The 59530-nt window shown below is 43.7% G+C and overlaps 1 protein-coding gene across 1 annotated transcript; it reads left to right on the top strand.

Annotated features, from left to right (window-relative positions):
* The first annotated feature begins 5814 nt into the window (after nt 1-5814).
* ADPRS (ADP-ribosylserine hydrolase) lies at nt 5815-50786 on the top strand. Its single transcript, XM_082246897.1, has 6 exons — nt 5815-5992; nt 29146-29239; nt 31906-32113; nt 42668-42852; nt 43416-43516; nt 50424-50786. Exons 1-6 carry the CDS (start codon nt 5839-5841, stop codon nt 50720-50722), a joined length of 1041 nt encoding a protein of 346 aa, XP_082103023.1. The 5' UTR covers nt 5815-5838; the 3' UTR covers nt 50723-50786.
* The last annotated feature ends 8744 nt before the right edge of the window (nt 50787-59530 follow it).

Here is a 59530-nt window from a genome sequence, read left to right as displayed (position 1 = left end):
ACAGGAGATGGTTAGGGGCTGCGGACATGGTACGGGAGATCGTTAGGGGCTGAAAACTTGGGACAGGGGATGGTTAGGGGCTGCAGACATGATACAGGAGATGGTTAGGGGCTGCGGACTTGGTACAGGAGATGGTTAGGGGCTGCGGACATGGTACAGGAGATGGTTAGCAATTGCAGACATGGTACAGGAGATGGTAAGAGGCTGCGAACATGGTACAAGTAAATAAAGATTGTTAGGCTGTGAACATGGTACAAGAGAATGGAGATGGTTAGATTGCAGACACACATTATATGGTTAAATTCTCACCAAAACTGTGACTGTGGTGTGCCTACTTTCCTCTGCACTGCAGCATGTAGTTCCCTTAGACAGTCCCCTGCCCTGGCCGAGACTCCCGGCAAGCAGCTCTCCCACTCCTCTTGGCTGCGTGCTAAAGATTCATAAAAAAGCCTAAGACCTTTTTTTTTTTTTTATGGACGGATACTTACGGACAGTCCGTAAATGGTAAAAATTTATGGACTGTCAGTAAATTTATGGCCGGTTGGCTGGCTTAGAGAAGCAGAGACCTAGTGATGACACCACTGGGTCCTAATTATAGTATGCAATTAAAACAGTATTATATCCATATATGCAATCAGCTCTAAAATACAAAAATGTTACAAAGTCCACAATCTTTCTTTGAAATCGTGTTTCATTTACCACACAAAAAAATGTTCTTTGAATAGAAATTATCCACAGCGCTGAAAAGGTCAGATGCACATTTTCTTCATTATCACCAGACCTCTCAAAAACATCTAAATAGGAACACGCAATTATTTATTTCACAAGTTTTTAATTGATTTTTACACAAGTATATTGAATAAAACCATACATGAAGAAAATACATTAAAGAAAAGGCACACAAAACTTACAGTCTACATTGTTTGACAGCTGGGGTGCAATAAATGGAGATGAAAGAAGAGAAAATATATACACCCATTCAACTAATGAAAGAAACAAGTGTCAGCAAGGGAAAGCATATGGGTGTGGATGTTCGTTAAATAGGTGGGGGCTGGGCAGGTGTATTTGTAGGTCTGATTGGATGTAGGTGGCGAGTCAGGAAATTAGGTGCTCCTTGGATTTCGGGCATCCCTATGTGGCTAAGCTGTGAAAAAGTCTCATGTGTGTTATCACCATACTTGGGAGGAGTAGCAGAATGTGTTTTTAGGTGAAATTGTAAGTGTACCTGTGCTGTGTATTAGAAATATCCTATTATAGACAACTTGGTAGAAAATACATAAATACATTTTCATTTTCTTTCTACATTTTCCAAAGACTCCCTATGCCTCCTACAAATACCTTGGGGTGTTTGCTTTCCAAAATTGGGGTAATTTTGTTGGTAATTTTGTTCCTGGTGCTCCAGGGCTTACAAAATTGTGATAGGTAGTCAGGAAATTTGACACATCATTTTTGCCCCTTGGATTACGGGTACCTCTATGCAGCTAGGCTCCTAACAAAAGTCTCACGTATGTGGGGAGTAGCAGAATGTGTTTTGTGGTGATTCTAAGCATGCCCATGCTGTGTGGTAGAACTATACTATTAATTTATAACTTTGTGTAAACAAGTATGTTTTCTTTTTCTGCATTTCAAAAAAACTTGTGGCAGAAAAATTAAATATTTAAAAGACTCACCATGCCTTCTAAAAAAAACACCTCCGTGTATTTACTCTTCAGAATGTGGCAATTTTCTGGGTTTTCCTATTATCCTGGCACTCCAGGGCCTCCAAACATGTGATAGGTAGTCAGAAAATTAGATATCAAATTTTTGCCCCATTATGTGGTTAGGCTGCAAAAGTGCCTTGCATATGTGGTATCCTGATACTCAGGAGGAATTGCAGAATGTGTTTTGCTGTATAATTCTAAAAAAATGCCATCTTTAAAAGACTCATCATGCCTCCAATGAAATACTTTGGAGGGTCTAATTTGCATAACGGTGGGTTAGACTCTCCTGTCCTGGTCTCCACAAATGTGATATGAAGTCAGGAAATTAGATGCATAATTTATGCTCCTTGAAAGCCTGAAGTAGCTTCTTGGGTTTTGGGCCCCTTTACGCATCTAGGCAACAAAAAAATCTCAAACATGTGGTATCCCCAGACTAGGGAAGAGTAGAATAATGTGTTTTAGGGTGTAATTATAAGTATGCCTATGCTGTTTGTGATAAATAACTTGTTAAATGACAACTTTGTGAAAAAAACAAAACATTTTGGCAAAAAATTACAACTTCAAATACTAAACATGCCTCTTACTAAATAACTTGGACTGTCAACTTTCCAAAACGGGGTAATTTTGGGGGTATATTGAGGCCCTGGATTACACCATTTGTGATGAAACAGGTAGGGCAGTGTCTTATGATCTCTGATGAACACAGAGGCTGTGAATTAGAGGCATGCAGCAGCTGGATGGTGGTCTGTGTTTTTGGACTACATACAGTGGGTACGGAAAGTATTCAGACCCCCTTCAATTTTTCACTCTTTGTTATATTGCAGCCATTTGCTAAAATCATTTAAGTTCATTCTTCTTCCTCATGAATGTACACATAGCACCCCATACTGACAGAAAAACACAGAATTGTTGACATTGTTGCAAATTTATTAAAAAAGAAAAACTGAAATATCACATGGTCCTAAGTATTCAGACCCTTTGCTCAGTATTTAGTAGAAGCCCCCTTTTGATCCTATACAGCCAGGAGTCTTTTTGGGAAAGATGCAGCAAGTCTTTCACACCTGGATTTGGGGATCCTCTGCCATTCCTCCTTGCAGATCCTCTCCAGTTCTGTCAGGTTGGATGGTAAACGTTGGTGGACAGCCATTTTTAGGTCTCTCCAGAGATGCTCAATTGGGTTTAAGTCAGGGCTCTGGCTGGGCCATTCAAGAACAGTCACGGAGTTGTTGTGAAGCCACTCCTTCGTTATTTTAGCTGTGTGCTTAGGGTCATTGTCTTGTTGGAAGGTAAACCTTCAGGCCAGTCTGAGGTCCAGAGCACTCTGGAGAAGGTTTTTGTCCAGGATATCCCTGTACTTGGCCGCATTCATCTTTCCCTCGATTGCAACCAGTCGTCCTGTCCCTGCAGCTGAAAAACACCCCCACAGCATGATGCTGCCACCACCATGCTTCACGGTTGGGACTGTATTGGACAGGTGATGAGCAGTGCCTGGTTTTCTCCACACATACCGCTTAGAATTAAGGCCAAAAAGTTCTATTTTGGTCTCATCAGACCAGAGAATCTTATTTCTCACCATCTTGGAGTCCTTCAGGTGGTTTTTAGCAAACTCCATGCGGGCTTTCATGTGTCTTACACTGAGGAGAGGCTTCCGTCGGGCCACTCTGCCATAAAGCCCCGACTGGTGGAGGGCTGCAGTGATGGTTGACTTTCTACAACTTTCTCCCATCTCCTGACTGCATCTCTGGAGCTCAGCCACAGTGATCTTTGGGTTCTTCTTTACCTCTCTCACCAAGGCTCTTCTCCCCCGATAGCTCAGTTTGGCCGGACGGCCAGCTCTAGGAAGGGTTCTGGTCGTCCCAAACGTCTTCCATTTGAGGATTATGGAGGCCACTGTGCTCTTAGGAACCTTAAGTGCAGCAGAAATCTTTTTGTAACCTTGGCCAGATCTGTGCCTTGCCACAATTCTGTCTCTGAGCTCTTCAGGCAGTTCCTTTGACCTCATGATTCTCATTTGCTCTGACATGCATTGTGATCTGGAAGGTCTTATATAGACAGGTGTGTGGCTTTCCTAATCAAGTCCAATCAGTATAATCAAACACAGCTGGACTCATATGAAGGTGTAGAACCATCTCAAGGATGATCAGAAGAAATGGAAAGCACCTGAGTTAAATATATGAGTGTCACAGCAAAGGGTCTGAATACTTAGGACCATGTGATATTTCAGTTTTTCTTTTTTAATAAATCTGCAACAATGTCAACAATTCTGTGTTTTTCTGTCAGTATGGGGTGCTATGTGTACATTAATGAGGAAGAAGAATAAACTTAAATGATTTTAGCAAATGGCTGCAATATAACAAAGAGTGAAAAATTTAAGGGGGTCTGAATACTTTCCGTACCCACTGTATGGTTTTACTCAGTGGCAAAATACTCTGTACATATAGTCAGAGAAATATGAGTTCAATATTTGTGGTTATTTTATTTTTAATAAATGCAGCAGCTAACACTATATTCTGTGCTTGGTCTTCCTTGAGCCTGACTTTTGTGAATGATTGAGAATTTCTTATCAGTTTTCACTGCGAATTTCCAAAGCAGCTGTTCAGCGGTTCAGCTGCGATTTAGATGCAGGTCAGTTGTGAATTTTTGGAGCCGCTGGCATTTTTAACATTAACTGGTTGTTAAGGAGTGGGACAGGAAGCTGGTCACTGCGTCCCCTAACAACGGATGATTTATCAGCTGTCAGCATAGTTCACCACTGAATGCTGAATGTAAAAAAAAAACATTGCCAGCAATAAAAACAATTGTGAAAAAAAAAGACGTCTGACATTTCCTAAATAGCTAAGGGGCGGGCCACCAAACAATGTCACCTGGTGGCACTGCCCCCTTGTATTGTCACCGACCCACCATGCATCGGTCGATGCTGTTTAAGAACTGTTGGACTGCAGAGCAGACAGACGGCGGGAGCCTTTGCTTTGAGAATTTTTTTATTTTGTTTGGGTCAGCAGTGGCGGATGCTGTGATTGACGATGGATCTATACCAGGGACACTGTTTTTTAGAAACAGTTTTTTTTGGTAAATAAGTAGGAGTACAATGTACCCCATACTCATTTACATTGGGGGGGGGCGGGATCTGGGGGGCCCCCTTGTTAAAAGGGTCTTCCAGATTCCGATAAGCCCCTGCCCGCAGACCCCCACAACCACGGGCCAGGGTTGTGGGGAAGAGGCCCTTGTCCCCATCAACATGGGGACAAGGTGGTTTGGGGGGGCAGAGCCTGGTATGTTTCAGGAGGAGGCATTCGCTTGTCCCCCCCCCCCTTTTCCAGTCCTATTTGTTTCAGCTAGCCTGGACAACTTTATCCTTAACACAACTGTTTTAAGTGACAGCGCTGAAATCTGAAAAATAGGGCAGGAAGGGGATTAAACAATCCAGTCTTGAAATGGTTAAAAAAATCTTGAACCAGCGGGCGCACGTGTAAACCTGGCCTAAAGCGTAACTATACTCACCTTGGCTTGGGCGATGTGGTGCCCCAGTGCTCCCTGCCCACCGCTGACAACTTTGGGCGGCCAACTTCCGGGTCATCAACGGCCACTATCATTGTCACTCCTGCACATTCGCTGGACTCCAGGACAGGTAAGTGTCCTAATATTAAAAGTCAGCAGCTACAGTATGTGTATCTGCTGACTTTTCATTTTTGGAGGGGAGGGCAGAACTCCACTTTAAGTGGTTAAACAAACAAAAAATAGACTTTAGTATGAACAAAGCATGGCTCTTCTGCACTAAAATCCTGTCTGTTCACTCGTTTGTTTTTTTTCTATTTTAAGCCAAAGTTCCAATTTAAGGTATTTAGAAAGCTAGCAATCACATCAGCAAACCCAGGTCTCTGACGCGCTCGCCGCTCTTCTAGAATTTTATAGTCTTTCGTAGGCCCGCCCTTCTATTCTGGGTTTCTTCTGAAACTCTCCAGCTCATTGGTAAACCCATCTTGAGTGGATTAGTCTGCTCCAATCGGCGTCTGCTGTTATACACACCCGGAAGTATTGGAGGGCTCGGATTGGCTATGTGTGGATGGATGGTTGGGGTCAGCTTTCTCTTTATTTGTTCTGTCAGTGAGTGACGCTGTGTTATCGGTGTGGAATAATCATGTTGTCCGTTCCTTTGTGCCGCTTCCGGGGGGCGCTGCTAGGGGCGCTAATGGGGGACTGTATAGGTTCCTTGTTTGAGGGGGTGTACCCCGTGAGTACTACGTCTGTAAAGGCGGTATTGGAGGGACTGGACAAAGGTGGAAAGCCGAAAGGTAGGTGTTCTTTTCCGCTACTTCCTGCCATGTGATAAAGGGGGCTGCTGTGAGCCATTATTACCTATGGGGAAGGGATGCAATACAAGTGGAGGGTGTCACTGTGCTCTGTTATTTCCTGTACTGTGCAAGGAAAGGGGAGTCTTAGCTGAGTCTATGTCTACTGCTTTCCCTTTCATTATACAGCTTAGTGTTATGATGCATCATTGCTTGAGGTACTACTACTACTATCACACCCATCAGCTGTAACATTATCATGGCTGACAGCTAAAATGGATAACATTCATTATCTCATTACAATGCCATCTGAAAGTGGGTGGGATATATTAGGCAGCTAGGAAACATGTTGTCTCTGAAGTTGATGTGCTAAAAGCAGAAAAAAATTGGCAAGTGTAAAGCCTGGTACACACAACTGTCAGCTCAGATCGGAGCCGCTGTACTAACGATCCAACGTTAGTACAGCGATCTCCCCTGCTGAGCTGTTGTGTTGTGACAGGGGGATGACCTCCCGACAGGACGCTTCTCTCAGTGCTCCCTGCCATTGGCAAAAGCCTCGTACACACGATCAGATTATCGGACGATCTTGTGTCTGATTTTTGTTGCTTGTTAGTCTCATATGGAAAGTGAAGAGGTTACTCAACATACAAAAATTCCTGTACAACAGAATTCAGCTTTAGAAGTGATGTCATGTGTTGGATTGTTTTGTATGTGTTCTTTCGTTTCCGAGCATGCCTAGTCTTGCTCTTATCATTTTTTTTTTTTCGGACGAAAACTGTACTAATTAAATGAAAATCGGATGTTGTGTTGACGTACGATAAAAATTTTCTAGCTTTACATCCAGTTTTTGTTGTCCGAAAATTTTTAATTGGCTGTCGAAAGCACTATACTAACAATGGGAAAATCGGCAGATCGTTCGTCGGACGAAATTTTACTTCCGATTTTTCTTATCGTGTGTACGGGCCTTTAGAGCGCTGGTTAGCTGCTGGTTTTCCAGCATAAAGGGCCGGCTTCTGTCGGTCCGGCTGCCGTACACACGACCAGTTTTAACTGAACCAGCCAATATTCTCCTGGCATTTAGCCCGCATGTATGGGGCTTAACCACTTCTGGACCGGGTCTTTTTCTGACCCTTGTTGTTTTACAAATTAAAATCATTTTTTTTTTTTTTTCTAGAAAATTACTTAGAACCCCTAAACATTATATATACAGTGTGTGTATGTATGTGTGTATGTATATATATATATATATATAATTTAGCAGAGACCCTAATAAATTGGAGATTGTTGCAATATTTTTTATCACACCCTATTTGCGCAGCGCTCTTACAAACGCAATTTTTTTTTAAAAAATACACTTTTTTAATTAAAAAAAAAAAAAGAAAACAGTAAAGTTAGCAAATTTTTTTTCTATAATGTGAAAGATAATGTTACACCGAGTAAATAGATACCCAACATGTCATGCTTAAAAATTGGGCACGCTAAAGGAATGGCGACAAACATTGGTCCTTAAAAATCCCTATAGGCGACATTTTAAAAATTTCTATGGGTTAACAGTTTAGAGTTACAGAGGAGGTCTAGGGTTCAAATTATTGCTCTCGCTCTAACGATCACGGTGATACCCCACATGTGTGGTTTAACACTGAGTACATATGTGGGCGCGAATTGCGTATGTGTTCGCTTCTGCGCACGAGCTGACGGGGCGCTTTAATTTTTATTTTATTTTTTCCTATTTATTTTATATTTTTTATTTTTATACTGTTGTGTGTGTGTGTGTTTTTTTTTTTTTTTGATCACCTTTTATTCCTATTACAAGGAATGTATACATCCCTTGTAAAAGAAATAAGCATGACAGGACCTCTTTAATGTGAGATCTGGGGTCAAAAAGACTTACATCTACACCAAAATAAAAACAAAAAAAAATATTTTTATTTTTTTGATGGAAAAAAAAATGGGCTCTTTAAATCCGTTGCTAGGGAGCGACGTATGACGTCGCTCTGGTCCTCCAAGACCATAGAATCGAGTGAGGGTCATCTTGCCCTCACTCAACTTCCTGCCTGAGAGGACAGCTTCCCGTCATTTTCCCCGCTATCGACAGGTCCGGTAAGCGGGGAAAGGAAAATGACCAGGAAGTAGTGGGAGGGGGGCACCTTTCCAACCACCCTTAGGCTCCATGTACACGGGACGTTAGAAAAAACGTGCTGCAAAGCTAGTTCTGACGCCGGTGAAAAAGCAGCTGTCAAAAGTGCTTTCAGTAGCTTTTTCCATTGGCGTTATTGCACGTTTGGCCACGTTGCTTTTAGCAGCGTTTTTTCTACCTCCATTCAAAAGCAATGGTTCCCTATCAGGATGATGAACGGCGTGGGGGTCCCCCCCCAGGTTCCAAACCAGGCCCTTCGGGTCCGGTATGGAATTTGAGGGTAGCCCCACGCCGAAAAAAAACGGCGTGGGGTCCCCCCAAAATCCATACCAGACCCTTATCCAAGCATGCAGCCCGGTAGGGCAGGAAGGGGGAGGGGACGAGCAAGCGGCCCCACCCCCCCTGGACCATACCAGGCCACATGCCCTCAACATGGGGGGGGGTGTTGGTGCTTTGGGGCAGGGGGAGCTCTGCACCCCCCACCTCAAAGCACCTTGCCCCCATGTTGATGAGGACAAGGGCCTCATCCCCACAACCCTGGCCGGTGGTTGTGGGGGTCTGCGGGCAGGGGGCTCATGGGAATCTGGAAGCCCCCTTTAACAAGGGGGCCCCCCAGATCCCGGACCCCCAGATCCCGGACCCCCTCCCTATGTCCTACGTCCTCTGGGGTGAAATTTAGATAAAAATACCCCCGTGACATTCAGGGCTAGTACATTCCACAATGGATAGCCTCTGAACTGTCCCAGGTCGCACTTACCTTTTTAGAAGAAATACTTACCTTGAAAATGTCTTGTCAAGCGCGTGCCATCTCAGGTGTGGGCAGCTGAAGCCGGCGTGTCTTCTTTTGCGTCCTCTTCGGTGACGTCGGAGTCCCAGAGCGCCGTGCACCGGCCCCGCTCTTCACATCCGGTGCAGGCGCGTAATCCCTGCACAGCTTCTGGGCATGCCCAGAAGCTGTTTAGCAGGGAATGACGCGCCTGTACCGGAAGTAACGAGCGGGGCCGGTTCAGGCGCATTGACTCCTGGGAGTGATGACGTTCAGCTCCCAGGAGTCATCGCAAGCCGGAAGAGATGGCCCGGGCTTCGGCCACAGAGCGAGGAAGTGGAAGGAAGGTGAGTATATTTTCTTCTATAACAAGGTAAGTAAACAAAAAAAAAAAAAAAATCGGGAGTATCCATTTGTTTTTCAGGTACACTCAGCAAGTGACTGGCCCAAAATCGATTTTGAGGCCGGTACTCCGCTTTTAGGATAAGGAAAACTGGTAACAGGTAGAAGTGCACAGAGTAGACATTTTGGTGCCTAAACTGAAAATGCATTTGGCCGTAAACGACAGTTTAAATTTTTATTTTTTTTTTATATAAAATTGTATTGTATAAGAGTTGCACGATTCTGGCTGGATAAAATGAGAATCACAATTTTTTTTCTTAGAATAAAGATCACAATTCTTGGCTTAACATCATCTTTCACATTATACAAAAAAATTAGGTTAACTTTACTGTTTTCGTTTTTTTTTTTTTTTTTTTTTTCATTAATTGAAGTGTATTTTTTCCCAAAAAAATTGTTTTTGAAAGACTGCTGCACAAATACAGTGTGACATAAAATCTTGCAATGACCGCCATTTTATTCTCTAGGGTCTTTGCTAAAAAAAATATATAATGTTTGGGGGTTCTAAGTCGTTTTCTAGCAAAAGCTACTGATTTTAACTTGCAAGCAACAAGTGTCAGAAAAAGTAGACTTTAAATGGTTAAACTTCCCTCACTTACAGATGAAATTCATCCCTTTGATCTAAAAGAACCAAATGATACAATGTTATTTTTATCTCAGCGCTGAGCAATCTTGTGATAAACTTTGCTGGCTACTTTTTTTTTTTTTTTTTTTTTTTTTTCTTTTGACAGCTCTGAGCAGAGAATGGCTCCTTTTACATGAATCGTGGAAATGAAGCTCATGAGAGGGATTAAATCGCAATTTTTATTTTTTTGAACAATTAATCATGCAGCTCTATATTATATTTGGCTTTTTAATAAATATCAGTTTAAATGAATATGAATTTATTGTCGGCCATCATTGGCACCTTTAGCGCAAGAAAAGCTCAAGAAAAATGTATCCCTTTAAATTCTATGTCTGTCTTCACACTGGTCCGTTGCACTTCTGTTACGGTGTTGAATCCTGCTTGCTGCATTTTTGGTCAGTTAAAAAAAAAAAAGCACACCAAAAACGCACCTTCCCGTTGAAATGCATTGAACACCTCATTAACACACCTGTGTTACATTTTTGAATCCCATGACCTAAAAAAAAAAAAAAAAAAATCATAAGCAGAATCGCGGTAAAATTGGCTCAAAATTAAGGCAAAATTGCTGCTGAGATGTTTCGGTGGCCAGAAATTCAGTGCATATCTAGTGACAGGGTCATGGATGGCCAAGCCTCATTGATGTATGTAGGGAGTGAAAATTGGCCTGTGTAGACTGATGTAGCTGAAAATGCTGAAAAAGTTTATTCTGGTTTCGATAGAAAGGTATCAGAACACATATCGCAGTTTGTTGTATATGGGGCTGTGTAGCTACAGACCAGTCAGGGTTCCCATGTTGAAGATTGTCCATAACTAAAGATGCCTATGATGCACATGTGAGCAGTTCTGGGACAAGGTCATCCAGAGCAAAGATGCCAAACTCCCCAGCCTTGTAACAGAATGAAGGCACACCTATCCGTACAGTAAACCATTGTGCCCAGGGAAGAGGCCCATCTCTTGTACATGAGCATCAGAACTGGACCAGGGAGCAAGGAAATAGGGCCCTGACCGGTCTGCAGGTAAGCAGCCCCCATACACCACAAACTGCGATTCAGTGTGTTCTGACACTTCTATCAGTACTAGAATTAACTTTTTCAGCTACAGTATCTCTTCTCGGGCTTCACGGACCAGTTTTCACTCCCCATGTGCATCAGTGACCTTGGCTGCTCATTCATCCCACAGGAGCTGCCGTTTTGGAGATGGTCTGGCCCAGTCTTCTAGCCATTACAGTTTAGTCCTTGTCAAAGTCACTCAAATCCTTTCGCTTGCCCGTTTTTTTTTTTTTTTTCTGTTTTCAACACCTCAACTTTAGGGACAACATGTTCACTTGCTGTCTAATATATCCCACCCACTTTCAGATGGTATTGTAATGAGATAATCAGTATGATTTAATTTATCTGTCAGCAGTCATAATGTAATGGCTGATGTTTTTTTTTTTTTTTTTTCGGGTCAGTATCACAAGTGTGTGTATATGTATATGTGTGTGTGTAATAAATAAATATATATATTTATAATAATATACAGTGCCTTGCGAAAGTATTCGGCCCCCTTGAACTTTCGACCTTTTGCAACATTTCAGGCTTCAAACATAAAGATATAAAACTTTTATTTTTTGTGAAGAATCAACAACAAGTGAGACACAATCATGAAGTGAAATAAATGTATTGGATATTTCAAACTTTGTTAACAACATCAGGTTTTCTTCCAGAATGGTCCTGTATTTGGCTCCATCTTCCCATCAATTTTAACCATCTTCCCTGTCCCTGCTGAAGAAAAGCAGGCCCAAACCATGATGCTGCCAGCACCATGTTTGACAGTGGGGATGGTGTGTTCAGGGTGATGAGCTGTGTTGCTTTTACACCAAACATAACGTTTTGCATTGTTGCCAAGTAAACGACTGATTGTTGTCCTATGGACATAGTCTCCCACCTCAGCTGTAGATCTCTGCAGTTCATCCAGAGTGATCATGGGCCTCTTGGCTGCATCTCTGATCAGTCTTCTCCTTGTATGAGCTGAAAGTTTAGAGGGACGGCCAGGTCTTCGTAGATTTGCAGTGGTCTGATACTTCTTCCATTTCAATATTATCGCTTGCACAGTGCTCCTTGGGATGTTTAAAGCTTGGGAAATCTTTTTGTATCCAAATCCGGCTTTAAACTTCTCCACAACAGTATCTCGGACCTGCCTGGTGTGTTCCTTGTTCTTCATGATGCTCTCTGCGCTTTAAACGGACCTCTGAGACTATCACAGTGCAGGTGCATTTATACGGAGACTTGATTACACACATAAATAGACTTGGATTCTATTTATCATCATTAGTCATTTAGATCAACATTGGATCATTCAGAGATCCTCTATGAACTTTTGGAGAGAGTTTGCTGTACTGAAAGTAAAGGGGCTGAATAATTTTGCACGCCCAATTTTTCAGTTTTTTATTTGTTAACAAAGTTTGAAATATCCAATAAATTTCGTTCCACTTCATGATTGTGTCCCACTTGTTGATTCTTCACAAAAAATAAAAGTTTTATATCTTTATGTTTGAAGCCTGAAATGTGGCAAAAGGTCGCAAAGTTCAAGGGGGCCGAATACTTTCGCAAGGCACTGTGTATGTGTGTGTGTGTGTATGTATGTATACACACACACACACACACACACACACACACACACACACACACACACACACACACACACACACACACACACAGTCTATCTGTATAAAAGGAAGGGTCTAAAAGATTGTAAACTTAAAAAAAGCGGTCAGCACCTAGTTTAACCGGTTGCCGACCGGCGCACGACTATATACTGCGGCGGTCAGCCCCGGCCAGGCAGAGTGACGTAGCGGTACGTCACTAGCCTTCGCCGCTCTGGTGCGCGCGCGCGCACCCGCGGTCCCGCCGATGACTCGATTGGGGTCAGAACCGATCAGTCATCAGGTCCAGGCCAATCATTTTTGGTCTGGACCTGTTGATCGGTCCTGCCCAATCAGATCTCCCTCTAAGCCTGTGAAATGTAAACACAGGCTTAGAGGAGATGTGCCCTCCCCTCCCAACGGTCTTTTTGGATCCAGCGTGAGAGGAGAGCACATCTAATTGTAAGTACAGCACCAAGCACGTACATACACACTTAGATAGGCACATTTCACCCCCGATCGCCCCCCCAATTAACCCCTACAGCACCTGACACAACACACACTATATACAGCATATAGCATATACCTATATACCTGTATAAGTGTGATTTGTGAACAGGTGTAGCACTTGCGACCCCCCCTTTTCCACTCAAATTACCCCCCACCCCCCCCTAATAAAGATTTAACCCACTGATCTCCCCTGACCCCCCCCCCCTGATCACCGCCGTTAACCCCTACACCCTCTGTCACATCAGCACTAATACAAACGCAATATACGGTGTTATTGTATTTTTGTATTAGTGTCATTGTGGTCAGAATTAGCGCAGGCGACTAAGTTTCTGTCCCAAGAAGGTTTAGGGTCCCCGCCACCCGCCCAATAAAGATTTAAGCCCCTGACCCCCCCCCCCTGATCACCCCTACACCCCCTGCCATAACACACACCGTATACAGTATATAGCATTTTGCTATATACCCGTATAAGTGTGATTTGTGGTCAGGTCTAGCGCTTGCGACCCCCTTTTTTCCACTTGAATTACCCGCCACCCCCCCCTAATAAAGATTTGAGCCCCTGATCTCCCCTGACCCCCCCCCTGATCACCGCTAGTTAACCCCTACACCCTCTGTCACATCAGCACTAATACAAACGTAATATACTGTGTTTTTGTATTTTTGTATTAGTGTGATTGTGATCAGAATTAGCGCAGGCGACTAAGTTTGTGTCCCAAGGAGGTTTAGGGTCCCCGCCACCCGCCCAATAAAGATTTAATCCCCTGATCCCCCCCTGATCACCCCTACACCCCCTGCCACAACGCACACTGTATACAGTATATAGCATTTTCTATATACCCGTATAAGTGTGACTTGTGACCAGGTTTAGCGCTTGCCACCGTTTCTTTTATCCGTAGGATACCCGCCAGTCCCTTCCAATAAAGATTTAAACCCCTGATCCCCCCCTGATCACATCCCGTTAACCCCTACACCCTCTGTCACATTAGCACTAATACACACATAATATACTGTTTTTACTGTATTTTGTATTGGTGTCATTGTGACTTGAGGTTGCTCTAGCTAGCTAGTTTCTTTCCCAAAGGAGGTTTAGGGTCCCCGCCACCCCCCCCCAGATCCCCGGCGCATAGTTTAGAAGTAACCCCTTGATTACCACACACGCACGCACGCACATACACTTCCATTTCTAGTATAGTGTTTGAACAGATCAATATCTGATCTGATCAGAGCTATACTAGCGCCCCCATAGTTTAGGGTTCCCAAAACGCGGTGTTTGCACGATCAGCACTGATTCCAGCCAGCACCTGCGTTTAACCCTTTCACCCAGGTAAGTGTAGTAATCAATAGATTACTGTCACTTACAAAAAACACAAGACACAAAACCGCTGTGTTAGCAGAGTCAGGCCTGATCCCTGCTAGCATTAGCAGTTTTTTTGGTAGCGCTTGAAATAGTCTTCGACAACCAGGTGCTTTTATTACCTGTGAGTCGCATCACTGTACGGGTAAATTTAGTTACCAAAATGTCTAAACGTTCGTACAGTGATGAAGCTATTTACAGTATAATGACCATGTCAGGTGAGAGCGATGGGGAATCCTCACCGGCAGAATCAGGGTCAGTATACGAACCAAATGACAGCAGCGGCTCCCTGACAGACAGCTCCGACGACAGATGGGTCCCTGTTAGACCCAGGCGTACCCGACCCCATTCTGGAGTTGTTGAAATGCAGGAATCGCAGGGTGCTCGTATGGAGCAGAGTGTGGTTACTAGTGCCGCTCATTTTTCTGGCGACCTGGCAAGCGCCAGCGGCCTAGTACAACCTGGACCTAGTACAACCAGCACTGCAGTAAGACCTGGTGACGTGGCGAGTCCCCTAAGTGCAGTTGAAGCTGGTGCGGTGGCTAGCACAAGTAGTGGCCCGCAGCCACCGCGTATTCGAAGACAGGCCCGTAGAGCCCATAGTGCCCTCCCTGATGCGCTGGCATATCCCAATTGGCAACCCACTGATTCTACAGCGCCAGTACTTCCCCCATTCACCGCCCAACCTGGAATCCACGTGGAGACAGCTGGTTTTACGCCCCTGAACTTTTTTGAGCTGTTCTTCACGGAAGATCTTTTCAGATCTATTGTGGATCAATCAAATTTATATGCTCAACAATTTATCGCCGCCAACCCAAATTCGCACCTTGCCAGACGATTCGGCTGGAATCCTATAACGGTTTCCGAATTTAAGATCTTTCTGGGCCTTTCCCTCCACATGGGCATAACTAAACAAAGTGAATTGCGGCTATATTGGTCCACTAGCCCAGCTCACCATATGCGCATGTACTCTGCCTCCATGTCCAGGGGGAGATACGAGCAAATTCTGCGATTTATGCATTTCAGCGACAATGAAATCTGTCGTCCTCGGGGAGACCCTGCATACGATCGGCTCCACAAAATTCGGCCCCTCATAGACCACTTCAATCAGCGGTTTGCAGCCTTGTTTACCCCCGAACAAGTTGTCTGCATTGACGAGTCCCTGATTAAATTTACTGGCCGTCTTGCTATCAAACAGTACCTCCCCAGCAAGCGTGCCAGATACGGGGTCAAGTTGTATAAGCTCTGTGACAGGGCCACAGGCTATACAGTTAATTTCCGTGTCTATGAGGGAAAAGATAGCACTGTGGAGCCCCCGAACTGCCCAGACTACATAGGGAGCAGCGGTAAGATTGTTTGGGACTTGGTGTCACCCTTATCCGGAAAGGGGTACCATTTGTACGTGGACAATTTTTACACAAGCGTGCCACTATTTAGTCACCTGCTTGATTTACAAATCGGCGCATGTGGCACCGTGCGACCTAATCGCCGGGGCTTCCCCCAACGGCTTGTAAATTCCCGTCTTAGTCGGGGGGCGAGAGCCTGCTTGAAAACGGACAAATTGCTTGCGGTGAAGTGGAAGGATACACGGAATGTTTATGTTCTGTCCTCCCTTCACGCAGACACGACAGTCCAAATCCCTATGGCAACTGGCGTTATGGAGAAACCCCTCTGTGTCCACGAATATAACCTTAACATGGGAGGGGTGGACCTTAACGACCAGCTTTTGGCGCCGTATTTAGTTGCCCGTAAAGCCAGACGCTGGTACAAAAAAGTGTCTGTTTACCTTTTCCAATTGGCTATGCTGAACGCCTTTGTCCTATACTGGGCGTCAGGACGAACTGGACCCTTCCGGGAATTCCAGGAAGCGGTCATCCTTGCCTACCTGTACCCAGGAGGCATGCCTGCCCAACTTCCCCTTCCAGATGCAGTGAGCCGGCTGCATGAGAGGCATTTTCCTTATGCCCTCCCGAGTACCCCTACCCAAATACGACCCCAAAGACGATGTCGTGTCTGTAGCAGGCGCGGATTTAGGCGTGACACCCGTTATTATTGTCCCAAATGTCCTGACCAACCTGGTCTCTGCATCGGGGAATGTTTTGAGCGCTACCATACACTAGTGGAGTATTAGTGTAGGGTACAGCACGACACAGTGTAGGGCACACAAACACAGGGTCTCGAAGGATGTTGGATGTCCATCGACATTTTGAGAGACCCAAGCTGGAAGAGAAGATCGCAGAAGATCGCACTCCCTCCCAAATCAAGAAATAAAGGAACAGTTAGAAAGTAAAATAAAAGGATCCAAAAACTGTTGTGGTGTCAGTAATTTTATATGTCCTTCTACTCCTTCCTACTATACTTTTTTCAATGTCCTTTGTTTGTTTTTTCATTCTTTTGTGACCTGTTTCTCTTGCAGGTAATTGTCGGCTACCAAGCATTGATTTTATATATTCTGACACAAACAGCGTTTGCGCTCAGCATATATGGATACCTTTGCTGATAGCAGCTGTGGTGATTTTCTGATTTCAGCACTGCAGTTAAAATCCTATTTTGGTATACGTGGATAGTGTCGTGTATACCCATCATTAAATTCAGTGGGTGGTTGTTTGGGCGGTTAATGATGAGTAATACTACGCATTATTCCTGTGCTGATTTCTGATAGGTTCTCTTTTTTTCCGTTCAGCCCACAGGCTGCATGAAAAAAAAAAACCTATATGCCAAACAAGGACCAGCAATGTACTGGTACGTTGCTGGACTTTGAGTGGTTGTACCAGGATGATGCCTGCAGATTTAGGCATCATCTTGGTATCGTTTTTTATAGCCAGCGGTCGGCTAACATGTAAAAGCAATCCTAGCAGGTAATTGGCCGCTAGACTGCTTTTACATGCAGTGGGAGGGGTCTCCCCCCCACCCCCCCCCCCACCGCCGCCTTCCGCAGCCTTCCGTGGTTTTTCTCGGGCTCTCCTGTCCCACCGGTTAACCCGAGAGTGCAGCCGGTGGTTCAATTATCTAACCATAGAGCTAATTGAAGATTAGAATGGCTCCAATCATCTCTATGGCCTAAGATGCCGGTGGCTACGAGCATTTCATGACTTATTTTTCGCCAGAAATAAACAGGGCCATTGGGAAATTGGGAAAGTATTTTATCACACCAATTTTGGCGTGGTCAGATACATTAAGGTCAGAGGAGAGATCTAGAGTATAAAAGACCCCAATTTTTTTAAAAAAGAGTACCTGTCACTACCGATTGCTATCATAGGGGATATCTAAATTCACTGTGATAACAATAAAAATGATTTAAAAAAAAAAAATTAAAGGAAAGGTGTCAAAATAACATAAAAAAGCAAAAAAAAAAAAAAATTGAGCCCCCCCCCTTTCCCCCCGTGCTTGCGCGCAATGGCACACGCAAGCGTTGGTCTAGTGTCATATGTAAACCGCAATTTCAGCATGCATGTGAGGTATCGCCGCGATCGCCAGGTCGAGTGCAGTAATTTTTGCAGTAGACCTCCTCTGTAAGTCTAAAGTGGTAACCTGTAGAGACTTTTAAAGTTTTTAAAAATGTACGTACGTTGTTGCCGCTGCGCAGGCGTGCGCAATTTTTAAAGCATGTCATGTCAGGTGTCTATGAACTCGGCATAAGATCATCTTTTAAATTTTACCAAAAAAATTGGAATTATATAGTGTATTTGTGCAATAAATTTAAAAAAAATGTATTTTTTTCACAAAAATTGCGTTTGGAAAATCTGTGCGCAAATACCGTGTGACAAAAAAATTTGCAACATCCCCCATTTTATTCTATAGGGCCTCTGCTTTAAAGAAATATATAATGTTTGGGGGTTCAAAGTAATTTTCTAGTAAAAAAAAAAATATTTTTTCATGTAAACAAAAAGGCACAGAAAAGGCTTGGTTTTCAAGTGGTTAGAAGAGTGGGTGATGTGTGGATAAGATTGAGCATAAAATGCCGGGACAGTTCAAACACCCCCCAAATGACCCCTTTTTGAAAAGTAGACACCCAAAGCTATTTGCTGAGAGGCATGGTGAGTCCATGGAATATTTTATATTTTGCTACAAGTGTCGGGAAAATTATTATTTCTTTTTTTTTTTGTTGTTTTTTTACAGAAAGTTGTCACTAAATGATATATTGCTCACACATGCCATGTGTATATGTGAAATGACACCCCAAAATACATTCTGCTGCTTCTCCTGAGTACAGGGATACCCCATGTGTGAGACTTTTTGGCAGCGTAGCTGTGTACGCGCCCCCGAAAACCAATCCACATCTTCAGGTTTTCTAATGGCGTAAATTGCTGATTTTACCCCTGACTACCCGTCACAGTTTCAGAGGCCCTGAAATTTCAAGATAGCACAAAACCCCCCCAAATGACCCCATTTTGCAAAGTAGACACTCCAAGCTATTGGCTGAGAAGCATGGTGAGTCCATGGAATAGTTTATATTTTGCCACAAGTTTCGGGAAAATAATTTTTTTTTTTTTTTTAACACAAAGTTGTCAGTAAATGATATAATGCTCACGCATGCCATGGGTATATGTGAAATGACACCCCAAAATACATTCTGCTGCTTCTCCTGAGTACAGGGATACCACATGTGTGAGACTTTTTGCCAGTCTAGCCGCGTACAGGACCCGGAAAACCAATCTGCACCTTCTGGCTTTCTAAGGGCGTAAATTGTTGATCTCACTCCTTACTACCTATCACACTTTTGAAGTCCATAAAAGGCCAAGATGGCACAAAACCCCCCCAAATGACCCAATTTTGCAAAGTAGACACTCCAATCTATTTGCTGAGAGGCATGGTGAGTATTTTGCAGCTCTCATTTTTTTTGGAAAATGAAGAAAAAACAGGAAAATGCATTTTTTTTCCTCTTTTTTCAATTTCCAAAACTTTGTGACAAAAAGTGAGATCTGCAAAACACTCAACATGCCTCTCTGCAAATAGCTCAGGGTGTCTACTTTCCAAAATGGGGTCATTTGGGGGGGTTTTGTGCTATCTTGGAATTTTAGGGCCTCCGAAACTGTGATAGGTAGTCAGGAGTGAAATCAACAATTTACGCCTTTGGAAAGCCTGAAAGTGGAGGTTGGTTTTCGGGGTCCTGTACTCGGCTAGACTGCAAAAAAGTCTCACACATGGGGTATCCCTGTACTCAGGAGAAGCAGCAGAATGTATTTTGGGGTGTCATTTCACATATACCCATGGCATGTGTGAGCAATATATCATTTACTGACAGCTTTGTGTAAAAAAAAAAAAAAATATATATATATATATATATATATATATATATATATATATATATATATATATATATATATATATATATATATATATATATATATATATATATATATATATATAATTTCCCGGAACTTGTGGCAAAATATAAAATATTCCATGGACTCACCATGCCTCTCAGCAAATAGCTTGGGGTGTCTACTTTCCAAAATGGGGTCATTTGGGGGGGTTTTGTGCTATCTTGGAATTTTAGGGCCTCCGAAACTGCGACAGGTAGTGCAGAGGTGACATGAACAATTTACGCCATTAGAAAACCTGAGAGTGTTGATTGGTTTTTGCGGTCCTGTACACAGCTAGGCTCCCAAAAAGTCTCACACATGGGGCATCCCCATACTCAGGAGAAGTGGCAGAATGTATTTTGGGGTGTCATTCCACATATACCCATGTCATGTGTGAGAAATTTATCTTTTAGTGACAACGTTGTGTAAAAAAAAAAAAATTTAAAAAAAAAATTGTAATTTTCCCGAAACTTGTGGCAAAATATAAAATATTCCATGGACTCACCATGCCTCTCAGCAAACAGCTTGGGGTGTCTACTTTCCAAAATGGGGTCATTTGGGGGGGTTTTGTGGTATCTTGACATTTCAGGGCCTCCTAAACCGTTATAGGTAGTGAGAAAATGCAATGAAAAATGTACGCCCTTTGAAATTCTGATGGTGGTGATTTGTTTTCCGGCTCCCGTACACAGCTACGCTCCCAAAAAGTCTCACATGTGGTATCCCTGTACTCGGGAGAAGCAGCAGAATATATTTTGGGGTGTAATTACACATATACCCATGGCATGTGTGAGCAATATATCATTTCAATGACAACTTTGTGTAAAAAAAAAAAAGTTGTCATTTTTCAAACACCTGTGACAAAAAAATAAAATATTCAATGAGCTCAACATGCCTCTCAGAACATTCCTTAGGATGTCTACTTTCCAAAAAGTGGTAGTTTGGGGGGGTTTTGTACTGCCCCGCCATTTTAGCACTTCATGAAATGAGATAGGCAGTCAGAAATTAAAGCTTCGTAAATTTCAGTATTTACACCATAGTTTGTAGACGCTATAACTTTTGCGCAAACCAATAAAAATACGCTCATTGATTTTTTTTTTTTGTCAAAGACATGTAGCTAAATATATTTTGGCCAAAAAAATGACATAAATTGAGTATATTGGATATTTTTTAAAAGACAAAGTTGAAAATGTCATTTTTTTGCAAAATTTTCGCTCTTTTTTTATTAATATCGCAAAAAATAAAAAGCGCAGAGGTGATCAAATGCCACCAAAAGAAAGCTCTGTTTGTGGGAAAAAAAGGACGTAAATTTCGTTTAGGTACAGCATTGCATGACCGAGCAATTATCAATTATTGCCAAGTTGAAAAAAGGGGTCTGGTCCTTTAGCAGCCAAATCCTCCGGGGCTTAAGTGGTTAATCGGTCCCTTGACAAACCATGCTAATGTATATGTAAATGATGGTGTGTGTGTATATATATATATAATATATATATATAAATATGTGTGTGTATGTTTAAAAAGATTATTCAGAATACATAAATATACCAAACCATGAATAAATAAAGTGCATAAGGGCTCTTTCACACGGCCGCTCCGTGTGAAAGCTCCGCTGCGGGACTTTTTTTTTTTTTTTTTCACGGAGCGGATGACATTTGTGTCATCCGCTCCGTATGTCCGCATATCATCCCATCGGTTTGCGGATGATATGCGGACATAATGTAAGTCTATGGGGATTGCGGATGACACCGCTGACATCCGATTTTCATTTCCTTTCCGTTTTTTGAACGGAGGAAAAATAGGGTTCTGTTCCAAAAAACGGAACAGAACTGAAAGGAAGAAAATTATGTCCGTAAATCATCCGCAAAAAAATAGGATGATTTGCGGACGCACGGAGCGGCCGTGCGAAAGAGCCCCAACTCAAAAATCCATTCCGTCTCATTCCTTGAGAATTTTTTTTCTTTTTTTTGTTTCATATTGCTACCCCTCCAGTGGGGTTCAATTTTATCAATCCAATTTGTCAAGGGACTGATCAAACTAGGTGCTGACTGTTTTTTTGAAGTTTACATACAGTCTATCTATCTCTCCTGGTCAGTGCTGATGATATAGCGGCTTACTCACCACAGCACTCACTCTGTCCATTCACGTTAGTGTGATTGTACAGTCTTTAAATACGCTATATCAACCACACACCATAGAGTATAGCTCCCAACTGTCCCTGATTTTGAGGCACTTTCTCTGATTTGGAACAAAAACTCTCCTTATTTGTCGCCCATTTTGGTCTGATCTATATAGTTGTATATCGAATGCACTATTTAGCTTTTAAATGGTGTTTCCCAATGCTAAACCTTTCATCCAATTTCTAAATTGCTTCATTTGTAACTTTCTAAAGGCAGTATAGAGGAAAAGTAGTGTTAAAAAATAGCACTTGTGGGTTTAACTAATAATTTTTTTTGTGTATAATTTTCCTTTAAGGGGGTGTAACAGGGGGTGTGTCCTATGCCTACAAACAACCACTACTAAACAGGGGTGGGTGCCTTGAACACTATTTGTCATTCACAACTAAAGCCATTTTAACATCTTTTACCCTTGCGTTTTTAACAGTTTACACCTTCAACCATACAAGTCAAAAGATAAAGCCTTCCTGAGAAAGGAGAAGTTCACCTTTTAATAAATGCACCTTTTTTTGCAGGTAAAAAATATGCATTTTATTTATTTATTTTTCTAGGGAGCCTGTAGAGCAATACAGGCTCGATAAGCAGATCGTGGGTGCAGTGCAGGGCTCCTGCAGAGTCTCCAAATAGCTGTCTGCCCCGACCTCAGGCAGGCAGTTACTTGAGAGCAGGAAAAATCAAGGAACTATAAAGGTGCTCACCAGCACCCTCGCAATTCAATGGCTGACTGCAGTTGCAGGTCATTCATCCACAGATTAATGAATAACACTGTTGTGCAGGAGGAACCCCGCATGGCTGCATGGTATTTTTCAAAAAGAGACAGTGGGTGGGGGGAAGCCATCTTTCCGCTATAGCGTGGGCAGGAAGAAGTTAATGCAGTGCAGTTGTAGGCAGTAGAATTATTTCTACTCTGTAGCAAAAAGTTGTACCTATTCACTATGCTTGCCTATGGACTCGCCATAACCAATTTATACAGATTGGGTTTAAAAGGGTTGTAGAGTCAGAAGGTTTTGTATCCTAATGCATTGTATGCTTTAAGATAAAAAGCCTTCTGTGTGCAGCAGCTCCCCTAATACTTACCTTACCCCCTCTCTAGAGGGGGAAAGAGGCGGGGTGGGGCCGAACGGCAGCGCCATGTTTGAATGGATACACAGAGCTGCAACTCAGCTCGGGTGCCCCCATAGCAAGCTGCTTGCTGGGGGGGCACTCAACAGAAAGGAAGGGCCAGGAGCTCCAGCCAGGGACCCGAGAAGAGGAGGAGCAGGAAAGTATAACATGTTTGTTATTTTAATAGAAAAGAAAAAAAAAACAGACTTTACAATCACTTTGAGACTGGTTTCACAATAGCACAACTTGTCAGGCGACTTGTCAGCCTGACAAGTCGCGCTCCCTCGCTGTCCATTGACTGCTTACCAGATCCCACTGTTTCCAAACATGTAATGAGTGTAGACTCTCTCGGGATACGTAAATGAGGAACTCCTGGTGTTTCCTGGTTCTTCTCTCGGACTGACACTCATATAAGGTGCACCATGAAAAATGAGGGAAGAGACTAATAGTGCATTACCTTTTATCACATTTATTAGAAAAGTAAAGATTGCACATACAGGAAAAAACGAAGATACAAGTTCTGTCTGGAGAGCGGCGGCTGCCTGCAGTGCAAGCCGCGGCTGTTGTGATTGACGGCGCAACTCCTCCTTCGCTCTGACGCATTTCCTCCCTATTGGGCTTCCACGAAGATAGGAGGGGTCATATCGGTTATCATTTACCACCAAAAGAAAGCCCAATTTGTCCTGAAAACAACAAGGTATATTCCACCTAGATACACAAAATAGTTGTTTATGATATGTATAGTTTTACAAACACATGTCAAAGTTGCAAAATTGTGGTTTGGCATTAACATTTGCTTTACTCTTAGGCAGGAAGGAGTTAAAGGGCTAATTTCACCTTTAGTAATGTTACATATTACACCCATGTTTAGGGTGTAACCATATAACATGTTACTATGCACCAGTCTCTACACCCCCCTCCCCCCCCCCCGTGACAGCAGGCTGGGGTTCTTAATCCTGCACCCCCTGTTACAGTTTAAAAAAAAAATAGGGGCTCCACCCACACAGCACTCTGTGAATGAATGAGCTAAAAGTCTGGTCTGCCAACACTGCAGTTGACTTGTAGTTCTCAACAAACTGCAAGGGCACCTGTGAGCGCTCTTGTAGTACATTAACACTTCCTAAAGCTTGTACAGAGGTACAGGCAGAAAGCTCTTCACGCTCCTGAGAAAATAAAAATAAACGAAATGCACATATATATAAATTTTTTTACCTGCAAAAACACGTGTTCATACACTGAACAAAATTTATAAACGCAACACTTGTTCTCACCCCCATTTTTCATGAGCTGAACTCAAAGATCTAAGACTTTTCTATGTACACAAAAGGCCAATTTCTCTCAAATATTGTTCACAAATCTGTCTAAATCTGTGTTAGTGAGCATTTCTCCTTTGCTGAGATAATCCATCCACCTCACAGGTGTGGCATATCAAGATGCTGATTATACATTATTATGATTATTGCACAGGTGTGCCTTAGGCTGCTCACAATAAAGGCCACTTTAAAATGTGCAATTTTACTGGGGGGGGGGGGGTCCGAAAGCCAGTCAGTACCATACCATAACCCCACTGCCACCATGGGCCACTCCATCCACAACGTTGACAGCAAACCGCTCACCCACATGACGTCATACACGCTGTCTGCCATCTGCCCTGTACAGTGAAAACTGGGATTCATCCGTGAAGAGAACACCTCTCCATAGTGCCAGACGCCATCGAATGAGAGCATTTGCCCACTCAAGTTGGTTACGTCGACTAACTTCAGTCTGGTCAAGGATGAGGAGCATGCAGATGAGCTTCCCTGAGACTGTTTCTGACAGTTTCTGCAGAAATTCTTTGGTCATGCAAATCGATTGTTGCAGCAGCTGTCCAGGTGGCTGGTCTCAGACAATCTTGGAGGTGAAGATGCTGGATGTGGAGGTCCTGGGCTGGTGTGGTTACACGTGGTCTGCGGTTATGAGGCTGGTTGGATGTACTGCCAAATTCTCTGAAATGCCTTTGGAGACGGCTTATGGTAGAGAAATGAACATTCAATTCATTAAGCTCTGGTGGACATTCCTGCAGTCAGCATGCAATTGCACCCTCCCTCAAAACTTGGGACATCTGTGGCATTGTGCTGTGTGATAAAAGTGAACATTTTAGAATGGCCTTTTATTGTGGGCAGCCTAAGGCACACCTGTGCAATAATCACGCTGTCTAATCAGCATCTTGATATGTCACACCTGCAGTGGCGTAGCGTGGGTTGTCAGCACCCGGGGCAAGGCAAGTAATTTGCGCCCCCTAACCCGCAGGATTTTAGCACTCAACTCTCTTCCAATAGGTTAGTTAAAGAAACCCTTACCCCTTAAGCACATGTATTGTTTGTTATGAAAATACTGATTTATTTAAAGTAAAATGCATCTAAATACAAGTTTGAATGACCAGCGTGGCCCCTTTCAATGCAGAATGACCAGTGTGGCCCCTTTCAATGCAGAATGACCAGCGTGGCCCCTTTCAATGCAGAATGACCAGCGCGCCCCCTTTCAATGCAGAGAGATCAGCGTGCCCCCTTTCAATGCAGAGAGACCAGCGTGCCTCCATTCAATGCAGAATGACCAGCGTGGCCCCTTTCAATGCAGAATGACCAGCGTGGCCCCTTTCAATGCAGAGAGACTAGCGTGCCCCCTTTCAATGCAGAATGACCAGCGTGCCCCCTTTCAATGCAGAATGACCAGCGTGCCCCCTTTTAATGCAGAATGACCAGCGTGCCCCCTTTCAATGCAGAGAGACCAGCATGCCCCCTTTCAATGCAGAATGACCAGCGTGCCCCCTTTTAATGCAGAATGACCAGCGTGCCCCCTTTCAATGCAGAGAGACCAGCATGCCCCCTTTCAATGCAGAATGACCAGCGTATCCCCTTTCAATGCAGAATGACCAGCTTGCCCCCTTTCAATGCAGAGAGACCAGCGTGCCCCCTTTCAATGCAGAGAGACCAGCGTGCCCCCTTTCAATGCAGAGAGACCAGCGTGCCCCCATTCAATGCAGAGAGACCAGCGTGCCCCCATTCAATGCAGAGAGACCAGCGTGCCCCCATTCAATGCAGAGAGACCAGCGTGCCCCCATTTAATGCAGAGAGACCAGCGTGCCCCCTTTCAATGCAGAGAAACCAGCATGCCCCCTTTCAAACAGAATTACCAGCGTGCCCCCTTTCAATGCAGAGAGACCAGCGTGCCCCCTTTCAATGCAGAATGACCACCGTGTCCCTTTTCAATGCAGAATGACCAGCATGCCCCCATTCAATGCAGAGAGACCAGCGTGCCCCCATTTAATGCAGAGAGAGACCAGCGTGCCCCCTTTCAATGCAGAGAAACCAGCATGCCCCCTTTCAAACAGAATGACCAGCATGCTCCCTTTCAATGCAGAGAGACCAGCGTGCCCCCTTTCAATGCAGAATGACCAGCGTGCCCCCTTTCAATGCAGAATGACCAGCATGCCCCCTTTCAATGCAGAATGACCAGTGTGCCCCCTTTCAATGCAGAGAGACCAGCGTGCCCCCTTTCAATGCAGAATGACCAGCTTGCCCCCATTCAATGCAGAATGACCAGCGTAGTCCCTTTCAATGCAGAATGACCAGCGTGGCCCCTTTCAATGCAGAATGACCAGCGTGGCCCCTTTCAATGCAGAATGACCAGCGTGGCCCCTTTCAATGCAGAATGACCAGCGTGGCCCCTTTCAATGCAGAATGACCAGCGCGCCCCCTTTCAATGCAGAATGACCAGCGCGCCCCCTTTCAATGCAGAGAGATCAGCGTGCCCCCTTTCAATGCAGAGAGACCAGCGTGCCTCCATTCAATGCAGAATGACCAGCGTGGCCCCTTTTAATGCAGAATGACCAGCGTGCCCCCTTTCAATGCAGAGAGACCAGCATGCCCCCTTTCAATGCAGAATGACCAGCGTGCCCCCTTTTAATGCAGAATGACCAGCGTGCCCCCTTTCAATGCAGAGAGACCAGCATGCCCCCTTTCAATGCAGAATGACCAGCGTATCCCCTTTCAATGCAGAATGACCAGCTTGCCCCCTTTCAATGCAGAGAGACCAGCGTGCCCCCTTTCAATGCAGAGAGACCAGCGTGCCCCCTTTCAATGCAGAGAGACCAGCGTGCCCCCATTCAATGCAGAGAGACCAGCGTGCCCCCATTCAATGCAGAGAGACCAGCGTGCCCCCATTCAATGCAGAGAGACCAGCGTGCCCCCATTTAATGCAGAGAGACCAGCGTGCCCCCTTTCAATGCAGAGAAACCAGCATGCCCCCTTTCAAACAGAATTACCAGCGTGCCCCCTTTCAATGCAGAGAGACCAGCGTGCCCCCTTTCAATGCAGAATGACCACCGTGTCCCTTTTCAATGCAGAATGACCAGCATGCCCCCATTCAATGCAGAGAGACCAGCGTGCCCCCATTTAATGCAGAGAGAGACCAGCGTGCCCCCTTTCAATGCAGAGAAACCAGCATGCCCCCTTTCAAACAGAATGACCAGCATGCTCCCTTTCAATGCAGAGAGACCAGCGTGCCCCCTTTCAATGCAGAATGACCAGCGTGCCCCCTTTCAATGCAGAATGACCAGCATGCCCCCTTTCAATGCAGAATGACCAGTGTGCCCCCTTTCAATGCAGAGAGACCAGCGTGCCCCCTTTCAATGCAGAATGACCAGCTTGCCCCCATTCAATGCAGAATGACCAGCGTAGTCCCTTTCAATGCAGAATGACCAGCGTGGCCCCTTTCAATGCAGAATGACCAGCGTGGCCCCTTTCAATGCAGAATGACCAGCGTGGCCCCTTTCAATGCAGAATGACCAGCGTGGCCCCTTTCAATGCAGAATGACCAGCGCGCCCCCTTTCAATGCAGAATGACCAGCGCGCCCCCTTTCAATGCAGAGAGATCAGCGTGCCCCCTTTCAATGCAGAGAGACCAGCGTGCCTCCATTCAATGCAGAATGACCAGCGTGGCCCCTTTCAATGCAGAATGACCAGCGTGCCCCCTTTCAATGCAGACAGACCAGCGTGCCCCCTTTCAATGCAGAGAGACGTACCTGCAGTGGCGGCTTCTCCTCAGTTCCCCGCGTCTCCTCGAGTCCTCCCCCCCCCTCCTCCTCAGCCAATGGCATGAGTTCGCCTTTCGGCCAATCAGGAAGCGGGTCTCGGACCTGCTTCCTGATTGGCCAGGAGGAGGATCCGGCTTGCAACGCCACCCCACCCTACACCAATGGACAGGTGAGGCACAGTCCAGCCCCGCCCTAACCCACCTTTTTCAGCCATAGGGCGGCCACGCTGGACATCTCCCAGCCTAAAGATGAAGGCAGCCGCAGACAGTGTGTGAACTGTGTATGTCAGAGTCAGACAGACAGAGTGATTCATGCGGATGCGCCCCCCCCAGATGTTGCGCCCGGTGCGGCCTGCCCCCCCCTGCACCCCCCATGCTACGCCACTGCACACCTGTGAGGTGTGGCAAAGGAGAAGTGTTCACTAAGGGCTCTTTCACACGGTCCGCCTCCGTAGGCGGATCCTTGTTGCTCAGCGCGGATTGATCCGCGATCCCCGATGAGCCGGCGGATGACAGCTCCGTCTCCGCTTGCAGAGCGGAGAGGGAGGTGTCTCAGCCCCCGCTGCCTTCTATGGGGGATCGGATGAGAGTGGACCGCCTGTCCGCTCTCAGATCCGATCCGATTACTGAACGGATGGAAAAATAGGGTTTCCATCCGTCCAGATTTCACGGACAGGATCGGATGCGGATGGCAGCGGGTGTCAGCGGAGGTGTCTCTGCTGACACCCGCTGCCCCATAGAGCTGCTTGGAGGATCTGATCAGATCCGCCTAAAAAACTGACAGGCGGATCTGATCGGATCGCCCGTGTGAAAGAGCCCTAACACAGATTTACACAGATTTGTGAACAATATTTGAGAGAAATAGGCCTTTTGTGTACATAATAACATATTAATAATATTCTTATTAATATTCTTATTAATTCTTTTTAATGGTGCACTTGGCCTTTCAACTGAACTCTTTGCACCTTCTGCAGTTTCTATAGTAAAATAACTAATTGTATTGGCATTTTAAAGACATTGGCTAAAACTATAATTTGGGCTCATAATTTTCATATGGTTTTTTTTTTTTTTTGTGTTTATATTGGAAGTTCTAATGTACACAGATGACACAGCGATGACCAGATCAATGGTACAGTCTTTGCTGGAAAACAAAGAATTTGATGCAAAGGATCTGGCTGACAGGTATAGTAACAATTATTTTTGAGCTGTTATGCTTATCCAGTGGCTTCAGTGTTTTGATTCACTGACCTAAATGGGAGGGAGAGGACAGCAATGTCGATATGCATATTTTTGATTCACTGACCTAAATGGGAGGGAGAGGACAGCAATGTCGATATGCATATTTTTACTAACACGGGTTTACTCAAGGTAATGCTACCCTGAGTCTTCTTGCATTGGACTTGGTGCAAAAGGGGGGGGGGGTGAGGGTGGGGTGTCCCCAGCAACATGGTTGCTACCATCGTTCTACTGTATTTTACTGTGGAATATCTACTAGGGGGTGGGGTGGGGGTCAGTTTCCTGCTAGGTTCTGGACAGATAAGCAAACCCAGAAGGGTACTGAAATCTAACATGATCCACACAAATGGAGAAATACATTTTGTTTGGAGTTACTTTAAAGTGAATCTTTAAATGTGAAACGTAGCCATATTTTCCCTTCCTACTGGGTTCTGTAGGCTTTGCCTATGGCCTCATAGCCTGGAAGGAGCCCAATGCCATTTGATTTCTGGGGTTAAGTAGAGTTAGATCTCTGGGAGTGCAAAATGCTGTAGGATATGCCTTGTGATTTCCCTAGAAGGATAGTGAGGTTGGCCAGGTTATTTGATTTGACTTTAAATTTAAATTTGCACTCGGCATGTACTTGACTTTGGGGTCCAAACAGTGAGCAGGGATCTCTTGTCCAAGAAAAACCTGTTTACAGACACCCCTTGTACCTTAAACATAACATTTCCTTTATTTTCCTAATTTTTCTTAAATTTGTTCTAAAGGCAGAACGTTTTTTACCTTTTTAATGCATTCTGTGCATTAAATAAAAAAACCTTCAGTGTGCCGCAGCCTCCCTCAGCCCTCCTAATACTTACCTGAGCCTATCTCAGCCGTCCAGGACTCTCCCTCGTAATTGGCTGAGACACAACAGCAGCGCCATTGGCTTCCACTGCTGTCAATCAAAGTCAGTTAGCCAATAAGGAGAGAAAGGTGGCGAACCACGACTCTGTGTCTAAATGGACACAGGAAGCTGTGGCTCAACTTGGGTGCCCCCATAAAAAGCTACATACTATTGGGCGCACACGATAGGAGGGAGGGGCCAGAAGCGCCGACAGGTGACCCGAGAAGAAGAGGATCCAGACTGCTCTGTGCAAGACCACTGCACAGAGCAGGCAGGTATAACCTGTTATTAAAGAAAAAAAAACAAAAAAAAAACAAGACTGTCATATTTAAAGGAATTTGTTTATATAGGATTACCTAATAGTGCTTGCTTGAATAAATAATAAGGAAAAACAGTCCTAACACTGTTAAAATTTCAAACTTATTAAAGTGCATGTAAAACCCCATGATCTATTGCAAGTGGTATATTAAAATGAATACACTTCACATATAAATACAGAAATTGGTAATAATAAATATAAAATAGAATAGACTTTTAGAAGTTCATATATAGTGCATGAGGTATATAAATACTTTCATAAAAATTCCTTAAGGTTCATGTGAAAAAAAGTTCATGTGTATAGAAAATTATTATAATGTGACTTCTTAGTGGGTAAAGTTCAGAATAAAGTGCACAGTGAATAGTGCATGGTGCTCCGTGATAGGTTTTCCACTCTATCCCTGGTGTCACTCCTTATGCTCCACCGTGATAAGATAGAAGAATTTCACACTCACCGGATCATATGGGTCCTATGTGCCTAACGACACTAAGACTGTTAGAGCTTTAGTGACCCCCAGGGCCGAGATATGTTCCCTCCAGATAGGCACCTAAGGTGGAACGCACGTCGTGACGTCACTTGAGCTCGGTGGAACGCAAGCCGGAAGTACCGCATTCCACACCGTAACTCGCACTAGTGACTGCGTTTTTATTAGTTTCTTTCTTGTTTTATTCGGTTTTATTTACATTTGGACCCTGTAATGGCTTATCTGGATATTGTGCAATAAATATATTTGTTGAAAAACGGTACTGCACTATCTGGACCTTCCCTTTCTTTCATACATCCCTGATTGGAGGTTGATGACAGGAGGAGCATTGCTGTAGGAGAAGGTGCCTATCTCGGCCCTGGGGGTCACTAAAGCTCTAACAGTCTTAGTGTCGTAAGGCACATAGGACCCATATGATCCGGTGAGTGTGAAATTCTTCTATCTTATCACGGTGGAGCATAAGGAGTGACATCAGGGATAGAGTGGAAAACCTATCACTGAGCACCATGCACTATTCACTGTGCACTTTATTCATTTTTCAAAATTTTTTACAAATATGTGAAAAGTGTGGCGTGTATTTGTTTTCGGCCCCTTTTGCTCCGATACTTGGTTCCACTAGATTTTAGTTAGGGGTATCGGAGTAAAAGGGTCTGAATACAAATACACACCACACTTTTCACATATTTAGCTGTAAAAAATTTTGAAAACGATTAATTCTTTACCTTCCACTTCACAATTATGTGCCACTTTGTTGGTCTATCACAGAAAAACCCAATAAAATAAATTTGTTTTTAGTTGTAACGTGACAAAATGTGGAAAATTTCAAAGGGTATGAATACTTTTTCAAAACGCTGTATAATACTTGAGTGTTTCTTCCTTCTTCTTCTTTCTTCTTTCTTTCTTCTTCTTTCTTCCTTCTTTTTTTTTTTTTTATGCTACAGATTTGCAAAGGAGTACTTCAATGATCCAGACCGTGGATATGGCCCTGGGGTCATCCATGTGTTTGAGAAGCTTTGCAGTGGAGAATACAGCAACGTCTTTACTCCAGCCAAGGAGCAGTTTAATGGGAAGGGTTCCTTTGGAAATGGAGCAGCAATGAGAGCCGTGGCCATTCCTCTGGCATTTCCCAATATTGCTGACGTTATAGAGGTTGTTATTTTTATTATAATATGTAAAAATATTATTTCTTGAGCCTTTACTGATATATTAGAGCAATTCATAGTAACATTTAAAGGACAGTATTTATCTGCTAGGTACTACCTATAACATAGAAGTATGCTTTGAGCTAAATAAAAGATATGTGATCTCTGCTTTTAGATGTTTAAAAAAAGAAAAAAAGCTGGATTTGATGTGAGATTATACTTAGTGTTACTAAACCCAGGAACCTGCAGTCACTAAATCTAGTCTCCCACAGTACAGAACATAGAAATACAATAGTTTTAGTAAATCTAAACTGCTAAATGCCTTTTCTCAGCAGCAGTACATAGCAGTCTTGGACCCCTGACCCTCTATCTTGACAGTGCTGATTGGCCCTGTGCTGATCACATGCACCATCCCAAGAAAAAAAAAAAAAAACCTCTCTAGCAATACACCCCAAACTGAACATGTGCAGCTTGTACTATCAGTAGATGGGGAGGATCCGAGAAGACAGGATCAAACAGCCTTTTTACACAATGCAAAGGATTAACCCCTTAGGTTCCAGAGGTGGGGAACTCGAGTCACATGACTTAAGTCACCAGTTTGAGGACTTGAGAATTACTTGACTAAAATTAATAAAAGACTCGACTTGACTTTGACTTGGTATTCATGACTTGAGACATATGACTCGAAATAACTTTTTTTTAAGTTATTAAATATTTGCATTTTCTCAAGATGTGCTAAAGCAAAATTGCGCCTGTTATGTTTCTGACACCACAGTCACTTAAAATACTTCAGTGTGTTCTGATTTTTAGGACACTGGCTGTTTAACAATGGAAATACTTATCATGTTTTTAGTGACTGTGGTGTTGAAACATGACCGGACAAAGGATTTTGGGCTGTTTGGGCATTCAAAGTGTTTCTTTAATATGCCAAGAAAAAAGCACTAAGCAGTTTTGTTAATGTTGAAAATAAAACAAAACCTTTCCTGACCACTGACTTTTTTAACTGATTTAAAGGTGAAAATTGGGGTAGATCAGTATTTTGATTTGATTTGATTTGTGACTTGACCAAAATAAATGACTTGACTTGCTTGACTTCTAGCAGGGACTCGACTTGACTTGCTTGCTTTTCGCCACAGTAACTTGGGACTTGCTTGAGACTTGAAGGTTAAGACTTGCTTGTGACTTGCACATGTGTGGCTTACTCCCATGTCTGTTAGGTTCCACAGTGAGTATAACAAGCATGCTTTACTGCATATACAAACTGATTTTACTGTTGTGGGTTTAGTAACACTTTAAGGGCATAATCAATAAATCAGTTGCAAGGTAAAGTGCAGTAGTTAATAACCAATCTGATTTTCAGTTTTCTTATGTCAGATCACTAACTTTTAATGCAACTGCACTATTCTCTTTGCCTTATTGCTTACCGCCAGAAGACCCCTTTGTGCTTCATTCTTTCCTACACAGCACAATGCATGTGAGTTGTCATTTATTTTGAATGGCCCCTCCGAAGCAAGCACCTGCCCTTAAGTTCACCACAAAACTCAGATACAAATGCTCCATACAGTGGTATGCTTTAGGCATTGGCCTACAATAGAGTAGATGCATTTTTCTTTTCTTGTGATGAAGCTGGTTAAGTATGCTGCCTAAACATAATTATGCTTCAATGCAGGAAAAAAAAAACAAATGTACACCGCTCTCAAGTTGTTTATGGCAGTCTATGACTGCATAGAACATATGAATGAACCCCTGGGATGTAATACAAATGAACCCCTTTGATGTAATACAAATTAACTTTTAAACCAGGTAATAGCACCTGGTTTATGTAATTTTTAATTGTTGCAAACCTTTTCTATGCGATTTCTTGCCCCCTATATTTAGCACACAGGTTGACAAACCTTAAAAGAGAAGTATGGTTTTAAAAAATTAAAAATCCTACTGTCCTAGATGGCTGCAACTGTCCCCGCCGCCTCCAAGACTGAGAACTGAGTGATCAAACACCGCTGATTGCTCAGTTTTTAGGTCTTCACTGAGCAGAGAGCCAGGGACTGTCAGTGTCTCTCTGCTCTGCCTCTCTAGTGCTCACTGGAGCACCAGATGTGGAGGGGGTAGAAGTGGCTGGCTCAGTCTCCTAGCGGCTTGCTGAGAGGGTGAGCCAGCTGCCGGTTCAGCCATCTTGGTGGATCCCGACTGTAAAGTAGGGATCTTTCCTGAGCCTGGACCAACTGAGTGACCTCAGCCGGCAGTCGGCTTTACCCTGCTGTTGACTAAAGATGTGTCACAGGATTGTGGAATGCACTCCTATGATCCATAAGAGAAGTATGGCCAAAATAGCAAAGTGGCTATACTTCTTTTTAAGGAGGTCTTCTGTCTGTCTTTACTTTTCTATTCTGTAACTGCATATAGAATGTAGGCCCTTCGTATAGTGTAAAAGTATTAATGACAACATAATATATTTTCTTGTTTTTGTTTTCAAGTGTATCTATACTCCAAAACTATTTTCCCCCCCTCTAGTTTTTGGTTGAGTTGGGAAGGGTTAGAATTCCTGTCAGGTTTTACTGCAATTTGTAGCTTCCTTCACTTGCTGTCAAGCAAAATGGTGGTCCCCAGGACAGGAAGAGAACAGCAACACAAATGCTTTCTTGGTGCCTACATTGCAGCATACACATGGTTGGTTGCTCGGCCTTTATCAAACCCCCAGGACCAAACTTTATTGGTTCATTGAACATATCTACAACAAAGTTCCAGCGCTATCACTGCGGCAAATAAACTGCAGATGGTCCCAAACCAACATCGGTGCCACTACCAAAGGATTGCTGTTGCCAGCCCAAAAATTGCCAAAGGAGAAAGAGGCAGCGCTATCCAGACATTGGTGTTATAAAAGTACTGTGAAAGCAGCCCATGGATATGAAATTTGAGAAAAAATAATGGTATAAAGTATATAAAGCACAATCAATAAAAGGGGTAATCAAACCGGTGTGGTTCCAGGCTGTTCATGCAGCTGGTGGTGGATGATGACCTGCGGGACCACTTGGTGGGGAGATCCGATCCCTGGGATGAGCTGGAATGATCCCAATCCAGAATCCTGGTCCCCAATCAAGATTATTGTGGGGGAAAGCTGGATGCAGAGTATAAACCACGAGAGCTGAGCCGGAACGTTGCCGTGGTGACATGTTTTGCGGGACTTGACAAAGTGCATGCGCGCGAAACATGTCGTCATGGTAACGTTCCCCTCCATGTGTTCCACGCTGGCTCTACTTCCAGGTTTGAGACTTCTGCCGCGCTCTGCATCCCTCTGCACCACTGAACACGTCACATGCTGAAGTCTTAAACCCGGAAGTAGAGCCAGCCTGGAACTCAAGGAGGGGAGCGTTGCTGTGGCGACATTTGCCGTGGCGACTTTGCCCGGCAACGTTCCCCGGCAACGTTCCCCTCCATGCATTCCAGGCTGGCTCTACTTCCGGGTTTGAGACTTCTGCCCCGATCTGCATCGCTGAACACTTTACCGGCTGAGTGCCGGCTGGTCTGTCTGGTCCAGCTCAGCTCTCATGGTTTATTCTCTGCATCCAGCTTTCCCCCACAATAATCTGGATTGGGACCGGGATTCTGGATTGGGATCATTCCAGCTCACCCCAGGGATCGGATCTCCCCACCCAGTGGTCCCGCAGGTCATCGTTTACAACCACCTGCATGAACAGCCTGGAACTACCCTTTTATTGATATTGTTTTATATACTTTATACCATTATTTTTTCTCAATAAATTTAATATCCATGGGCTGCTTTCACAGTAATTTTATAACACCAATGTCTGGATAGCGCTGCCTCTTTCTCCTTTGGCATGGAACATATCTGCTTCTTTATGCACAGCACTTTCTACTCTGCTATAATGGTATAGTGTTTTGTGCATTATCAGTGACTGCATACTATGCTTTTACCTGGGAGCATCAGCTTATTCTGGGTGCCGATATGAGACTCTTGTAGGTTTATTGTATGGTTATAGCCATTCTTTGCATCTGAAGTGTGCTGCAATTACACATTAAGTTGCTGATATAAACCAGCCATGTTTTTCAATCCATAATTGGATGAGTACTTAGTGATATACATTAGGACACGCGGCAATTCCAGTATTTGTTTACATCACATGGTTTTGAATAGAAAATGCCTGTTTAGAGCCGGTTCACACTGAGGCGACACGACTCCTTACTACTTCGGGGGCGACTTGTGTATTACATTGCACCACGACTTCGGACGTCTGTGGCTGGTCTTGGACTCTTATTTGTCATAGTTTGGTGCAAACAAAAAAGGGGAATATTTGTTAACCACCACTTTCTAGCTCTTATACCTGTATACCGTTTACAGAACCGTAGCAACTTTACATTTCTGCTATGAGCCCAGTGATTAGAAAATAACTTTGTCATAACTTAGACTTCATTCACACCTATGTAGATGCAAAGGTGCGTGTGATTTTGTGTGCCATTTTAGAACAGCCCATTCATTTCAATGTGCTGCCCTAGGGGCAAAAATCTTACAAATGAAGTGCGTGTTTCCATTTTATTTCGTTTCATTCTGCAGGAGCCTCTTTGGTGCTGTCAGCTGAACACAGAAGCAGCATGTCCATTTGGCTGACAGTACCAGACAGGCTCCTGTCGCTCTAGACATCTGGCTCAAGGCCAATTCCTACTACACCCACTATCGCAGCCCTGACAAAGGGGGAGGCACTTCTTTCGGAATGCTCTACCACGGCATGTGAACCGATAACTGCACTAAACAACTTTTTATTAAACAACCCCAAGTGTGACGAATTGCTATGCTGAGCGTACCTCTGTACCCATTCAACTCACACTTTGCAATTAGAATATAGTGTTTCTACCACACCATGTGCAAAAGGCACATCTTTGATGTCCTGCAATTAATTTATATGTTGAAATGTTGTTGAGGTACTTCATCTGGGTACCTTCCAGACCTACAGGATTTTCACACACCGTATATTGTCAAAGTAAGAGGGCATCAGTGGAATGCAGGGCTTAAAAGACATTGGTATGTAAAATAACCTTTATTTGTTTTCTTTTGGTTTGGTAAATATAATATTAAAAGCATTTTGTTTTATCTAAGGCCCCTTTCACACGGAGCGGACCGTATTGCGATCCGCTCCGGCACTTTTTTTTTTTTTTTTCACGGACACAGATGACATTTGTGTCATCCGGTCCGTATGTCCGCATATCATCCCATCCGTTTGCGGATGATATACGGACATAATGCATGTCTATGGGATTGCAGATGTCAGCGGATGACACCACTGACATCCGATTGTGCGTCCTTTACGTTTTTTAAACAGAAGAAAAAATAGGGTTCTGTTCCGTTCAAAAAAATGGAACAGAACTGAAAGGACGCAAATCGGATGTCAGCGGAGGTCATCCGCTGACATCCGCAATCCCATTGACATGCATTATGTCCGTATATCACCCGCAAACAGATGGGGTGATATATGGACATACGGAATGCCCGTGTGAAAGGGGCCTAAGTGTGAAAATGTACCTGTTGATCTTACCAGAAATCTTGAAACTGATACATTCTCTATTTGCTGTGCTGTCATCAATTACATTATTTACGGGGATCTTTGCAGACTGCAAAACACATTGTGCCTTTTTAATGAGAAAGAAGTGTTGAGAAGGGGGTGTTTTTCTCTTTCGTTCATTGACAAACACAGCTCGTGATTATTTTTAACCATTGGGTTATACTGCCCCCTACAGGAGTAGGACACTAGGCAGGAAAAAGCTTGACTACGCCTATGGGCAGTCCCAGGGGGTATACCCCCACTCTCAGCTATAGGCACTCAGTTTTTTTTTCTGCCTAGTCAGGAGTAAGGACCTATTTCCTTGCTGGGATCTCTGGTCCTGGCAATTTTTTTTTTATTTTCAATGGAATTTTTTTTTTTTTTTTTTTGTGCCTGTGAGAACTGCAATCAAGTGCCAGACTTGGTGACAAACTGGATAATATAGAATGTTAGGGTCACCCCAGTTCGGCCAGTGAACCCTACAGACCGAAGCTCCGTGCTAGCCCCACTGAATGGGGGCGGGCCTGCGAGTTAAACGTCTCACAAGGACACATAGGAACTGGCTTTGGCCTGAGTCACAGCGTTTCCTTCTGGCCGACAGCACCCACATTACAATGGAGCGGTGTCCTGTTCGTAGCAGTGCCCACCCTGTTCCTGGTGTGGTAAGTAGCTGACGTGGGCCCCCTCCCTTCCCCTCAGCCCCTCTGAAGTATCAGTCACTGTGGTTCTTTTTTGCAGGGTCCAATAGGTGGTCCATTTGTGGACCCTTGGTCGGCGTCCCCTTTGCAGGATGTGTGAGCTCAGTATATAGTGACACTACTGGTTCTGCGTCCATGCACCCTGAGTGCTCAGATAGGGATGATTCCTCTGCTCCTCTATCCCGGCTTAAATAGGCGCTGGTGGATGCACTGTTTGTGTCCGTGCGTAAAACTTAAAAAATGGAGGTGCGGCTGATGCCACGTCGGGGGGCACCGGTTCCTTTTGGTATCCACAGGTCCTTCAAAGTGGCGAGGATGTTCCTCTTTCCGCTTACCTTAACAACATTGTAACAAACATCGGGATTGACCAAAACACAGTAGTTGCTAGCCGTTTTTTGCCTGCGGTATCCTTATGAGGATTTGCTACGTAAAAGGTGGGCGTTCCCACCTGTAGTGGACTCGCCGGTTTTCAGGTCAAATTGAGTTACCTTCATCCCAGTTGAGGAGTCCCCGACCTTTACAGGTCCAGCTAATAGGAGGACCGATGTTCTGGCCCGCCATATGTGCGCTATAGCTTGTTCGGCAATTAGGCCGGTAATTACTATTGCCCTGATGTCACGAGTTCTGATCGAGTGGGCTAAGCTTTTATGCCCGGAATTGGAGGGAGAATAGCTTCCACCTGTCTTTGCGGAGCTGGTGGGCTGGTTGGTCCAGGGGCTGGTGGGCTGGTTGGTTGGTACAGTTTGTCTGTGATGCCTCTTTGGATGTGGCTCCTTTGGTTTCTAGGCTGTCTGTATCAGCAGGGGTCCTTCGGCGTATTGTTTGGCTGCAATGCTGGTCTGCAGACTAGACTTCTAAGAAGGCCTTATTTGATCTCCCTCTTGGATGACATCCTTATGGGTCTCATGGGTAGACCAGGGCCATTCTCCTAGACTCCTAAGCAGCCTCTTCCTCTCTCAGGATAGGATCTCCAGATTAGGGTTTAAAAGTCAGGGCCTCCACCAGAGGTTCCAAGAGGACCTAGTCTGGCAAGCCACAAGCTGGCTCTTCCAGACCTGCCTGGGGGCTGCTTCTGTATGAAGGGGTGCCATTTTTGGGGTGGGGGGGCATCTTCGCTGGTTTCGGGATCCATGGACCTCCCGATACAGGTCAAGTGGGTCCAAGATGTTATTCGGTCAGGCTACGAGATCGCGTTCGGTCTTGTCCTCCCGGAAAGGTTTTTTTTTTTCCCCTTCCAACCTGAACTTGTCCCCAGATCACTTACGGGGTCTCCTTGGGGCAGTGCAAAACTTGTTGTTTCAAGGAGTGATTGTTCCGGTTCCAACGTCAGAACGTTTTCAAGGGTTTTTTACTCTAACCTCTTTACAGTCCCCAGGAAGGAAGGCACGGTACATCTAATTCTGTACCTCAAGGTGCTAAGCTGCTTTGTGTGAGTACAGAAGTTCCGCATGGCATATATTTACATTGTAGTGGCGTCCCTACTTTAGGGGGATTTCTTCTCACTTTCGACATCAAGGACGCCTACCTGCACATTCTAATATGCGCTGGTCGGCAGCGCTTCCTCCGTTTTGCCTTGGACAAGGAGCATTATCGATTTGTGGCGCTGACCTCTGATCTCACCTCTGCACCTTGGGTCTTCACAGGAGTGTTGGCCCTGGTGCTGGCATTTTTTGAGTCAGTGGGGGATCGCGGTACTGGGTTACCTGAATGATCTTCTTCTGTTAGTCTCCATCTTCTTCAGGGAGTCTCCGACTGCTATAATGGAGTACTGGAGATTGCTCTGCTCTGAGGGAATTTGGTGGGATCCTGAACATTCAGGAGTCTGCTTTTGGTCCACAAAAAATGGCCCATCTGGGTCTGACTCTGGACTCGGCCTCAGCTATTGTGTGTCTTCCTAGGGAAAATCCTTCTGCTCTTGTACTGGGCGGTTGTCTCCATGGATGCCAGCCTGTCCGGGTGGGGAGGCGTCCTCAGCACAGACGTGCTCGGGGGCTCTGGACTGCCAGTTAGTGTACTGGAACTTTGAGCGATAAGACTTTGTCTGGCTCATTGGACAATCGTCTACAGGGGTGTCCGGTACGAATTTATTCAGACAATGCCACGGCCGTGGTATATGTCAATCACCAAGGGGCACAAGAAGTGTCCCGGCGGCTTGGTAAGTAGCCGGCATTCTGAGGTGGGCTGACTGATTTGTTCTTGCCCTCTAAAACTTCTGCCACAACTCCTGTACAGGAGTCAGGCAGAAGGGATTCTGGTCATTCTAGTGGCTCCAGACTGGTCTCGCCGGTCTTGGTATGCTGATCTGGTATGGCTGGTCGCCGATGCTTCTTGGGGATTTCCTCTCAGGGAGGATCTGCTGTCCCAAGGACCAATCTTCCATCCTGCTTTACAGTCGCTAGCTTTAATGGCTTGGCTGTTGAATGCCAGGTGCTGAAGGGTGGAGGTTTGTTTGAATTGATGATTCCTACGCTGTTAAAAGCTTGGAAATCTGCCTCTAGGAATATCTACCATCGTACGTGGAAGACGTACATTGCGTGGTGTGAGTCTCTTGGGGTTCATTCTTGTTCCTTCTCGGTTGATCGGGTCTTAACCTTCCTTCAACGGGGGTTTGACCAAAAATTGGCCCCGAGTACCATTAATGGCCAGGTATCGGGTTTTGGTAGTCTTTTTCTAATGACCTTTGGCCACATATTCCCCGGTGCGTGCCTTTTTTCTTCAGGGTGTTTGACATTTGGCTCCTTCAATGCAGGCTCCGTTGCCTCCCTGGTATCCTAATGTGGTGTTTTCAGCTCTACTGAAGCTTCTCTTTGAAAATATTCAGGAGGTTTCCCTGCTTACGTTGCCCCAGAAGGTGGCCTTCTTTGGTGGCTATCACCTTTGCATGCAGGGTGTCGGAACTGACGGCGTTATCCTGTTGTTCACCTTTTATGGTGCTTCACAAGGATAAGGTGGCGCTTTGCCTCTGTCTGTCATTCCTTCCTTAGGTGGTCTCTGAATGTCATTTGAATGAAGACATTGTGTTGCCTTCCCTGTGTCCCAGGCCTAAACATCTGAAGATAATTGCCTTGCATTTCTTGGATAAGGTCCGGGCAATTTGAGTGTGTCTGGCAGCTACAGAGTCTTTTGGGAAGTCAGACTCTCTATTAGCGCTCACGGACGGACCTCCCAAAGAGTTGTCCGCTTCTTCTGTGACTATTTCCAGATGGATTAGACAGACGGTGGTTCAGGCCTATTGCATCAGGGGTCATGTTCCTCCTTTCCCTGTCAAGGCACACTCTACTAGGGTGCTTAGAATCTCCAAGCGTCAGTGACGCAGGTTTTGCAAGGCGGCCACCTGGTCGTCGGTGCACACTTTTACAAAGTTTTTTGTAAAGTGGTTGTGTTGGCATCTGCGGATGCCTCTTTTGGTCGCAAGGTTTTGCTGGCTGCTGTTTAGAGGACCTGGTGCTCTTTTAGAGTTTATTGTTTTTCAGGTGAGCTCCAGTTTATGGTTGAGCTCTGTTACCTGGTTGGGTATGGTTAGCCTTGGGAATTTGTTTTCTGATATTTTCCCACCCCTCATGTTTACACTGATTTGGGGACGTCCCAATGGTTAGGAAGAATCAGGAGCTGTGTCCGTCAATGAACAAAAGAGAAATTGGGATTTTTGACTTGCTGTAAAATCCATTTCTCTGATGTTCATTGACGGACACAGCACCACCCCTCTGTGGAGTTGGCTTTCTTCTGACACTGCTTGTAACAAAACTGCTTGCCTATAGCTAAAAGTGGGTGTATACCCCCTGGGACTGCCCATAGGCGTAGTCAAGCTTTTTCCTGCCTAGTGTCCTAATCCTGTAGAGAGCAGTATAACCCAATGGTTAAGAATCAGGAGCTGTGTCCGTCAATGAACATCAGAGAAATGGATTTTACAGTAAGTCAAAAATCCCCCCCCCCTTTTTTTTTTTTTTTTTTTCCTGTCTTAGAGTGACCATGCTGCTTTTCTGTAGATACAGTACAGCGAGTGAGTGCTGTCACCCTAGAACAGAAAGTGTGTCGTCAGAATCTGTAATTGACATTCAAGGTAAAAAAGCGATCTCCTCTAAGGACTGGTAAGCTGCAATATATTACATTTTTTCATGGGATAAAAATATACCTTGCCTTTAGAGAAATACAGTTTGCCATTGCCAACATCCCTTTTAAAAAATGAATGGAATTTTATGTGTTGTGTTCTACAAAAAATGTAGTGAGTTGTCTTTTTTTTTCTTTCCCTTTTATTTATTTATTTATTTATTTATTTATTTATTTATTTATTTATTTTTTGTATTTTTTCAGTATGCTAAAACCAGTGGAAAACTGACACATGCCTCCTCTTTGGGTTACAATGGAGCAGTCCTGCAGGCACTGGCAGTGCACTATGCTTTGCAGGGAGAGCAGAGTCGAGATTCCTTCCTCAGCAGGCTCCTGGATGACATGGCTGAAATAGAAGCTGATGAGAAATCTAGAAGAGATGCAGTGGAGTAAGTCAACCACTAAATACTAGGTTCATGCCTGTGTAATTTTAGTAAGAGATTTTAACTTATGCTTAATGCTTACTTTGTTATGACGGCCATATTTTCTGAGGGACCTTTTAAGTTAATTTATACAAAAAAAAACATATTAAATACAATTTTTTTTTTTTTTTTTTTTGTAGTTAAAATAATAGGCATTTATTTATAGGGACCTGTAAAGCATTGGGTGCTTCTGAAAGGAAGCTCAATGAACTACTAAGAGCGATCAACAGTGTTCTGGTAGTGCATTGAGAACTACAAGCCGAACGCTGCAAAGGCTTTTGGCACTTGTCGTTTTCCCATTCACAGAACACTGTGAATGCATGACGCGGTCGGGTGAGCAAAGGTCGCTTTTTCATTTTTTTTTTTTTATAGTGGGGGGGGGGGGGGTGGCGAAAATCCCATGCTACTTAGTACTGAAGAATGTTACAGAAAAAAATATTTTTTTGAGAGCAATGTTAACGATTTAAAGATGATTTGATCTGATGTCTCATTTTGCACTGCTTGTATAAGAAATGTTTTTATCATTTCAGATTGGAACTGGGTGAGTTTCCATACTGCAGGAGACTGAAGAAGATTAAAGAATTTTTAGATAAAGGATGTGTGCCACATGAGGATGTGGTGGATCAGCTGGGTAAGCTGTATAGGTTAATATATTAGAAAAAAAGATCAGGCAATAGGATATCCTACTGTATGTTATAAAAACCATTGCTGAATAGAGTGAAGACTTGGCAGAGTATATGCAATAGTTTAACCCACAAAGCATTGGTACCTATGTGGTTTAGTATTGGATGTAAATTGTTGGTTTGTGATGCTACCTGTTAGGAGGGGGTGTATGTGATATGTGAAAAGTTTTGTGCAATAAACTATTAAAAAATTATATGGATGTTGCCCATGTAGTGTAGTAATACATAAAGAGCTAATGTGCATAGATGAATATATCCACTTTGATACTCAAATCTAAATTACCACTTGTAAATTAAATAAGTGCAACGTGCTTCACAAAAGTGCTAGTGCTCTGTGTGCTGCAAATTAGTGGCAAAAATACAATAATACAAATCATACATATGTTGCCCATATAGTGGTGTTCTCCACTGGCATTCTGGTGAGTGCAATTCCTAGTGTGGACCACGGGTGGATGCACAAGAGAACACGGTGTAGCACCTGCATGGAATTTGGCTGATGCAACATCTGGAATATATTGAATTACTGTTCATCACAATACAACAGCCAGTTTTGGACTGAAGGAGACATTATAAAGACTTTATTTGATCGCAACTTTCATTTTTTTTGCACATACTGGGTATAAGCAAGCATACACCAGGTATTGGTACATCACCAGAAACAGTCTCCCTGGTGGCCAGTGACAACAGGCTATTTTTTGGAAGTTATAGTCGTGGCACTAATCAATTAATTTGTTTTTTCAAGCACCTTATTTAGCACGTTGCACAAATAGCACTTTTTTGGAGAACACCATTATATGGGCAATAATTGTATGATTTGTATTTTTGCCACTAATTTGCAGCACACAGAGCACTAGCACTGCGAGTATCAAAGTGGATATATTGATCTATGCACATTAGCACTTTATGTATTACTACATGGACAACATCTATATGATTTTTTTTAATAGTTTATTGTACAAAACTTTCCACATATCACTTATAAACTCCCTCCTAAAAGGTAGCACCACAAACCAACAATTTACATCTAATACTTTGACATTGTATCCCAACCCCCAGGGGTAAATTAGTGGTAGCTTACACCCTCAGATCTGAGTAGGTTTTCCGTAGCTCTGGTTCCATCTGTTCTTTACCTATGGGGGCTTAACCTATTCTTATTCTCATTGGTATCTATAGTTATCCAGTTAGTGTTTTATCCCCACTAGTGTAATTCCCCTCTACGGTACAAATTTCCCTGGCAAAAGTTGAAGTATCAGTTTCTATTTAACCACTTGACCTCCAGAAGGTTACATGGTTACATAGTAGTTGGAGTTTGAATAAAGACAATAGTCCATCCAGTTCAACCTGTGTAGGCGCGGGTGCCCGTAATCCTCTCTCATACCCCTTAATTTTCTCATCCTTGAGATGTATGTCCAAGAGTGTTTTGAAAGTAGCCATACTTCTCGCAGAAACAACCTCTTGTGGTAGAGAATTCCACACTCTTGTAGCCCTAACAGTAAAAAAACCCCTGCGTTGCCTGAGGTCAAAACGCTTCTCTAATCACATTGTATGTCATCGAGTCCTCATGCAATCCTTGCGACTGAATAGCTTTTTTTCTATGCTAAGATCACCATTGAGGTATTTATAAATTGCTATCATGTCTCCTCTCGGGCGTCTTCTCCAGGGAGAATAAAGCGATTGTAGACGCTCTTCATAATTAAGGTCCTCCAATCCCCCAATTAGTTTAGTTGCCCTTCTCTGGACTCTCTCGTGCTCCAACACATCCCTCCTGAGGACTGGCGACCAGAACTGGACAGAATACTCCAGATGCGGTCGAACCAGTTTTATAAAGTTTTGCCCCTTCATGACCAGGCCACTTTTTTGCTATTTAGCACTGTGCTACTTTACTGGTAATTGCTAGGTCATGCAACTCTGTATGCAATTGAAATTTTATACATTTTTTTGCACACAGAGCTTTATTTCAGGGGTGTTTAGTCAGCACTGAGTTTTTTTTTTATTTTTTTACTGTTAGGGCTACAAGAGTGTGAAGAAAGATTATTTGTTTGAAAATTTTTAATTAAATTTTATTTACAAAAAACATACTAACAATAAAATTAAAAATTTTCAAACAAATAATCTTTCTTCATTAATTTAGGCCAAAATGTATTCTGCTACATTGTACTTTTGTATAAATAACCCAAATCCCTGTATATTATTTAGGAAAGTTAGAGAGTCTACAAACTATGATTGAAAATGGATCAGTCCTGATGTACTGACACTATAATTAATATCTTGAGGCCCTAAAATGCCAGGACAGTACATATACACCCCCAAATGACCCCTTTTTGGGAAAGTACACAGTCCAAGGTATTTAGTAAGGTATGTCATGTTTTTTGAAGTTGCAATCTTTTGGTAGAATTTTTTTTTCAAAATCTTTTTTTTTTGTTTATTTTTACATACTGTTACCAGTGCAGTACAGCGTCATATGACTGGTGTAGCGGTTATCAGGGTCTCTGACTGGTGACAGTATGTGTATATATAAATACAAAAAAAACAAAAAAGAAACAATAAAAAAAAAAAAAAACAGTACGTTGCCTAGCCTGGAGCTGCTGACTGCCCACAGTAAATGAACTGTGGTTGAGCGGCAAAAGGCTAAGCCCACCTCCAGGCAGCAGCTAAAATGAATACCACTGTCTGCTCCCTGATGACCTCTGTCATGGAACACCCAACTATTTTTTTGTGAAGTTACAATATTCCCTATCCCACTATCAAATGAAAGCACTCAAGATAAAGGCTATGGCGCTCTTGTTTTGTGGATGAAGGGGAAGGCAAAGTTTAAGCTTCCATTACAGTGTTCTAAGGAAGGGAATGGGCTATAAATACAGACCATATCTGTTGGCATTTTTAAGGGGCTTTGTTTTTTGTAATCCTCACTTGTATGAAGCAACTTTACATTTCAATTCATTACAAAAGTTAATTTATTTCAGTAATTCAATTCAAAAAGTGAAACTCCTATTTCTCTTTCTTTCATTGACGACTATAGACTCTAAGTTTTTTTTTTCTGCCTAGTCAGGAGTAAGGACCTAGTTCCTTGCTGGGATCTCTGGTCCTGGAATTTTTTTCTTTTAAAATTGAATTTTTTTTCCCCTCCTTTTTGTTGTTTTGTTTCTGTGAGAACTACAATCAAGTGCCCGACTGGGTGACAAACTGGATAATCTAGATCCTTCAGGACCCCCCCAGTCCAGCCAGCGAGCGAATGCAGATAGCAGATCCGTGTTAGGTCAGTCCGCGACATAGCCCCACTGGACGGGGAGGCTGGCCTGCGAGTTAAACGTCTCACAAGGACGCATACAACCTGGCCTTGGTCTGAGTCGCAGCGTTTCCTTCTGGCCGACAGCACCCACATTAAGATGGAGCGGTATCTTGTCCCTACCGGTGCCCACCCTGTTCCTGGTGTGGTAAGTAGCTGTCCCCCAACTAACCCTGGATGTTTTTTGGCTGGAAGTGGGCCCCTTCCTGGGATGGTCAGATCCCCGGGTTCCCCTCACCTTCCCCCAGCCCCTCTACAATTTGGGGCACTGTGGGTCTTTTGCAGCCAGACAAGCAGACAAGCATTCTGCTGCTTACTAGGCCATGCGGCCGAATCGGGCGCCGCCGTTGGGGAGGGTGGCCCCAGTGTGTAGCTAAAGCACCCACTCTTCCTTTGGGCATCTGCCCGGCTGAGGATCCGTGCAATTGTGGCTGGGCCCCCACAAAAGTTTAGGCCGCGGCCTGCTGGGCCATATAGTCAGCTTGGCACATCCCTTGGACCGAGTGGCGCTGTAGGGGCGTTTCATTTTCAATGACAGTTTTGGCACCATTATTGTGTGGGGCGCCTGCCTTGTTTTAGCAAGGGTACCCTACCTGCGTGTCCGCATCACAGCGGGCGGCCCCCTTTTAAGGGGGCTACGTCCTATTATGTCCTCTATGGAGGGCTCAGAGGGCGACACCCCCCCCCCCTGTTTTTTGCAGGGTCCAATAGGTGGTCTATTTGTGGACCCTTGGCCGGCGTCTCCTTTGTGGGATCGCAGTCGGCGGCCTCCCCTGATTGTTTTCTGGGTGAGCTTAGTATATAGCGACACTACTGGGTTCTGCGTCCATGCACCCTAAGTGCTCAGATAGTGAGGATGATTCCTCTGCTCCTCTAGCCGCGCTTAAGTAGGCGCTGGTGGATACATGGTTTTGACACCCACAGGCCCTCAGAAGCGGCGAGGGTGTTCCTCTTTCCGCTTACCTTGATGACATTGTCACTAACAGTGGGGCTGTCCAAAATGCAGTGGTTGCTAGGCGTTTTTTGCTAGCGGTATCCTTATGGGGATTTACTACGCAAAAGGTGGACGATTCAACCTGTAGTGGACTCGCCGGTTTCCAGGTCAAATTGAGTTACCTTCATCCTGGTTGAAGAGCCCCACGACCTTTACAGGTCCAGCTAATAAGAGGACCGATGCTCTGGCCCGCCATATGTGCGCTGTGGCTTGTTCGGCAATTAGGCCGGTAATTACTATTGACCTAGTGTTGCAAACTCTGGTTGGTGGACTGGTTGGTCCAGAGGCTACAGTTTGTCTGTGATGCTCTTTGGATGTGGCTCCTTTGGTTTCTAGGCTGTCTGTATCAGCAGCGGTCCTTCGGCGTATTGTCTGGCTGCAATGCTGGTCTGCTGACTAGACTTCTAAGAAGGCCTTATCTGAACTCCCTCTTGTAGGGGGTCACCTGTTTTCGAGCTTTCTTGGATGTCCTCGTAAGGGTCTCACGGGGGGAAGAGTACTCTTCTTCCGCACGTTACCAAGGGCAAGGAGCCCGGTTGAAGACTTGGGCCATTCTTCTCGGCTCCTAAGTGGCCTCTTTGTCCCTCAGGATCTCCAGATTAGGGATCAAAAGTCAGGGCCTCCACCAGAGGTTCCAAGAGGACCTGGTCTGGCAAGCCACAAGCGGGCTCTTCCAGGCCTGCCTGAAGGCTGCCTCTGCATGAAGGGGTGTCCTCACCTGTATCTGGGATAGGGGGACGTCTTCCCTGGTTTCCGGATCCATAGACTGCCCTGGTACAGGTCAAGTGGGTCCACAAAGTTATTCGGTCAGGCTAAGAGATCAAGTTTGGTCTTGTCCTCTGGAAAGGTTTTTTCCCTTCCAACCTGCACTTGTCCCCAGATCCCTTACGGGGTCTCTTCGGGGCAGTGCAAGACTTGTTATTTCAAGAAGTGATTGTTCCGGTTCCCACTTCGGAACATTTTCAAGGGTTTTTTTTTTTTACTCAAACCTCTTTACAGTCCCAAGGAAGGAAGGCAAGGTATGTCCAATTCTAGATGTCAAGGTGCTAAGCTGCTTTGTGCGAGTACAGAAGTTCCGCATGGAGTCCATTCACATGGTAGTGGCGTCCCTACATCAGGGGGATTTCTTCTCGCTTCCTTCGACATCAAGGACACCTACCTGCACATTCTAATATGTTCTGGTTGCCAGTGCTTCCTCTGTTTTGCCATGGACGAGGATCAGTATTGGTTTGTTGCGCTGACCTTTTGTCTTATCTCTGGTCTTCACAGGAGTGTTGGCCTCGGGGCTGGCATTTTGAGTCAGCGGGGTTCGCAGGGCTGGGGTACCTGCACGATCTTCTTCTGAAAGCGGAGTCTCCGACTGCTCTGGACTACTGAATGTTGCTCTGCGAATGCTGAGGGAGTTTGGTGTGATCCTGAACATTCAGGAGTCTGCTTTGGTTCTGTCCACAAAAAATGACCTATCTGGGTCTGCCTTTGGACTCAGCCAGAGTGTTTCTTCCTCAGGAAAAAACTCCAGACATTGCAAGAGGCAATTCAGCTCCTGTTGTTCAGCTTGCATGCGCGTGCTGGGCCTGATGGTGTCCACTCTTGAGGCAGTCTGTTTGCACAGTTCCACACAGGATCTCAGAGATTTTAGTGAAATGGGTCCTTTTTTTTATTGGTTTTATGTAATCTATTTTTCTGAGATACTGATTTTTGGGTTTTCAAGAACTGTAAGCCATAATCATCAAAATTTAAAAAAAAAAAAAAAGTATTGAAATATGTCACTCTGCGTGTAACGCATCTATATAAATATGAGTTTCACTTTTTGAATTGAATTACTGAAATTAACTGTTGTGCTGATATTCTAATTTGAGATGCACCTGTATTGTCATGTTTTAACACTGTGTGCATGGGGAACACAAATTTTGAATTTGGTATCACAAAATAAAATGATAAACTTGCGTTTAAAGTAATGGATCTATGGATTATTGGATGTATTCTTTGCTTTCCATCCTGATGATGCTCATGACATTGCTGTTTCTGGTTACCTTGGAGTGCATACTGCATATTCAACTGGAAGATCCACTTAGTGCCAGGGTCAGTGTCATTGGTTTCCTAGTGCAGTGGTTCTCAAATCCGGTCCTCGGGACCCACCAACAGGCCAGGTTTGCAAGATAACTAAATTACATCACAGGTGATCTCATTTGCTTCTCAGTGATTGCAGTATTCTAGTCTGCATCCCCCAAGGTAATACTTAAAATCTGGTCTGTTAGTGGGTCCCGAGGACCGGATTTGAGAACCACTGTCCTAGTGCATTCTCCACCCCTATATAATGAGAATGCTATCTAAAGTGCAAAAAGGTCAGATCACAGCAGTGTCCTGTGTTTCATCTCTCCAATGAACATCAAAACTGAAGGTCTGCCCCTTTGTTGTGCTGTGGTGGAAGCTTTAACAGTGGGGGAAAAAAAATGCCAATTTTCTTGTTTTCCGGAAGAGGAAAGTTGCTAGTAATTGTTTTGAATATAGCTTCAGTCATGATTCTTATTCATTAGATGCTGAAAACGTAACTGTTTGTTGCTGTTTCCTCAAGGTAATGGAGTTGCTGCTTTGGAATCTGTTCCCACTGCTATATACTCATTTTTACGTTGCATGGATCCAGTGGAAGACCTTCCCAAGGAATTCAATATTTTACAACGCACTCTTGGTTACTGCTTCTTGCTAGGAGGAGACACTGACACAATAGCTACCATGGCTGGAGCCATTGCAGGTGCTTATCATGGAGACGGGCAAGTTCCTTATGAGTGGAAGCTCAGATCAGAAAGTTACGAAGATGCAGAAAAGTGGGCTGAAGAATTACATCAGCTGTACACTTCTCGCCTTCCATCCTGATTTCATGAAATGTCGCCGGAATTTGTTGCATTGAACTGCATTGAATTTAATATAAAGCAGAATTAAGACTATTTCCTTATATTTCACTTAACAGTTTTTGGTTTGATAAAAGTAAGTTTTAACACCTGTTGTGTTTTTTTTTTTTTTTTAAATAGAATACATACATATATATGTATGTTTATTTAGCAAAAAATGATGACAATGAATAGATGAAAGCTGGATGTGCAAGTTTAACAGCACAGACTAGACTTGGCTTGCCAGGGCATTTGCAGAATCCTTCATTTTTTATGGTGTACTAGACTTTACTGAAGGAAAGGATAACCATGTTTAATGCCACCTTGTGGTATTTAATAACAATGACTTTAGTAAACAATGAGAAGTGTTTTTTTTTTTCAAAAAGAGAGGTTTGATTTTTGTTTTTTTATACCGCAGAGTGATTTGAGTGCTTTAACCTTGGTCATAAATCTTAAGACCTGTTTATTGGCTACAGTTTTAGCTCTTTGGCTGCCCTTAAGTAAGCAGCATGCACAGTGTGCAGAAGATATACGATCACTGTTTCATTTGAGGCTGTGGGCAAAAAAAAATGCAGCGTTTACTTCCAAGTCATACAAAAGATTCTGGTCCAGTTTAAACAATATTACCTGCCAGATACACCTTGTTCTGCTCTAATGGAAATAGAATGTATGAACAGAAATAGCATTAAATACCTATGCTCCTGGAACGATGTATCAGTATCATTACAACGCTGCTTCTTAGGTGGCCAGCTATAAAATGCTACAAAATGTAGTGCAAAAGCTGAGGTGTCAATGACTTTCCACTTGCTGAGTGAACTAGCATTTGGCACAATAATTTTCCCTTTTCTTCCCTTTCTATCTTTATGATCATAATACTTTATATTTAGGTTGTGGAATACAAGCTTCTCTATATTCAGTTTCTGACCTGGAACCTAGAGATGCCATTGTTTGGGACTGTATACATTTTTAAAATAGTGCTTTTATCACCAGCATAGTAAGTATTATGCCACCTCAGTTCTCTAAATAAAATACAGTATATCTCTTAAACGCTAAGTTTTTCTTCCAGAAAATTGCCTATGCAGTCAATGGACCTTAAAGAAACTTGCAGCTTTCTAAAATGTTCATTCATTTTGTTACAGCTGTAAAACTTTTTTCCCCCCTGAAGCCTGGCCAAAAAAACTCCCAGATAAAAGAAAAAAAACACAAACTCACATCTTCCTTTATTGCTAGGATATGGAAACCGTTGTAATGCTGGGAGGAGTAAGAAGCAACTGTTTTTGTATGCTAGCAACAAGACTGAATGTTGGGGTTAGTCTCTGGAAGTTTGTAGAACAGGCTTACACAGGGGTCCAAATGGCTATTTTCAGGTATGTGGGTTCGCTAATCCAGTGATGCAGATGTGTGTTCATTTGCTAGCCCCTGACAGTCCCCTCTCACTAATGTTACTCTTCTGGATCCAGTGCTTGACTGTTTTGCTAAAATAGTTCTGTACAAACATAGTGAATCGATCTTTAGGTTTTTCAGCAATCCTACAGGTAAAAACTACACTGAAACAAATTATAAACGCAACACTGTTGTTATTGTCCCCATTTTTCATGAGCTGAACTCAAAGAGCTAAGACTTTTTTTCTATGTACACAAAAGGCCTAGTTCTCTCAAATATTTTGAATAAATCTGTGTTAGTGAGCACTTCTCCTTTGCCAAGATAATCCATCCACCTCACAGGAGTGGCATATCAAGATGCTGATTAGACAGCATGATTATTGCACAGGTGTGCCTTAGGCTGCCCACAATAAAAGGCCACTCTAAAATGTGCAGTTTATTCACAGCACAATGCCACAGATGTCGCAAGTTTTGAGGGAGCGTGCAATTGTCATACTGACTGCAGGAATGTCCACCAGAGCTGTTGCCTGTGAATTGAATGTTCATTTCTCTACCATAAGCCATCTCCAAAGACGTTTCAGGGAATTTGGCAGTGCATCCAACCTGAAACAAACCAAGGAGTGATTTTATAAATCACGTGACCGCGCCTAGGAGATTAGTGCTAATTAATATAAATAATACTAGTGATAAACCATAGAATTATGGGTGGGCTGCTAGTCCTAAAACAACATGTGTTTAAAATATTGAAAAAAGGAGGGGGACAGCGCTCACAAATAAATAAATTGTTTAAAATCTACTCAAATGAATATTCTTAATAGAGTGTAAAATAAAAAAGTGACAGTGCACAGTGCAAGTATCGCAATATAAAAGTGACAGTGCATAAACTCTATAATAAAATTAGTGATAAACACTTATGTGCAAAAACGCAGATGCAATATTAGCAACAAGATATGATATAGTAACTTAAGGTGCTTCTATGTTCAAAAGGAGGGACCACTTCCCCTTGTTCACAACTTATACTTGTGTTGAAAACAGTCCTTATGTGCAATTTTGCAAATGCAGTATCAGATAACGGAAAATAGTCCAGTGACTTATAAAGTGCTCAGCGCTGTGCAAAAAGGTGCCTTCTCATGGCGAGGTAGCAAAAGGAAAGAAGAAAATCCACCACCAGATGTCCAACACACTTACCAGATGACCCCTTGGGGTCTAGCCTTGGTAAGTGGTATGCTGTACCCAGGTCTCAGATAAGATGGAATTCCGCCACAACTCTTGTGGTATACTATCAGCCTAAGGAGACTGGTAGGTTTTTCTTTCAATGCCTCACTCTCAGACCCCACACAGACCGATCATACAATGTCACATCATATATAGCTAATATTCATGACCATGTTTTCCTGTTTCTAGTTCATTGTGAACCCTGTAGCAGCACATAAGGTTCTTTCTTTTAGGTGATTCAACGCCTCCTAATCACCTTTTCAATGGTCTATCTTTCAATGGTGCGTCCAACCTGCCTTACAATTGCAGACCATGTGTAACCTCACCAGCCCAGGACCTCCAAGACTGTCTGAGACCAGCCACACGGACAGCTGCTGCAACAATTGGTTTTGCATAACCAAAGAATTTCTGCATAAACTTTTCAGAAACTGTCTCAGGAAAGCTCATCTGCATGCTCGTCGTCCTCCAAGGGGTCTCAACCTGATTACAGTCTGTCGTCCTAACCGTCTTGAGTGGGCAAATGCTCACATTTGATGGCGTCTGGCACTTTGGAGGGGTGCTCTCTTCAAGGATGAATTCCGGTTTTCACTGTACAAGGCAGATGGCAGACGTGTGGGTGAGCGGTTTGCTGATGTCAACGTTGTGGATCGAGTTTCCCATGGTGGCGGTTGAGTTATGGTATGGGCGGGCGTATGTTATGGACAATCAACACAGGTGCATTTTATTGATGGCATTCTGAATGCACAGAGATACCGTGACAAGATCCTGAGGCCCATTCATCCACGACCATCACCTCATGTTGCAGCATGATAATGCACAGCTCCATGTTGCAAGGATCTGTACACAACTCCTGAAAGCTGAAAACATCCCGGTTCTTACATGGCAAGCGTACTCACTCACTGGACATGACACCCATTGAGCATGTTTGGAATGCTCTGGATCAGCGTATACGACAGCGTGTTCCAGGTCCTGCCAATATCCATCAACTTTGCACAGCCATTGAAGAGGAGTGGACCAACATTCCACAGGCCACGATCAAGAACCTGATCAACTCTATGCGAAGGGGATGTGTTGCACTGCATGAGGCAAATGGTGGTGGCACCAGATACTGACCGGTTTTTGGACACCCCCCCCCCCCCATACAGTAGAACACATTTTAGAGTGCAGCCTAAGGCACATCTGTGCAATAATCATGCTGTTTAATCAGCATTTTGATATGCCACACCTGTGAGGTGGATGGATTATCTTGGCAAAGGAAAAGTACTCACTAATACAGATTAAACCAGATTTGTGAACAATATTTGAGAGAAATAGATCTTTTGTGTATATAGAAAAATTCTTTGAGTTCAGCTCATGAAAAATGAGGGCAAAAACAAATGTGTTGCTTCTATAATTGTATTCAGTGTATTTAAATACCAGGGCTAGCCTTTGATAATGTGTTTTTACAATTGTATTGGAAAAAGGGTGTTTTCCTTCTTTGCCCTGAGGCTTCTCTCCCACTAGTAAGGCAGAAAGGCTCGCCCCAGGTCCCTGGGAGGGGAGGTGGGGGGGGGGGGGGGTGTAATGCCTTTCTGTCTGAGCAATGGCTTGGGGATTAGTGCTTCAATCATCATGGCACCATGGTTGATATGGTTTCAGGATGATTGAAGTGCATTATTTCTATTATTACATTGCCATGTCTTCTGCCACAAGATTCAGCTTTTCATGTCACCTGCCTTTAGGTGCAGCTTGTGACTTGCCACGTTGCCTGCCCCCAGATGCAGCTTGTCACTTGCCACGCCGCCTGCCACCAGATGCAGATTGACACTTGCCACGTTGCCTGCCACCAGATGCATCTTGTCACTATCCTGCCACCAGATGCAGCTTGTCACTGTTGCTGCCTGCCACCAGATGTGGATTGTCTCTATCCTGCCAGAAGCTGCAGCTTCCCACTGTTGCCTGCCACCACAAAAAAATACCAGTTGCAGCTAGTCACTAAATTAACCACTTTAACATTGCTCACTGTGCCTCTACTGCGGCACAGTGGCTCGTTATCGTCTGGCGATGTAGACCTACGTCACCAGACATTCCCCTCTCTTGGCGGCGTGCGCGCGCCGCCGGAGGCTCGCTCCCGCTGTATTCAGTCACAGTGGAAGTCGGGTCAGGGGAGGAGCGGCGGTGATCACCGCCGCTCTTCCCCGATCGTCGGGGATCGAGTGTGGAGATCCGCCCGCTTGTGTAAACAAAGCGGGCGGATCTCCTAAGTGACAGGCAATGACAGATTGCAGGATTCAGCATAGCTGAACCTGCGATCTGTGCCTGTGTCACACAGTCCCCTCCCCCCCACACACGTTAGTAAGCACCAGGCATACTTTAACCCCTTGATCAATAAAAGTTAACCCCTTCCCTGCCAGTGTCATTTTTACAGTAACAGTGCATATTTATAGCACTGATTACTGTAGTAATGTCACTGGTACCCCCAAAAATGTCAGTCAAGGGTCCGATCTGTCCGCCGCAATATCGCAGTCCCGCAAAAAAAATCGCAGATCGCCGCCATAACTAGTTAAAAAAAAACCAATAAAAATGACATAAATTTCCCGTAGTTAGTAGCTGCGATAACTTTTGCTCAAACCAATCAAAATACGCTTATTGCGATTTTTTTTTTTTCTACCAAAAACATGTAGCAGAAAAAAAATTGGTCTAAAATGTTAAAACATTTTGATTTTTACATTTTTTTTTTTTTTGGGGGGAATTTTTTGGGGGGAATTTCATATAAAAAAATGTGAAAAATATTGTTATTTTTTCAAAATTGTCGCTATTTTTTTGTTTATAGCGCAAAAAGTAAAAATTGCACAGGTGATCAAATACCACCAAAAGAAAGCTCTATTTGTGGGAAAAAAGGACCTAAATTTAATTTGGGTACAGCATTGCACGACCGCGCAATTGTCCGTTGAAGTAACGCAGTGCCGAATCGCAAAATATGGCCTGGTCAGGAATGGGGTAAAATCTTCCAGTCTTAAAGCGGTTAAAAATACGCTCATTGAGAATTTTTTTTGTCAAAGACATGTAGCTAAATGCATTTTGGCCTAAATATATGACAAAAATTGAATATATTGGATATTTTTTAACTGTCCAAGTAGAAAAATATTGTTATTTTTTTCAAAATTGTCGCTTTTTTTTATTAATATTGCAAAAAATAAAAAATCGCAGAGATGATCAAATACCACCAAAAGAAAGCTCTGTTTGTGAGGAAAAAAAAGGATGTAAATTTTGTTGCGTATGGGGTTATGCTGTTTCTGCTACCTATGAGTTTTAGACTCAAGCAGCACCCATCCTGATAACCGGCCCAGCATGCACGACAGTAGTGCTTTCCTGCAGAAGGTAAGAATCAGACCAACAGAAGTAGTCCAGAGAATCCAAGGATCCACCTTCTGATTTGGAGGAAGGGGAATGTAGAGAATCTTGTGAGGAGAAAACTCCAAAATTCCTTCTCCTCAAAGAGGAGACAGATGAGTTATTAAAGAGGTTGTAAACCCATGAAACGTTTTTTTTTTTGCAACCTGAAAGACAAACACATAATGAGCTAGTATGCATCGCATACTAGCTCATTATGAAATACCTAAGAATGAGCCCCCGCCGTGCCGCCCGCTTACCTGTATGACGGGCGACATGTCCAGTCGCCCGGGATCGCGGCATCCGGCCATCTGATTGGCTGGAGCCGCGGTGACGTCACTCCCGTGCACGGGAGCCGACGGTCACGGCACGGGGCTCTGAAGAAACGGCACCAGCGGCCATTCCTTCAGAGCGCATGTGCCAGTGACGTCACTGGCTGCATGTAAGGTAAATATCTCCTAAACGGTACATGTTTAGGAGATATTTACAGTACCTATAGGTAAGCCTTAATATAGGCTTACCTATAGGTACAAGTTGTAGAGGATGGTTTACTTCCTCTTTAAAAGCTTTTTTGGATACAGTAGACTTTAAAGAGAAGCACTAATAACTTTCTGTATATGACAGGATGTATAGAGGACAGGAAAGGAATTACAAATAGTTTTTGCCTGCCAGCCTTAAGAGCAGATTCCCCTCTGCAGTGGAGGATGTGGGCGTTTTGGAGAAGTGCCCTAAGTTGGACACCTCCCATTCAAAAATCTGTAAGAAAACGGATCTGCCCTTTGAAGACACATGGCCTGATCAAAAATGGTCCCTGACCATCTCTTTAACCCTCAGAGGCTGGAAGCGACGTCATGGCATCACTTCCGACGCTGGCAGATGTAAACACTGCAGTTTTCTTTCCTGGAAAGCCTGAGATTGATTGATATATATCTCAATCAATCTCATTTTTTTTCCAGCATAGAGAGTTGTAGGGACTTAAAGACCCAAGAGCTCTCCGTAAAGAAGACCAGTCTTGCCCTGTTCCTATTATAAGGGATGTTTACATTCTTTGTAATAATGTAAATGGCGTTCAAACCACATTTGAGGTATCGCCGCAAACGTTAGAGCGAGCACAATAATTCTAGATCTTCTGTGTGACTCTAAACTGGTAAACTAAAAATGTTGAAAGCGTAGCCTATGGAGGTTTTAAGTACTGAAGTTTGGCGCCATTCCACCAATTTGGGCAGTTTTAAAGCGTGACATGTTAAGTATCTATTTACTCAGCGTAACATCATCTTTCACATTATACAAAAAAATTGGGGTGAATATTGTGTTTTTGTTTTTTTTTTATTCATAAAAGTTTTTTTTTTCCAAAAAAAAATTGCATTTGAAAAATTATGCATGTGACATAAACATTGCAAAGACCACCATTTTATTCCCTAGGGTCTCTGCTGAAAAAATAAATAAATAAATAAATAAAAAAAAATATATATATATATATACATATATATAGTGTACACCCCTCATGCTTTTGTAAATATTTTATTATACCTTTTCATGTAACAACACTGAAGAAATGACACTTTGCTACAATGTGAACTAGTGAGTGTACAGCTTGTATAACAGTGTAAATTTGCTGTCCCCTCAAAATAACTCAACAGACAGCCAATAATGTCTAAACTGCTGGCAACCAAACCTCCGTGCACATAGCAAAAATGCTGGGTGCCTGGATGTAATTATTATTATTATACAGGATTTATATAGCGCCAACAGTGTGCGCAGCGCTTTACAATGTGAGGGAAGACATGGCTTGGTCTATCTCTAGCCACCACTCCTGTTAGCCCCGGCAACTGCCGTGTCTGGGATCCAGTGTGGTAATGTGCTTTTATGTAAAAATAAATAGGGTATATGGTAATCCGTTATGGGCCTCAGAGATGCCGAAGCAGATATTATGTCTAGCTACACGATTGTGTATGATAACACAATATGAAGGCTAGAGAAAAAAGCATGGAGTAACCGTTGGGTGAGTATACAGATTCGAAAAAACAAAAATTGTGGGGGTGGCCCAAAATGGAGCACTCCCACAGAAAACCAACTAAGGATACTCGAGCAAAAAATAGTGTAAAAAGTTAAATTTTATTTAGGCACTTATGCCTGTGAAAATACGAAAATAGGACTCAATACAAGGCAATGGAGGAACACACGGCTTAGACACTGTTAAAAAACATACAATAAAAAGTGGCATGAAACACATGTAAAGAATGGGACTGGAGCGTGTCACATAGTTAAATGAGAAAAAAACCAATGGATAATCTGGAGTTGTGGATACACCTAGGTGAATAGGAAAATAACAATCAGATAATGGTTCCAATAACTCATGTATGACCTAACATACCACCAGACATGTATCGAACATGTGGTCGGTACACTTGCCAGGTGGTATGTAATGACCTCTATGGATGCATCCGATAGCACAGTGAATGAACGTACTCCTGTGTGAATTAATGAGAATCAATAGCTCACTAGTGCTTAATGAACCTCACAGCGTGTCCGTGCAGGTGTATGCATGAGGCACAAAGAAATCCTGCAGTCCTCTCAAAGGGAAGGAATAAGCTTCACTGCAAAAAAAGGGACAGAGGGTAGGTCACAAGGAGTTGATGGAGGAGTGTGCTACTCGGCTGCTGGAGTCCAGTAGAGCTCCGGATCCGCTGCTGCATGTACCGATTAAGTGAAGATGTCCTCATACAGAAAACTGAGGTACAGCCAACATGGGGAAATGTTCCACTGGTATAACAGTAAAGGCAGCTTTACCTGCAGATGTTGTGGGGGTATGCGGTCCGGCTGTG

Source organism: Pelophylax lessonae (genome assembly GCF_965119305.1).
Source record: "Pelophylax lessonae genome assembly, chromosome: 2".
Taxonomy (NCBI): Eukaryota; Metazoa; Chordata; class Amphibia; order Anura; family Ranidae; genus Pelophylax; species Pelophylax lessonae.
Note: the sequence above shows the minus strand (reverse complement) of the source record. Positions and strands in the feature narration are given on the sequence as shown.

Bases quoted from the DNA above. Each gene is read 5' to 3' on its own strand.
- ADPRS (XM_082246897.1), top strand. From the start codon at position 5,839: ATGTTGTCCGTTCCTTTGTGCCGCTTCCGGGGGGCGCTGCTAGGGGCG. The intron at 5,993-29,145 runs GTAGGTGTTCTT...TTATATTGGAAG, and splicing joins CAAAGGTGGAAAGCCGAAAG to TTCTAATGTACACAGATGAC. The intron at 43,517-50,423 runs GTAAGCTGTATA...TGTTTCCTCAAG, and splicing joins GGATGTGGTGGATCAGCTGG to GTAATGGAGTTGCTGCTTTG.